This window comes from Benincasa hispida, chromosome 4 (genome assembly GCF_009727055.1).
Source record: "Benincasa hispida cultivar B227 chromosome 4, ASM972705v1, whole genome shotgun sequence".
NCBI lineage: Eukaryota > Viridiplantae > Streptophyta > Magnoliopsida > Cucurbitales > Cucurbitaceae > Benincasa > Benincasa hispida.
Window position 1 is genome coordinate 66,746,208 of NC_052352.1, and position 71,661 is coordinate 66,817,868.

Consider the following 71,661-nt stretch of genomic DNA (forward strand, 5'->3'; position numbering starts at 1 on the left):
ATCATATCATATGTAATATTTAAACCATAGTTCTTTTCTCCTTTATTTATTATAAATCATATTTACATCAATTCTTCCAATTAATGTATCTAATATATCAAATCAATTATATCACATATAATTGAACCAATTTAATTATATCATATATAATCAAATTCCCTCTTGTTAATTTGAACACTTCAAACTAACCCAAAAACTGATTATCAACTTGAATCCATTGAGCTACCAAGGGGACCTTATGGACCTGTAGTTTGAAGCTCCAAGCTCCAACGGTATGTGAATAACTGATTAAACTCTTTAATCACGAGATCCACCATCCGTTAACTGTTGGTCACTCCACTAAAGACCGACAGCTGCAATCTTCACGCTACAGATATATTTCTGTGTCCATATGGCCAATCAACAGTGTGATGACCTTTCACAAATCGCTCGTAAATACGACTGGGCCAACCGTTTTGCCCCTATAGTTACATCTAACTCTTTAAGTACCACTGATTCCTCTAATGAACAACAAATTATAGTTCTACTATGACTGAGTCCTCTCTTCCAAAGAGAGGGTGTAGCCACCATGTTCAAGACCCGGAACCAATCCTTAAGGGAACAACTTATCTACTTACCCCTGCTTCGGGGAAGGAGTGAATTCCGTCTTGTGTAGCTGAGTTCCCAGCTCCCCAATCAGATGAATCCTCAAAATGGTAGGCTTGTTGAGTTGGCAATCCAGCCACTCTCACCCATACAAATCAACGGACCGCCCTTATAGGTAGGATTTATGATAACGGGTAGAAATGCACGTTATTACAGTGCTAAGTTATAAAACAATGTAGGGTTGCGTTGATAAAAACATATAAGATTGTGTCCAGAAAGCATTAAGTTCATAATATTGCGGTCGCATGCGTCTATCACATGAAAACAGTTAACTTATGTATTTTTGTGCAGAATATGCGTTGACGCAAGGCGAAAAATGTGATCACAAGAAATCAACGGCCGAGCGCATCAAAAGATTGCGTTACCGCAAGGCTATACGGTCATTTGCACCGCAAGGTTATGCGGTCATTCGCACCGCAAGGCTATGTGATCATTTGCGCTCACAAATATCTGCTCAAGAAGGTTGCCATATAGAGCCGGCATAACTTGGTGGGCGCATCTGAGTGAAAAGGGCAATAATTCACGATGGGACAGAAAGCTGATGATGGTCGATTCCAAATTAAGTTGACAAGCCGTTAACGAATTACTGTAGCAAGTACACTCAACTTTTCGTTAAAAAATATTTGGCGCATCAGACAGAGAATTAATGTCATCCCATCAGTACAATCATAAGAGAGAAGCAGCCTTTCACCCCGAAGCTCTATAAATACCAAAGGCAACCTTCAGTGAAGGAGTTCAACTAGTTAGACAGTTCGACAGTTAGATAATTTTCCCTTAGATATAAGTAGCCTTGTTCATAGTTTTTATTTTACTTAGAAGGCGGAGCGAGAGAAGGGAAGAGATGTTGGAGGATCGCTCTGGTCAGTTCGAGAGAGAACCCAGAGGCATGAAAAAGCAGAGAGAGGACCGACTCTCGCGAGAGCGAGATTATCTTTTAAGCAGAGTAGAGAAGAACAGTGTAAAAGCCTTGGGAAGTAAAAGATTGCTACCAGGCTCTTTATTCTTATTCCGCATTGTTATTCTATATTTCAATTACATATCTATAAAATGGAACTTGCTTATCTACATCTTTTCACTCTCTTAAAAGCACGCATGAGTAGCTAAATCTATCAAATGGGTTGAGAAGAACTTAGCTAACATGGCCTAGGATCTTCATTGCATACGATTATCTTGTCTTATGTTGCGACCAACACCCCTTTAGAGCCGAGAGAGAGTCTAAAGAAAGAACCTGAGACTTGAGAGAGCTAGGTTAAAATCTAGACTCGAGAGAGCAAGATTAGATCTGCACAAGCAAGAGATGGGTACTTAGATATAAGCTATGTTTGCCAACATGCATCGCATGCACCCTAGAGATAGGTTATGGTATTATGCGGTCGCCTTGTATGTGTGTATGTCATTCGTCATTGCATAAACAAGAATATAGGCTTACGTGTAGGTCCTATAGACTTTATCGCATATATTGCATGCGTTCTAGACTTAGAAGTCGTAGCATTTGCGTTGAAAGATGATTTTCTATTGTATGTGTGTTGCATGATCGCATAACATGAACGCAATCCTAGGAAGTGTTAGCTGAACCTCTTTTCAACCCGTTCACTGCATATTCTTCACATCTTCCGTATTATTAACTCTTTTCTTAACTCTGCCGCATACTTTTTATACCCCAAACAACAACCCAAAAACAACTCTTTGATTTATTAGTTACCACAAAGTCTTCTTAAAAATTATCACCGCATACCGTTTTCCTTAGTCCCTGAGTTCGACTCTGGACTTACCAGGAAACTCAGTAGGATTTATACTTGAATTCTGCTGAGAAAACTTGTTGCACAACGCACTTCCCATCACCGCAATTCCTTTCATTATATCACCGCATAAAACTAATGCATCAAGTTCCCAACTCACTCAGGATTAAGGTCATGTCACCTATGGTCATTTTAGTGAAATGTAAGTCTCAATTATCAACGGCGTTATATAAAAAGACTAATCATCTCATGGTCCGGTCTTATACAAACTCTTTGTATAGAATACCCTCACTCACATGTCTCCACATGAATGGTCTGAATCAGACCATTTATAGCACTTTACAACACTTGTAACATCTACAAAGCGGGTCGTATCCATAGTGTCACCAGGATAAAGTATCCCTCCTTTATCCATCTACTATAGACCATTTAGGTTATTACTTAAGGTATGATTCACTTGTATGTCTCACATACATGCTTAAGTTACATGAAATAACCATAGATCTTAGTTTATTGGATTTGAGTAAATGCATATAAAATAACATTTATTTTATTAATAACAATGTGTACAAAATGTTTACAAACTACGAGACCACCGGGAGAATTAAGACACCAATCCCAACAGTCTTGGCTTTAATGTCGGTTTTAAACCAACATTATAGATGACCAAGATTTCAGTTCCAGTTATCTTCAATGTCAGTTTTCAACCGACATTGAATACTATCTTCAATTTCGGTTTTTCACCTACTTTTTGTCAGTAATTATCTGATATTAAATGTTTGTCATCGTGATGTTATTGAATATACTTTTTTTGTTACACACATGAAAATCAATAGTCTCTTTTTTCATCTATACATATACAAAATAAAATCTTAATTGTTTTTCTATATTAAGATCTCAAAAAAACACAAAAATTTAAATCTCAATCTTGCTCACAAGGTGTGAATAATAGTTAGTGCTCAAAGAGAATAACAAAATTCATACAGCAAAGCTGTAGTTCTAACAAACTTGAATCTATAATGTTCTTAATTGGTAAAAGAAAGGGAAAAAAAAAGGCTAACAATCTCTTCAATCAAGCTGCTAACTTATTCCACTAAAAATTAATTGAATTGCTTGTAAGATGATACTTTCCAAGTAAGGTTTGAGCTACTACTCTTCTACCATAGCTACTAGCTCCACTGCCAAAACCCAACCTTCCACCAAGAGCCTGAGAAATTTTTAGGTATAACACAACAATCAACAACACTGTTGAAAAAAATATGATAAATATCTTTCTTGATTTTAGATTTATACGAAGCTACGTTCATGAAAACCCGAGTAATTGTGTACAAAGATTTAATCCAAAATATTGTGATTTTTTTAATGGACGTTATACAAATAAATAATTGATATACTAAGTAAATAAAAATGAAAACTTGAATAACATAATTTATAGACAATAAATTGTTAATATACTCTATCGTAGGACATTGAAAGAAAAAATTATGTATGTAAATTGAAGGTAAAAAATGTGTATACTTCTAGATTGAAATACCAAATAAACTCAAGAAAAAAATAAAGAAATAAAAATGTGAGTGGGTCATAGGAAAGGAGGCTATATAGGAAGTGGGAGTGAAGAAGCTGAGTTGTTAAAAGAGAATTACTCTATGCAAAGAAAGTGAAAAGGAGAGATGATATGTGGGTGGACTAAATAGTGACATAGGAGCTATATGATCTGTTCTCATATGTTATTGCCCTAAAGAGGCCCATAGTCAAATCCTACAAATTAACAAACTAGCATCCTAATAAACTTTCACTGCCTACCCTAAAACCAAACACCCTCACTCCTTGCCTTCTTCTTCTTCTCCTTTCCTGCTCGACGGATTTCTTCTTCTTCTTCTTTAATCGTTTCTGGGTATAGTAAGTTTTTGTGGGTTGTTCTTGTTGAAGGGTTTCATCGTGGACAACGAGTATGATAAACTTATCAGGCGCCTGAACCCGCCCAGGTACTCTTCTTTCTCGTAATGGGTTTTCTCTCTTTTGTCTATTAATGGAACGGGTTTTCATTTCAATCTTGAATTTGCTTTTGGGTCTTCTATATCATCTGTTGAGGTTTCTCCAATTTTCTTGGTCTTGTTGACTTCTTGGAGTAATGTCAGTAATGCAAAACAGAGGTGGGGTTTGCTTCCTTTTGCAATTCATTTACTCGGAATGAACTGAATGAACTCATGATTTATAAGTTTTGTGGCTGTTTCTTCCTTGAATAATTCTCCTCTTTAAACCTCTCTGTTTTGCTTCAGAATGTAATTTCTTGTTCTGATTTGTTTTATTCATTCTGTTGTGTCCCTGCTGCAGGGTTGTGATTGACAATAGCGCTTTTCATGCCTAGCCAAGGCATCTCTAGGCATAGGCCCTCTAGGCTTCTCTAGGCTCAGGCTTCTCATGTCTAGGCTTCTTCTCTAGGCACTCTTAGGCCCCTCTAGTGCCTCCCTCCTAGGCTCAGGCTTAGGCCCTCCTAGGCTCTTCTAAGCTCAGACTTCTCATGCCTAAGCTTCTTCTCTAGATTCTCAAACTCAACCTATCTCGATGAATCTACCCATAACAAGAACTATAATAGATTCTTTTTCATAATTTTCACTAGTTAAACACAATTTTTTTAAAGGTTTAAAAGAAACAATATACCAAATTTATATACGTCGCAATGAGTAGAAGTTTTAGGGGTAATAGTTGAGTATATAACAACATTTTTAAAGAATTATTAATATAGCAAAGTCTATCAATAATAGACTCTATCGTTGATAGACTCGTATTAGTTATATAGTGATAGACTCCAAGAATTTATCCAAATTTTGCCATGCTTGTAATCGTTTGTGCATTATGCTATGTTTGCTAAACTTTTAGCCATAATTGTTATACAATTCCATGAATTTTATTATTTCTTTAAAAGAAAAGAAAAGGGGAAAAAACAAGGTAATAATTTGACAAATTTGATGCTTGAAGACGGAATTCAGCTTCAGCCCATTAGCTTGGTTCTTCGTCTCGGCTGAACCGATGCCATGGCGAGCTTTGTTTCTGTTTCTAAGTTGTTCATTGGTCGGAACTCAACCCCACAATCAAATCTAGCTGCACCCCACTCATTCAGGTATTCAAACCCCCACATCCCTTTCATTTCCTTTCTCTTATTTTGCGAATTCAAGCCATTGTTTCATTTCCCTATCACTTTTATATTGGCGTTTGTAGTTCAAATTTACGAAGAACCAATGCTCTCACTGTGAAATCCGATTACTCTTGCTTTGAAGTGAGTAATGAGTTACAATCTCTCAACTCGTTCCTTTCTTGGATTTATTGTCATTTAAAATCTATCTCTCTTGTTGTTCTAAATTAAATCTAATGTTTCTAGCATAGGGTTCTTTTCCTTCCTTGTTGCCCTAATTGAGATTGACCCATTTCATACCGTTACAATTTCTGCAGTTTGGTGGATTGTGGATGTTATTGTGAAACTTGATTTGACTACTGAGTCCTTTTTTTTTTTTTTTTTTTTAATTCTTAAGGTTAGGGATTTAAGCTATCGGCCTCCAGGGACAGAGCATTCTCTTCTCAATGCAGTTAATTTTTCCCTTCGAGAGAAAAGGTTCAATTTGCTTTTAGTGACTTGCTTGACTAAAACTAATTAAAAATATTTTTCAAATTTACCATGATGTTTGAGTATATGACTAAAACTTCTTTTGAAAATTCTATAAACATTTAATCATCACTCTTCTTAAAAGTTATCTCATGGTCTCTAATGATGAGTATGGATAGGAAACTAGTTTTAGAAGTTGATGATTGAATGAGTTTTCTTTCTGAAGCCTAAAGTTTTCTTGAGTTCTAATAATTGTATAAAGCAGTTCAGCCTGGCTAACTTGAATCAGATATTCAAGGCAGTACTTGTGAAAGACTTATCTGCTCTCTCTTATAGTAATAAAGGATGTTTCATCACATATTTCTAATTTGGACTTCTTCCCTAAGATTTCTTTCGGTTTAATTAATGCACACATATACCTCATTATCCTTCTCACATTACTTTTGATTTATGCAGTTTTGGGTTAATTTTTGGACAGAGTGGAAGTGGGAAAACTACTTTATTGCAGGTTAAGCTATTTTCTTTGAATTTTAAATGTATTAGGCTTTCCCTTACTTCTCTCATGGTCTCTTTTATCTACTTGTATGTTGATTTATTGTTTATAAGGTAGTCAATCTTTCTTCCTGGTCTCGTTCAGCTTCTTGCAGGTCTGAACAAACCAACTTCAGGTTCCATTTATGTCCAAAAGTATGATAAAGATGGCAAACCATGTCAGTCTTCTCAGCCATTAACCCCTGAGAGAGTTGGCATTGTCTTTCAATTTCCAGAGAGGTAGCGTCCATTTTGGTTAGCCTTGACAGGACTAATATTTTGAAACAAGTTTAGAAAATCGTTGATATATGATTATAAGAAGCATTGCAACCGCCAGGCTGCTTTAACCTCATAGAGTTAGTGTGGTCTTTCTTTTTCTTACATATCACCTCATTTTCCTGCTATATATCTTCATTTCTTTTGACGGGAAACACTTGTATTAATGAACAAAGTATATGCAAGAAGGACTATGTTTCCAACCTGAAAGATTGGAACAGAGGAGCTTATTGAAAAACTCTAGAGGCAAAATACAAAACTTGTTGAGGAGGAAGTCATCTAGACACATTAATCCAATCCTGAATTTCTTCTGCTCCTTACATTTCTCCCAATAAATCTTTTTGTTCTGTTCCCTTACTATTTTTTCAAGAAAAGCAAAAACCGCTAAAATGGATTTGGACTGAAGGATACTTAGTTTAGAATTAAATATTGGACTTTAGTAAACAAAGGAAATGGATGTAATCCTTTTTCAAGCATAAAGCTCCTTTAACTTTGTGCTTTGGAGCTTCTCTCACAAGTTTCTTTCAAGCTTGCAATACCCAAGTGATCAATTTCTTCTGAAGCCTTCTCACAGTAAATAACTTAAGTGGATTAAAAGTCGTATTTGGGTTGGTTTTGGTTATGTTAACCTTCTTATGACCTGGTGGCCAGATGAACAGTGGGATCATATATGATTTTTTGGTTTTCCAAATCAGCTGATGTTTTTCCCCCTGATAAGGATCTGTCTTGAGCAAAGAACTAAAGAAGAATTTTCCTAGAAGGAAAGAATATTGTGGAGGTTCATGAATTTAACATTTATCAATCAACTTCATAATTCTTTAATCTTCTCAACATGTTCAATATTTTATATATACACCGACTGTTGTCAAATTCTAAAATTTATTAGTTTTTGTGTACGTTGTCATGAAACCCAAATAACTAGAATAAAATTGGAAGGTAAAAGGATAAAGGAGTACAATAACTCTCCAAGTATTTGAGATACTTAGAAGTTAAAACTTCTCTCTCGAGTGAGAATACGCTGCCTAAACCCACTTTAACAATTGCCTATTTTCATCTTCTCTTACTCCCTCTATTTTATCCAACTCCTTGACTTATGGTAATCCTGCGGGCTGTCACCAGTATATTCAATTTTCCGTATGATTGAAAGGCACAGTTCTGTCCTAATTCTCAATCTTATTCATCATTATTAGCTTATACTATGATACTTGAGAAGTAGCTGAAAATATTCTTTTGCTGAAGCTAGGTACTTTATAACAGACAGTGTGCTTGATGAAGTCACATTTGGCTGGCCACGGAAAAAGAGTGATTTTCGTTTGAAAGAGAACCTTTCCTTGAGACTTCAAAGAGCAATTAATTGGGTACTTTTGATCTTTTCTCACCAACAGTTGTTTACATGTTTTTATTGCTTTTTTTTTTTTTTAATTATTATTACCACGATGGATTTCTTTATTCCTTTCTGTCGATGACTAGGTGGGATTAAATGGCATAGCCTTGGACAAAGATCCTTACTCTCTAAGTGGTGGCTACAAGCGCCGTCTTGCCTTGGCAATCCAATTGGTAAGCCTAAATAACAAAATGATCTCATGTGAGCACCTTCAATTTGTTAAGAAAAGGTAAAGACAAGTTTGAATGAACTTAGGGCATTTATCGATCAGGAACAGAATTTGAGTACAAAATTTTAACTGCAATTGTGCCTTTTATTTTTGGTTTAACCTAATAACATTTTAAAGTTAGATGAGTGGAATAATCAATTATTTATGAAAAGTACAGTCCACTCCACAATATTAGGGGTAGTTGGGGTATTACTATAATTAATGACTACATATAATATCTATATCTCACGTGGAGAAAAATATTAATACTATTCTTCTTTTATCTGATTCTAATTCCAAAATATTTAGTTAAAACATAATTCATTGTTTTATTTGTACCTTTCAAAATGCTTTTGTACCTGCATTCTTATACATTGAATAAATCACATTTCTTGCAGGTGGAGATCCCAGATCTATTAATACTGGATGAGCCTCTAGCTGGCCTTGGTATGAGATCGATTTTACGATCCTTATAAACATAATAATATTGTCTCTAAAGTAAAGAAGTTGAATGCATCACAAACTTGGGGATTCATAAAATTGGAAATTCAACGAAGGAAATTTTGGATCATTTGATTCACGTATTTCTGTTGACTTGATCACACTTTTATCATTGAAATTCCAGGAATTTAAGGTCACGGCCTTTAGTATGTCATAATCAGAAGGCTAGAAGGAATATCTTCCACTTCAAGTTGTTTTTTGTTATTCAAACTTCGGTTCATTTGTCCTTGGCTTTACATTATTTTAACAATAATATCTCTGAACAAATGGTTTTTTGGAAGAATTTTGCTATTGTTTTTGTAAGGACTGGTTCATATCGCTTGGTAATATTAGCATATGATGCTTTTTGAAACGTAGGATGAAATTTTGGCCTATGCTTTTGGTTTATGCCCTTTCATTCTTATATGATAGATTGGAAGGCTCGTACTGATGTGGTGAAGCTTTTAAAGAATCTAAAGAAAGACTTAACTGTACTCGTCGTCAGCCATGATCTCAAGTTAGTCTGCTTTTTCACTCCCTCTTCCAGCTTTGCTATAACTATTAGTTCAATTGGTGGATTTCTTTTCCCAAAAAGAAGGATCAATTCTTTATTTACACGGTTAGTTTTAATAGATTTAGTAGAGAGAAAAAATGACAATTTCATCCTCTGATGATATATTGATGTTATTTTGGAATCATATATTTAAAATTCTATATAGAGCCTTAGTTCAACTTGGCCATAGGCATGTTTTCTAGCTGATGGGCATTTTTTTTGTTAAATTTTTTTATGACAATCATAATGTTGATGTAGCTTCAAAAAATAATCTAGAAAATATCCTCCCCTCAGTAGTTTGCCATGATGTTGTATCCATATTCCAAATGGTTGCAAGTAACTCTGGAATTTAAAATTTGTCAAGAGTCAAGTTTATTGCACCAAACCTAATGCAACTACAGCTCATTGCTTCTATCAAACCAACATCTGGTAAAAGACAATTAATATTGTCATTCTTTTGCTTCTTAGTTTAACCTTCTTTTTTTTTTTTTTTTTTTATTTCATTTGATTGAGATTTTCATGTTCAGTGTCCATTCCCTGTAATTTTGTGTGCCTTTCAGAGAGTTCGCTGGCTTAGTTGACTATTCATGGAGAATGGAAATGGGCGGTGTTCTTCGAGAAGAACCTCTGCGTATTTAATTTGTAACTTCTAACTATGCGTTAATGCTGTGAGTACTAGTTCCTGCTGCTACTACTTTATTCTTCTATTTTTGTTCATAAAAGCATGCCACAATCTGTAAACCGAACTTGTGTTGGCAGTTTTTTAAAAAGCCCTCCTGAGGGTACGCTCAAGGCGCAGGTCCGGCTCCTCGCCTTTTCACAAGCTTTTTGTGAAGTCCCGAGGCTCAAAGCCTTGGGCCTTAGGGCTTTTTCATTATTTTTCAAAAATAGTAATAATTAGAACTTTTCCTTCCTTCTTAACTAAAAACTTCAAATTTACTAAGTCTAAATGCAATTTCTTTTTATGTTTAGGGTCTTTTTTTCTTTTTTCCATATTTCCATTTCAACTATACTTTCTCTTCTTAATATAGTATCTTTATATATAGTACACCTCAAAAAAAAAAATTTTTTTTGCACCTTACGCTTAAGCTCCAAAAGACTATTGCACTTCATTGCGCCTCGAGTTTTAAAAAACAGTGTGTGTAGGTATGGATTCGCCCTATTTTGGTGATATATTTTGTTTGCTTTAAATTTTCAGCATGGCATCCAGTGTGCACAAGTACAGTTTTATTCTTGCTTTTGCAAGTCACTACATCAACTCAAGGATCGAAACTGGTAACCCAACCATTTTGAATTTTTGAATCTTTGTAAATTCAATAATAGTATCAAAAATTGAAGTACATTGTGCAGAAACAATTTTGGACTGAAGTCCCTTTCCAAATCTCCAAATGACTAAACATTGTCATTACATATCTGTAACCTCTTCAAACGAGTTGTAATGTAGAGAAGCTCGAGTTTGTTGGACTTGATTTCGTTCGATATTGACATTTGATATTATAACCGTTTCATCTTAGATACAATATTAAAAGGAGTTAGTTGTTTTGGAAATTTAGGATTTTGGCTTCACCTGATTTCTGGAAATCCTTTTGCAAATGATGGAACTTGAAGGCGTCATCCCACTAAATAAATTGGTTTATTTTCCAAAAATTTAGTGTGAAAAGAATAATATGATTCATGTATGTATTATATTTTTGCTTTTAAAGGGGTCCTTCCACTATAATTTGTATTGATTCAATTTCCATTTATTCTTTGCCAAGTGGCTTAAGATTCTGCAACCAAACATTCTTTTCTAAGTAATATTCCCAGCGGCTGATTCTATACCTGTGGATGGAAAAATAATAAATAATAAATAAAGTTATTTTTTGAATTTTTTTGAATTTCTATTAAAAAGAATCATCCATCATGAACATTTTGGAAATTTCATTTCATGAACTAAACTTATTTTTCATTATTTATAGAAAATCAAATATAATTCATTCTATTTTCCAAAATTTGCAAAGTATTTTTTAAGTTCTAAATAGATGCATTTACTGATTTTTCATCATTGCCCACTCAAAATTTGTTTATGATATGAACAATTAGGGACATCAAATTATTATTCATATTTCATCTAATAATCTTGATGTAATTTTATTGTTTTCTAATTTTGATGCAATAAGTAGGGGTATTCTTGTATTTTATGGGAATTATGATCTAGCCTTACTGTTTCTTCTTCTTTTTTTTTTTTTTCACTTGTTTTTTAGGACCTTAGGGTGTCATTGGAAGGCTATCTAAAGCTTCGTCATTGGTTGATTTTGATAGATTAGGGTGAATGAATTTTAGCATTTATACTTTTTTTCTTCCATACAAAGCTTCTTAATTCTTTTACAATTAATTTTTCAGAGTTGCACGTCAAGAACATTCGAATTTTTTAAAATAAAAAAAAAATCTCAAGAGCTTTGGCGCAAGATAATCAATGTCTAACATAATCTTTAGAGTTAAAATTGAATCGATTGGGAATTTTAGCGTCTTCAAATTGGGGGTTCACATACTAAAAAAAAGTTCCTAATTTTAATTCATTAAAATTTTCAAATCATGATGGGTGTTTTAGAATTTAAGAGTTCTATGAGATAAAAGATGAGAATCCAAACTTGGATATTAATTTTTAAGAACTTAGAAATCATTTGGCCCATTCAAGAATCTCTCACCTAAGAGGCCATATTATTGTATCCTATGACCTATTATTCTAAATTCTTCCCTAAAAGCATGTGCAAGCTTTTTTTTTCACCTTTTGGCCTCTTAATTTAAATGTCAACTATACTTGGTTGAAAAACAATGAAGTTTAGAGCTTTTTTTTTTTGCAATCCTTTTCCTCTTTAGGTTGCCAAAACTTTTAGCTCCTACACTTTCTGATAAAAAGTAACCAAAATTATAATATATAACATTTTAATTATAATAATCAAAGGTGGGAATATAGCACCATATGGTAAAAGACAATAGAATATCAATTTAAAATAGATCTTTAAAGTACGATACGCCGTTCAAACTTGTACCGTATTGAAATTGAAAAGAAAAATATGAAAAATAAATATATTTCTCAAAGAGTTTCTTACCCTTAAGAGATGATAAAAGACATATTTTTTTAAAAAATAACGTACTTTTAATAAAATATTTTAATATGAGGTGTGAAATTAACTATTTTTTTGAGTTCATGGGAGCCGAGGGATTGATGACATGTATGTTAATGAGTTGAGCATGCTCACATTAGTTCCATATGTAAGGGTTATTCCTAGGATATGCATACATATTTATATGACCAAATATCGAGTGGTGAAGAAAAAAGAATAATATTAATAGTGTAGAGATAATCGAATGTCTTTTTATTATTCTTTCAACATATACGCTTCAATGGTGCTCATTTTTCCTATCAATTTGTAAAAGGAATGTTCCTTTTTATATAGATAGCTTTCAAACACAACTCCAATCATTACCAACCAATACTTGTATTCACCAAAAATTCTTACCCCCCAAAAAAAAAATTAAGAGAGAAGTAAATGTTTTAACTATCAGATGAATATGAATGAATGTCAAATTTCAAGAACAAAAGCAAGTTTTTAACGGCTACTTTTTTTAGTTTTCAAAATATGACTTGATTTTTAAACCATTAGTGAAATGTAGATAACAAAAAAAAAAAATTGAAGGTGGTTATAGGTTTAATTTTCAAAAACAAAATATTTATCAAACGAGGCCTTAGTCCTTATACTATGTAACAATTTAGTTTTTATACTTCAAATTTATAACGATTTAATCGTTATTGTAGAAATAGTATTAAGATTTATGAGATTTCTTGTGTAAATAAACCAATAAACTAATTAGAGACTCGATATTTTTTATAAAATATAAAGTTTATATCATAAAATAGTAAAAATTGACATCAAATTTTGATGATTTTTTTACATTAAGGATTAAATTGTTTCATAGTAAAATTCTAGACTAAATTAATAAAAGTCTAGATATTAAATTTTTATTTTTATTAAATTTTAGAGACTAAAAATATTTTTAACATAAAATAAAAGAGACCTCTTTAAATATAAAAAATATTTAAAAATATTTACATTCTAAAAAAAAAGAGGTGTAAATTGAGAATGTTAAATATTAAAAATATCTTTGAAAAAGGTGTAATTAGCTTCGAACGGTCTCTTTCACGTCATTGTCACAGTTTCCAGCTCACACCCTTTCGGGTCGGGTCCCACATTGCTGCTTTAATTCCGAACCGGTGTTAGAATTTTCTAATTGGTACACGTCAACACCAGACAGCTCGGATTTCGGAGATATTCCCATCATCTTGTAGCCACGTGTCACATAATCAGAATCGTGGGTTCATTCTCATGTTGTGTGTCTCGTCCACACCCGATTACTACTTCCTCTTTTTGGTTACTTATTTGGATTCTCTGCCCACAGAATCCAAAAAAGTTTAATAAGTCAACCTTTTTAATTGATATAGATTCTCTTTTTTAGAAATTTGAGAATTAGTGTAATTTTAGTTTTTCCATTTTAGATATTTAAAGCTTAAGTTTTATTTTATTTTGATGAACAAAGTTTTCTTTAAAAAATCATTTTAAAATATGTGAACTTTTACCATTAATATAGTTTGAAATAAATTTAAAAATTTAGATAAAAGTATGTGAACTTTCTCAAATTTGATGTCCCATTTCTCATCAGACAAGAATTTAAATCCTAGAGTATTTAATATTTTAATCTTTTAATTTTCAATTCAAATGTAAGATACATGTCAAAAATCAAATCTATATTTTCTTCTTTAAAAGAAAAAATGAAAACTATATTTTAAATCTTTAATATATTAATTACAAGAGAAAAATTTCTTGTCTTCTTCCCTTCCTTCTCAAAGTTGTTAAAATATGGATAACATCATATGATTTCTTCTTTCAACAAATATCTTTGAAAATATAAATATTATGGTAGTCGAATAAAATATACTTTTTCTTTTCTCTTTTTAACGAAACTAGTTCCTTTTTTTTTAATTTTTTAATTTTGAATTTCCTTTACCATAAAACAATAAAAATAAAAGGAAAAAAATGAAAACATCTATAAAAAGTTGAGTACTTGTATCAATTTAAACTTTAAACTTTTCAATTTAAGTTTAAAACCTTGAAACTTTTATAAGCGTATCAATTTACATCCTTCGATTTCAAAAGAAAATAAAAAAAAAAATACACACTCCAATTGCATTCCATTTAAAAAAATCTCGTGTGAAACTTATAACTATATCAATTTGAACCTCTGAACTTTCATAAATAAATCAATTTAAGACTCTTAGATAAAATTTTCTTGAAATTGTCCATACATTTACTTAATCCTTCATTTTATAAAATCAACATTTGAAGAAAGTTTACACACGTTTGTGAATTAAGACGTGTATGATTTTCAAAGGTAATCGTAACGATGGATCTAATTAATTGGCTTATAAAGACTTAAAAGTTTTATTAACTCAAATTATAAGTTTCATACAATAATGATCGGACGATATTTGGAGAAGAGTGTAAATTAATACACTTATGAAAGTTCAAAATTTAAAGTAATACCATAATTAGTTTAGAATTTAATTTATATAAACTCCAAAGTTTAATGGTCTAAATTGATATTTTTCAAAAAGCTCTATTTACTTATTTTCCATCTGCATAACTACAAAATAAAAACCAATCTAGTAGTTAAGATGTAAATTTAAAACCTCACTCCATATTTGTAAAGTGACATATTTTATTAAAAAAGAAAAAATAATAATAATAACACTCAATTATTGTAAGGACCTTGTCATTTGATGAGGATTGAGAAAATAATATGTTTGGTGTGTATTGATGAGAACCATAAATATGCGTAATCTCTATGAAATTCTCATTATCCTTATAAGATTATAGTTGATTAAATTGGGTGATGTGAATTTAATTAAAAAGATAGAGGTAATTAATTAGAAACAGCATGTTGGCCACTTGATGAAATTGGAATGATGTGTATGGAAAATTCCAAGGGGGGGGGGAAAATGATAAGGGAGCATATATAATTAAGAGGTGCAAAAACAAAATGCAATACCATGAACTAGAAGTGAGTGTGTAAGAGTCTATCCAAATAATATATATATATATATATATGAAGTTAAAGAAAGTCCACGTTTGTGGGTTATTGACCAATTGCCCTTTGTTTCAAGATAAGGTGCTTACCCACACATAGGATACCCATAATATATGCATATTGCTCATCACCTTCATCTTCATCTTCTTTAATATCAAAACAAAAACAAAATCTTGTTTCTTTCAATCCATTTGAATATCACTTTTTCCTTTTTTATAATCTACGTAATGTGATGGTACCAATTGCTTTTTTTTTTTCCCTACAAAAAGATTTCATTCAACAAAAAAAAAAGATTTCCTAATTCTTCTAGTAGTCTCGTAGTTTATAAACTCCTTGTGGACATATTGTTATTAATAAAATAAGTGTTATTTTATAAGCATTTACTCAATCCAATAAACTAAGATTCGTGGTTATTTAATGTAACTTAAGCATATATGTGAGACATACAAGTAGATCATGCCTTAAGTAATAACCTAAATGGTCTGTAATATAAGAATAAAGGAGGAATACCTTATCCTGGTGACACTACGGATATAACCCGCTTTGTAGATGTTACAAGTATTGCAAAGTGCTATAAATGGTCTGATCCTGACCATTCATATGGAGACATGTGAGTGGGGTATCCCATAAAAAGAGTTTGTATAAGACTGGACCACGAGATGATTAGTCTCTTTATATAACACCATTGATAATTGAGACTTACATTTTACTAGGATGACCATATGTGACATAACCTTAATCCTAAGTGGGTTGGAAACTCATACTCATGAGGGTGGTCTTTTGATTTGTATGGGTGAGAGTGGTCAGATTGCCAACTCAATAAGCCTACCATTTTGAGGATTCGTCTGATTGAGGAGTTGGGAACTCAGCTACAAGACAGAATTCACTCCTTCCCCGAAGCAGGGGTAAGTAGATAAATTGCTCCCTTAAGGGCTGACTCTAGGTCTTGAACATAGTGACCATACCCTTTTTTGGAAGAGAGAACTCGGTCATAGTAGGACTATGACTTATTGTTCATTAGAGGAATCAGTAGTATTTAAGGAGTTAGATGTAACTACAGAAGCAAAGCGGTAAAATGACCCAACTGTACTTATGAGTGATTTGTGAAGGGTCATCACATTGTTGATTGGTTATATCCAATGGATACAACAATATATTTGTAGTGTGAATAGTGCAATTGTCGGTCTTTAGTGGAGTGACCAACAGTTAATGGATGGTGACCTTGTGATTAAAGAGTTTAGTCAGTTATTCATGTTAAGCTACAGGTTCGTCCATAAGGTCCCTTTGGTAGCTCAATGAGTTCAAATTGATAATTAGATTTTGGGTTAGTTTGAAGTGTTAAAATTAACAAGAGGAAGTTTAATTATATGTGATATAATTAAATTAATTCAATTATATGCGATATAATTGATATGATGTATTGGATATATTAATTGGAGGAATTAATATAAATATGATTTATATTAAATATCATATCATAGAAAAGAACTATGGTTTATATGTTTCATATGATGAAATATTAAAACTATAGGTTCTAAATATAATATGATAAGTTGGTTATCATATTTATTTATAATATATCAATTATATGATAATTAATTCTTTTTCTTTAATAATCTATTGAGTGTGAGGTTATTGGAAGTTATGGTTAGTAACTGTGAGATTAAAAGGAAAATTATCTTCCAAAAATTGGATGATCATTCATTTGTGTCGTTTGACAAAAGAAAGGAGTATCGAGTAAAAATGTTTTACTAAACAATAGTGTCTCACAGCCTACACGATTGAGTACGAGTATCGAGTTTACTATATGATAGTTATTCGTTTACTCGTTGCTACACGATCGAGTAGCAAAATCTATACGATAGGCTTCATCTTTCTAAATGATCGAGTATCTAGTCTATACGATAAACTTCATCTATCTCCCACTTACTCGATCGTCTTGTCTTCCTCCTTCATTCATCTATCCAAATCACACAGAGCCCATAACTCTTGGATTCTCACACTGAGAATACCAAGGTAATACTTGTGGTGGTGTTCCTGTTTAGTTTGAGGTTCGAAGATCGAGTTGGACTTGATTGTGACCGAGGTTTCATCAGTTCGTGTTGTTGGCTGTTCTGTTCGTTGTGTTCAGGTATTTCTTTGAACCAGTTGCTGAACAATTGAGGGATACTTGAAGAAAGATTCTTCAAGCATACTCTTTCTCTTGTATATTCTTTTAAGAAGCATGCTTGTAATTTACTTATTATGCATAACCATTTCCGTTAGACTGTAATTGTTGTGTTCTTTCTCAATGGGATTTGGAATGATCCGTTTCCGCTCACTGGATCTTTAAGTTAAGATTTCCTTCAGAGCCTACTGCGCTCTGAAGCTTAAGCTTGTATAAGGAGTGAATAATTTAGCTAAACACTAAAAGATTTAGGGTTGTTTCTCCTCTTGTGAGAGTACTTACTCCTCCTCTTTGGTTTAGAGACTATTTATAAGCCTATACTCTGGCACATGCCCACTACTGCATGTGACGGCAAAAGATGTCAGGGATGTTTATAGTGCTTGAGGTTAATTATTACAAAGTGCCAGTTTGGTGTCGCCTTGTTTATTTTCTGATTGTATACATTTATCGGCTTGGTTGATCGGCTCAAACCTTAAGGTGCGACATTTCCTTTTTGGAGCACACTCTCCCATGCTCTTTTTTCGGTATTCCTTTGAGCTTGGACTCGTCCATATACTTTAGACCTTGCTTTAAACGACCCTCAATATTATTAAAATATGTGCTAGTGCACGTGTGAGATGAGTGATTATTGATGAAATTTGGGAGCATATTTGATAGTATTTTTTGTTTCTTGCCTTGTATTTTATAAAAAGAAAAAAACGAAGGAGGAATTTTCAAAAATAGAAAAATAAAAAAATATATTTACACAAAATAGCAAAATTTAATCTTCTTTAATAGAGGTTGATAGAGGCAGATAGAAGTTTATCAATGTGAAATTAATATAAGTCAATCATTGATACTATGTGATAGACGCCGATAGAAGTCTATCAGTGTCTATCAATGTTTTATTTACTATTTCTGTAAATAGTTTGACATTTTTTCCTTCTGTGAAAATTTTTCAAGAAGAAATTAACTGATAGTTATTATTATTTTTTTTTCATCTCTTATAATTACGACAAAATATAAAGGACAAAATTTATTTTACCTTTATGACCAAATAATGATTTTAAACTATTCATTTTTTTAATGATATAAGAAATGTCATTAAATTCTATTTTATATTTAATAGATGAGTTCAATTCATATTTAAAAAAAGTTTAAAAACTACATTGGTTCTTTTGTTCATTTTGATCCTTATACTTTTAAAATATTTATTTTGGTCCTTATACTTTCAATTTTGGTTCAATTTGATCTCTATACTTTTAAAATATTTACTTAGGTCCTTGTACTTTCATCTTTTATTCATTTTGGTTCATGAACTTTAAAAATGTAACTATTTTGATCCCTTCAAAATGAAGGAAAAATATGAATGGAAGGACCAAAATGGTAACTTTTTGAAAGTACATGGATCAAAATGAACATTTTGAAAATACATAGATCAAAATGAATAAACACTAAATGGAACCAAAAATAGTATTTAAACCTATTTAAAAGTATTGAATATATTAGGGATTTGTTAGGAAAAAAATTAAAATTCAAAATGGAATCTCTTCAAAATTTTAAAGATTTATTAATTATGCAATTTAAAGTTGAGAACTAAATAGACACAAATATTACAACTACATCATTTTAGTTTTTTCAATTATTTATTTATTTATTTATGTATTCGCATTCCATTTTAGTCATGGTACTATCACTTATTCAATGTTAGTCTATAAACTTTTAATAAATCCTACCTTTTTCTTAGTATAATAGGAGGTGAAGAGATTCAAACCATGGACTGCATGGTCGCTAACATATATTGAGCTATGCTTCTTTAACAATAAATCCTATCTTTAGCCCCTATATTTTTAACAAATCTTAAATTTAATCCTTTGAATTTACTATTTATTGAAATTAGTATATGTTTGATAGTGATTTTAAAATTGTTAAAATCACTTTTGTCTATTCAAAATCACTTCGAAAAATGCTTTTAATCACTCACAATTAATTCAATATTTAATTTTATACTTTTAAATGCAATTTATAAATTAATTTTGAATGATTAAAAACATGTTTCAAAACAACTATTAAAATTATAAAAATAATTTAACTATTTTAAATTACTCCCAAATATGCACTTAATAAACCCAAATAATAATAATAATTTTTACAAAAAAAAAAATGTAAAATGTTAATAGAGAATAACAACCAACTAAATTTACATAGATGTTAGTTAGAGATAAGAGGTTGTGGTTCAAACCTCTCCACGAAAATTGAGATTAATTTTTGTAAGAAAAATAAACTAAAGTAATTTAAGGCCTGTTTGGTAGAGAATCTGAAAACAGAAATTTGAAAAGAATGAATTAAATGAAAACATAGTTGTATGTCATGTTTTCAAAGATGTGTTTAGTAGTAGATTTAGAAATTGAATTCTAATTTAAATAATTGCAAACTAGTTGTAGTTACCCACTAAATACTAGTTGATAATAAACTATTATTAATTTATTTATGAAAATGTTTTATGTTAAAAAAATTGTAAAATTAGTATTCTATAATAATATATAATTGAACAGATAAATTGAAACTTTTGTTCCTATAGTTTGGAAGAAGTTAAAATTTAGGTCTTATAATTAATTTGAATTTACTCTCTATGATTTGATAAAAACTTCATAAATAGTCCCTGTGGTAGAGATTATTTAAAAGGATTTAACAAACTATACAGACTATATGTGAAGTTTTATCAAATCGTAGGAACTAAAATCTAAATTTTAAGACCTTGTTGACTTCCCCTTTTAGGCCATAAAGCCTGATATTGAAAGGCATAAAATTGCCCTTCTGCTTAGTCTAGCAACTAAGCTCTTTTCCAGGGTGGAATTTGATTATTACTATTTTAGCTCTTCTTCCTTTCCTTGGGTTATCCCTATACACTAAGCTCGAGAAAGAGCTTTAAGAGGAAATAGTCATAGGGCTCACCCCTCAAGACCCTTGCTTCTCTGTTAGCTTCTTGTCTCAGAGTCTATATTACATAATAAATATTTTATTTTTTTAATAAATTTTAATTGAGTTTATAACATGACATATACTATATATCTAAATGTTTTTAACATTGATTAATATAATTATGCATTTTAAATTTTAAAATTCAAATTTTGGATACAATTAAAACATAAAAATGTTTTTTTCAGAATTTACAATGTTTGGATCACAAAATCTAAAAACAGTTTTTAGAAACAAAATTCGAGTTATTTGCTAAACACATATTTACTGGTTTCAGTAATCTGAAAACATAAAGGAAAATTTTATGAAATAACCCAAATCTAAAAAACTTTTCTATAGATGACCTTGAAGGAACTCTCATACAAGAGTACCTATGAGTGGAAGTGGATCTTTCCAATTCATTGTAATAGAATTTTCACATATACATTCATACAAACATATATGCATTAACACTACTAAATTACCAGCATACTTCAAGATAAAAAACACAAGAGAACGAAGAACATACCAGTTGAAGACTTTCTTCTCAGTAAAACTCACTCTCTCCACGAACGAACGAACTCCCGTTCTCGCTAGACCAGCAAGCAATCGTCCAGCAACACCCTGGTCATCTACACGAATGGCTTCGCAAGAACAGCAGGAAAATGAGGACGACACCACCACACCCTTAGTATTTTCAGAGTGAGAATCCAAAGTGTGGGCTTTGTTCGAATTTGGTAGAGGTAAGGAGGAAAGGCTATCGTGTACAAAGATCAAACAAGTGGGAAAAGGCTACGACTATCGCATAGTTGAGATATTTTAACATTTAGGCAAGGTAGATCATGCAGGAAAAGCTAAGCGATCGTCTATATGATCGTTTAGTAAGGCTCGGGCGCTAAACGATCGTTTAGTAAATGGTAAGCGATTGTTTAGAGAATGCGCGCGCGAGTGTGCAATCGTTTGGAAAACGCGATGCACTATCGTATAGGCTCTCAAGTACTATGCGATTGATTGCAAATCACACTGTTAGCAATTATGCATAGTTTGCAAAATGAAAACCATTTTCATTTTATTCTTCAGTTATGAAAACCAAATTGAACTTCCCACTTACGCACGGTTACGGAGAAAACGGTGGCCAATTATCCCATAATTGCCAATTAATAAAATAATAAATATAATCATATTATATTCATAACCTATAATTTGATATCATATATCAACCATAGTGTTTTCGCCTGTGCTTGATATAAATCATATTTATATCTAATTTCCTCTAAAATTAATGTATCTCATACATTTAGTCAATTATATCGTATATAATTAACTAGTTCAATTATATCATATATAATCGAACTCCTTTTTGTCAATTTGAACATTTCAAACTGACCCAAAAACTGATTTTCAACTTGTATCCAAGCTACCAATGGGACCTTATGAGCCTATGACTCGAAGCTCCAACGGTACGTGAATAGCTGACTAAACTCTTTAACCACGAGATCCACCATCCGTTAACTGTCAGACATTCCACTAAACACCGACATCTGAACTCTTCTTACCACAGATATATTTCTGTGTCCATCGGATATAACCAATCATGAGTACGATAACCCTTCACTGATGCTCGTAAGTACAGTTGGGTCGATTTATCATTTTGCCCCTATAGTTACATCTTACTCTTTAGGTACCACTGATCCCTCTAATAAACAATACAACATAGTCCTACTATGTGTGAACACCTCTCGGACCATGAGAAGGTGTGTGACACCACATCGTTCAAGCCCTGGGATCAGCCCTTAAAGGGAGCTATCTATCTACTTACCCCTGCTTTGGGGAAGGAGTAAATTTCATCTTGTGTAGTTGAGTTCCCAACTCCTAAATCAGACGAATTCCTAAAGTGATAGGTTTGAGTCGGCGGTCTAGCCACTCGCACCCATACAAATCAAAAGACCACCCTCAATGGCAAGAGTTCCCAACTCACTCAGGATTGAGGTCATGTTACCTATGATCATACTAGTGAAGTGAAGTCTCTATCATGAACAGTATTAACGACATTAACACTTCGTGGTCAGGTCTTATACAAACTCTTTGTATAGGATGCGCCCGCTCACATGTCCCCTATACGAATGATCAAAATCAGACCATCTGTGACAAATCACAACACTTTCCATATAGCGAGCCGCATCCATAGCGTTACCGGGATAAGGTTTCCCTCCTATATCCATATACTACATACCATTTTGGTTATCACTTAAGACATGATCCACTTGTATGTCACCACATGCATGCTTAAGTTACATAATGACAACCAGAGATTTTCGTTTATTGGTTTGTGTTAAAACAAATAAAACATTCAATATGCAAAGTCAAGAAGTGAAGTAAATATCAAATATTATACATCGCAAGCATTCGTACAAACTGTTCACAAACTACATGACTAGGGTATCATCCCCAACAAACCTCTTCCTAAAAACTTATCTATGATTGACCTTTTGACCATGTGAAATACCAATTTTACCCCAAATTTAAAGAACTCTTCAATCCGTGCCACATTTATTCTTCCTTCAATGATTTCTTTAGCTCTTCATTCAATATGCATTCAATGCAACACTAACATTCTACCAACACATTTATTCCCAACTTATATTCTACCAATAGCATTAAATAAAATTGATATCAAGAACGGAAAGTCACTCTTGGTTATTCATTTTCTGTCAAATGCTTTTCATTCTCTCATTGTTCTCTCAAAGTTTCAGTACAACATCCTTATTGTTGATTGCTTTCATTTTTGTTCATTTTATTGTGTCTTTGGGTATTGAGAAAGATTCGTTTGGCAGATCCAGAAACAGAGAGAATGTAAGTGATATTCTACAGTATTTCTTATCTCCCAAATTGTTTAGTATTGAATGAACGATCGTATAGCAATATATAGATGATCGTTCATTACAATATAAACGCTTGTTTAGTATTACATGAAAGATCATTTAGTGTTATATAAACGACCATTTATATCATACCCAACGCTCATTTAGTATTATATAAACGATCGTGTATATAATACTGAACGAACATTTAGTAGTATATATGTGATCACGTATACAATTTTAAGTGAACACTTATAAATAGCTGGACAATTGCTTATCAATTACTGGGTGATTTCTTAAATTTTGATTGGATATATCTTAAAATTTGCTAATTCAATTGCAGATCAATGACGCTATTTTGCATCTTTGTACAATTTAGTGAGGAATGGGACCAATCGGGAAGCAATTATGTTAGAGGTCATAATTGGTTTGAAGGTCATAAATGATATAACAGTTAGTGAATTAGTGAATATTATGCACCAATGACTGAATATTGATCTAGATATGTTTGATATACACATCAAATATTGCTACAATCTATTGGTCTCAACTCCTCTAATTGACATAGTCGACGATGAAGATCTTGACTTCTTTTGAGAAGATAGTGATGCATCTCGGATGTCGTTATTTGTATCAGTTACGCCGTACGAAAGTCATGGAGTACACTGAGAATATGTACCAATAATGCAATCCAACGAATCAACCAATTCCAATTAATCAAAACTTTGGATATACAACCATTTCAACATGTAATATTCCCACCATGTTTTCAATGGATGATCATATTGAGCTATGTAACTTTGGGGAAGATCGAAGTGAAGCTTGGTTTGGTCACAACAATGAACCTATATGTACTCCACAGTTCGATACTAACCATGAATATGGACAATCTTCAGGACCACAAACTTTTCCAACACCTTACATTCATGTTCCAACCCCACCTGCTTTCGTCCCACCAGTTGTGATGCCTTCGGTTCAAATGCATTCCACCATTCCAACCCAACCGTTTGTAAATATACCCAGACCATCAAAGGGCCCATTGTATGACGACCTCATCATAATAACTCATGACTGTCTGAATGACGAGGATATAAAGGCTGGTCAAATTTTCTTTTCGAAATATGACTTGTCAATTAAATTGTCAATACGTGTAATAAAAAAGAACTTCAATTACCATGTAAAAAAGTTAACAAAAAGCTTGCTAACTGTACGATGTTCAATGGAGGAATGCAAGTGGAGGATCCACATAAAAACATTGAAAGAAAGCGATTCCTTCAAAGTGACGAGAAACTGTAGTAGGAAAATATTTCTCAGCAGGGATGACCATCTTAGCAACCTGTAACAAACGCATACATTGCCACAATAAGTAAGCGATCACATAATAAAAACTAAACAATTGCATAACAAATAACTAAACGATCACGTAACATAAAACAAAACGATCGGGTAAAAAAAACTAAACAATCACTTTACAAATACCTAAATGATCGAGTAACAAATAACTAAACGATCACATTGCAAATACCTAAATGATCGTGTAAACACCACTAAACAATCACACATTTTTATCTAAATAATCGTTTACGTTTCTCTAATTGATTGTTTAAAGAATACCAAATGCTCGCTTAGGATTATCTAAGCGATCTCTTAAGAACGAATACATGAACATTTAACAAAAGCTGAGAGATCGTTTAATAAAAGGTAGGCGTAAATCCTTTGAGAACCCTAAACGACTGCGAGAATCCTAAACGAATATCAACATGCGTTCAAGGAGAAGAGTCACATACCTTTCAGAGATCGATGACGGTAGAAAATGTGTACAAATGAATGGCGAGAAGGAGGCCAAATGCTCGGATGAAGATGAGAGACGATAAGTCAGACCAAAAAGAGAGAAAATGAGAGCCAAAATCGCATAGTGATAGAAGATGTAAGCAAAAAAGTTGAGGTAAACGATGCTTCGTAACGCAATTTGAAGAATTTTTTATATTGGGATAAAATTGGTATTTCACATGAACAAAACGTCATATAAGTTTTTAGGAATAGATCATCTATAAAAAAAATTTTTAAGATTTAGATTATTTCATAAAATTTTTCAAACATAAAATAGAATCCGAAATCGCATACCTTCGAAGATTTATATTAAGAATAAAAATATCAAAATTGGAATGAAAGTAAAAAATGAAAATAATATTAAAACAAAAATTTAGGGTTTAGGGGTAGGTCAGGCTGAAAATGCCGGGAAGATGAGCGGCAAGTGTCCGACCAAAGGCCCGGGGTTTAGATGACACGTGATCCGCAACGTCCTCAGTGGTCCCCCGAAACTTGGGCTATCGCCATCAATAATACCCACAAACTTTTTACTCCCCGTCTTCTCCATTGCCATGGAAACAAACTCACATAGTCAAATCCTACAAATTAACAAACTAGCAACCTAATAAACTTTCACTGCCTACCCTAAAACCAAACACCCTCCCTCCTTCTTCCCTTCTTCTTCTTCTCCTTTCCTGCTCGACGGAGTTCTTCTTCTTCTTCTTCTTTAATCGTTTCTGGGTATAGTACGTTTTTGTGGGTTGTTCTTGTTGAAGGGTTTCATCATGGACAACGAGTATGACAAACTTATCAGGCGCCTGAACCCGCCCAGGTACTCTTCTTTCTCGTAATGGGTTTTCTCTCTTTTGTCTATTGATGGAACGGGTTTTCATTTCAATCTTGAATTTGCTTTTGGGTCTTCTATATCATCTGTTGAGGTTTCTCCAATTTTCTTGGTCTTGTTGACTTCTTGGAGTAATGTCAGTAATGGAAAACAGATGTGGGGTTTGCTTCCTTTTGCAATTCATTTACTCGGAATGAACTCATGATTTATGATTTTTGTGGCTGTTTCTTCCTGGAATAATTCTCCTCTTCAAACCTCTCTGTTTTTCTTCAGAATGTAATTTCTTCTTCTGATTTGTTTTATTCATTCTGTTCTGTCCCTGCTGCAGGGTTGTGATTGACAATAGCGCTTGTAAGGATGCTACAGTGATCCAGGTGCTTTATCTCTAGGATTTTGATGATCTTCAATTCTGCCCTGTAATTATTTTTTTCCTTTTCTTTTTTATTCGATCATGAGCTAAATATTGCTTCAATCCCTTCCTTCTTCTACCCCCATTAGGTTGACAGTATGAACAAACATGGGATTCTCTTGAAAGTTGTGCAAGTCCTCATGGATATGAACCTAATAATTACCAAAGCTTACATCTCCTCTGATGGAGGTTGGTTCATGGATGGTAAGTAGTTCTGATTCTTCAGTTATTTTGAATCTGAAAAGCTTAACCACTTATGGGTTACTTTGTTTTCCAGTTTTTAATGTTATTACTTATGAGGGAGGCAAAATCAGAGATCAAGAAGTGATAAACGCCATTCAAATGGTAAAAAAAAAAAAAAAAAAAAAAACACCTTTCCTTTCATCAATTTTATCTATTTTTCGTTATAGACTTCCATATTTCATTATAATCCTTAAACTTGTAAGGATTTAATTTTATTCTCTTATAAAGAGTTCATTAATTATACCATGCAGAGGCTTGAGGTTGATGCGAGTTTCGTGCCATCCTTGAGGGAGTCCGTCGGTGTGATGCCATCCGAAGATCACACCTCAATCGAGCTGTCTGGTACTGACAGGCCTGGTTTATTGTCTGAAGTTTGTGCTGTTCTTGCGGACCTTCACTGTAATGTAGTAAATGCTGATGTTTGGACACACAATAATAGGGCTGCAGCTGTAGTACATGTGACAGATGATGCCACTGGCCGAGCAATCAACGATCCGCAGCGGCTCTTAACAATCAAAGAATTATTGTGCAATGTTCTTAGAGGGAATGGCGAGTTAAAGGAAGCCAAAATGACCCTTTCTCCTCCTGGGGTCACCAGCACAGACAGAAGGCTGCATCAGATCATGCTGGCTGATAGAGATTATGAAAGGGCTGCCAAAACCAGGCTTGAGGTTGAAGATAAGAACACGAGACCCCATGTTACTGTCTTGGATTGCACTGAGAAGGATTATACTGTGATTACTACCAGATCTCGAGATCGGCCTAAGCTGCTATTTGATATCATTTGCACTTTGACGGACATGGAATATGTTGTCTTTCATGGGATGGTCAACACTGGGAGGATGGAAGCTTATCTGGTAATTTTAAGATCCTTTTTTAAAATTTGGATCTGTTGAACCATCCTAGCTTTTGAATTTAGTTGTGATTTAAAGAAAACTGATTCTTTTCCTTTCAGGAATTTTACATAAGACATAAGGATGGGTTGCCGATTAGCTCCGAAGCGGAAAGAGATAGAGTATTGCACTGTCTTGAGGCAGCCATTGAAAGAAGGGAGTCTGAGGTAAAAGAGAGGCCATTATTGAGTCTGTTTTGCTTAATGTTTATAGGTGAAGTATCTGCAATATATAATGTTGTCTGTCTTCCTTTGCAGGGGCTTAAGCTAGAACTGCATGCAGAAGACAGAGTTGGGCTTCTCTCAGATATCACAAGAATATTTAGGGAGAACAGCTTGTGTATCAGGAGAGCAGAAATAGCCACCAAACGTGGAAAAGCAAAAGACATTTTCTATGTCACTGACATGACAGGAACCACCATTGATACTAAGATCGTCGAGTCCATTCGAAAACAGATCGGCAATGCCATGCTACAGGTGAAACAGAACTCGTCTCTCTCTGAAACGCCTCCAAAGGATACGTCGACAGGATTCTTCTTGGGGTACTTCTTCAAAGCAAGAACTTTCCAGAATTTCAAATTGATAAGATCCTACTCTTGAAAGCCAGCTGCTCTACCCTTTGTGTGTATTATATTCTTTCGCAAGTAAAAAAGCTGCACAGATACATGACAAGTTCATTCAAGGGGCAATGTAAATATATAGGAACCCTTCCTTCAACCCTTATAATTGAGGGTTTACATCAGCTCAAATTGTAGGTAATAAACCCAGAAGAAACCAACCAAGGCAAGCTTGGTTGGGATGTATGTATATGTTGTCTTTTAAGAAAATGATTTGTACAGGATAGTGTAGTGTGTGGTAAATGCTGTTTCTACAAAAATTGTAGAAAACTGTAAAGCTCTATAATTATTGGCTTCGGACCGATGGAAGTAGATGCAGAAAATGGTCTGCTTAATGTATGTCAAGTCGTGCTTCTCACTTACTTTAGAATAATGGATGACAGAGTCTAGTGCCTTCAATGTTAGGTAATTCATTATTTTCATTTGCACCTTCCTCCAACAACACAAGGACACTCCCAGGTACGAATGTTGTAATAAAGTACCTATCAGAAGAGGAAAATTTAAATGCATAGTTTTATTTTTCAGAAGATTGGATATATTTGCTTGGGTGTTTTGCTCTAATTTAGTTTCGTATTCTTTTTAAAATATATTTTTAAAATTCTTTCCTTCTTGATTGATTGTTAAAGAAGTCTTCTAAGAGAGAATGTAACTTCTAAATAATAGAGGCTAAATTAAAAAAGATGATTTTTGAAAACATAATAATGGTTTATATTACTTTTTAACTTTTACAATATTAGCATAATTGTAAAAATAAAGATATCATATTTGTGTTAATTTATTTGCCTATTTTTTTAGTGTACTTTTAAAATTATGCTAGGTTTGCAAGATTACTTCTTAATCTATGTTCCTGGGATTGGGATTTTTAGTATAGGAATGAATTGTCAATTGATATCTACTCCTTTTCAAGTCGAAAGTATAAATTTTCATACCTCACTTTTTAAGAACCGGCCAGGAAGAACCTGAAGTCAATTTTATATTTTACTAAGAAACAGAGCAAGAAGAGAACGAATTAACTTGTCATTTCTAAGTTTCAAGGTCGAATAATTAGCAATGCTCCTTCCTGAGCAATAAACGACCCTTATGAAGTTTCGGCTAAAAATGGATGGCTAAACACTAGGTTTGGTGCATGGGTTAAATAAAAATCTACACTTTTTGGTTCTCATGCTTCCATAGAGGAAGAAAGCAATGTTGAAGATGTCTATACCCTGTAACACAAAACTTTCACGATATTGTGTGCTGCTATATAACAACCAGTATCCGACTTGATCGTGTAGGATTGCATCTATTGAAGAACTTCATAATATCTTCATCAATTGCTAAAACGTGATAGTTCTTGTATTGTTTGAAGAATCTGTAAAATTTGATCTGCTCTTGGGGAGGAAGGAAGAAATGCTAATAACTCACTGGATATAACAGACAACATTGATGGAGAAGTCTCTTGAACCCATTCTAAATGTTGCTTAGCCAGTGGAACCTTTCCAGCATCTGCAAAACCTTTCAGTAAAGTTACATGGGTGACTGGGTGAGCAATGTCGCTTGATAGACCACAGAGTAACTTGGATGCAGCAAGGAAATGACCTGCATTGTTTAAAATTCAAGTTAAATAAAAGCTCCATCATTAAATTAAAATGTTGAGTACATAACCGTTTTCTGGTTCTACAGAACCCTCCTTAGAATAAGAAGATGCTAGATGCGAACGCTGCTAATTCAAGATGAGTGTCTGGGTACAAAGCTGAAAACGGTGTAGTCAAAGAGATTAATTCCAAAGAGAGTGAGTTGGCCAATAGAAGCGAGGATCTTACAGAGTCAACAATAGCTTTGATTGTTTATGATTTGTGTCTAGGTAACAAGGCCAAAAATGGTGTAATCTAAGAGATAACCCCAAATAGCCCATAGAAGAGAGGTTTATAAAGGGTCAGCTATGGCGGTGACCAAGGGACTTGTTAAGTATAATACCCGAGTTTAGGTGGGTACATGAATGAATCGATATCACATTTGAATGAAAGGGATCTCGAGGGTATGAAAATAAGGTTAAGAAAGGGTTTAAAAGAATTGATAATTACTACCTATACCAACAAAGTGCATCTTCCTTTTCGGTAGTTCAATTATGAAAACTTCAAAGTTAAGCATGCTTCGTTTGGAGCAATCCTATGTTAGGTGACTTCCTAGAAATTTTCCTAGAAAGCATGTGAGTGAGGACAAGCCAACGAGGTACACCTTCCTTTTCGGTGGTTCAATCATGAAAACTCTAAAGTTAAACATACTTAGCTTGGAGGAATCTTATGTTGGGTGACCTCATGAGAATTTTCTTAGAAAACATGTGAGTGAGGACAATATATGCTAAAAGGACCCGTGATTAAAAGTTACTATCTATACCAACAAGATATACCTTCCTTTTTGATGGCTCAATCATAAGAACTCCAAAGTTAGGCATGCTCTTCAAGACAAGCAAGGATGATAGGGTCAAGTCGCAGAGGATGTAGGGGAATGTCAGGTGAGAACAAATGACTCTAGACAATAAGCATATATATACAAATGGGAAACACACACGAATTAACATCAGATATGTAACCAGGGAAAATAACGTGCCTGCTTTACATAGACACAAGATAAAAGTGCTCAGCAAGGTTCCCGCAAGATTTACATCCTGTTCTACAGACTTGCTAAAGACTTCAAAAGCAGCTTCAAGTTGTGAATGCTGACAGAGCCCTTGAAGCAGGGACATGTAGATTGTAATATCGGGTTCAACCGATTTTCCAAGCATATGATGGTAAAGCACCAAAGCTTCCTCGATTTGATTGGATTTTGAGAACTTTTGAATGAGGATGTTATACGTCTTCAAATTACCATCACAGCCACTAGCAAACATCTCATCCCACAGCTTCTTAGCAGGCCGAAGCAAATCTTCTCTACAACATGTTTCTAGGACAGAATTGTAAAAAGATACATCAGGGGTAAATCCATTTTTCTTCATCTCCTGCAAAACACCATAGGCCTCTTTCACCATTCCAGCCTTGCATAAGAATGAAATTCTTAAATGATATCTATCAAAATCATTGAAGTAGTTATTTCTACTCAGAACTTGGTAAACTTCCAACAGTTCATCAATCTTTCCATGCTTACATAAATTCCTACTCAGATTTCTTAAAGTCAAGAGAGTTGGGAATCTCCCTTTCTCGACCATGAACTTGAAGAAAATAATAGCAGAATAAGGATCAATGGAAGCCACTGACCCTATCAGCACATTAGAAACCTCCTCATCCATAGGAAAATTTCCTTTGACAATAACTTCACCTAACTCTTTAGCTTCACATATCCGTCTTCCAGCTATTAAAGCAAATAAATACTCCTTGTATTCATTAAGCCTTGGAGCTACCCCCAACTTTCTCTTCTTCTTCAGGATTTTCTCCCTGTCAACCACATTCCCTGATGACCGAAACGCTTCTCCAAGAATCCAATACGTCAAAAAGTCGGGCTTGCAACCCCTATTCTTAAGCTCATCCAAAATGTTTGAAGCTTCTGCAAGTCTAGACGCCCCACAGAGCCCATGAATGATCAATGTGGCAATAACAGAACCATTGATCTCCGAATTGTTGGTCCTGGCATCATCTATCATGTTCAAAACTTTAACTACATCAGTATTTCTACAAACCCTCCATATAAACACACCAAAGCCAAGAGTGTTAAAAGGAATGCATTTAAGAGACATTTCACCGAAAACTTTCTGGGCATGCTCAAAAAACCCATCAGAAGCAAGAGCAGCCAAAAGCGAATTACATGATTCGGATCCAATAACATCAGTAACCTCATTAAAAACCAAAAAAGCATCATGGGTCTTCTTGCCAATGATCAAGGAATCAATAACAGAGCAATAAACTGATAAATCGAGGCCAATTTTCTGAGTTTTTACCTGTTTCAAGAGACTATGAATGGCCCCAAATTGGCGTGAAAGAGAGAGAGACTTGAGAATCGACTTGTATGAATCGGAATTGTGGGCGAAACCAGGTTGCTGAGAAGCCCAATTGAAGAAACCGAGAGCGAGGGAGTGATGGGTAAGAAGATGAGGGTCGATGACTTGAGAGACGAGAGATGGATTTAACGTTTGGCGAAAACCGAGTCGATGCAAATTCTGCTCCAGTGAAGGGGTCCATGATCCAGCCGGGCTTGTGTGATTTGAAATTGAAAGTATGGCTCTGCTCACTCGAGTAGCTAATTCTGGTATGTGGGGTTTCATTTCAAATCTGCGCGGGAATGAATGGCCTTCGTTTCCGAGTCAGTTCTTTCTCGAATTGATGAAGTATGTGGGAATGAGAGATATGGAGGTAAACTGAATTATGATTTTCAAGCTAATGGATGAATTTCAGTCTGAAATCCATTGGGATCGATGGCTTACCCAAAGGCTGAAAAGCATTTGGGAGCCCTTGAAATGAAACAGAAGTTCTAATTTCAAGAATTTAGGATTTGACAATGCTCTACTTGTTGTGGACAAGTTCTTCAACTCTCATGGAGCATAGAAATTGATATAGACACGATACAATATGTCAATTTCTAAAAAAATAGAATATTGATATGTTGAAAATACATTTTTTTTTTTCTTAAAAAAATTTAAGATAGATAAATTTAGCATACAAGTTAATGACAACAGTACAAAATACAATACTAACACTAAAATACAATTCAATACAAAAATCATCTAAAATGTTGAAGTACAATAATCAATAAAATATAATAGAAAAGTGACTCATATTGATCAAAAAAGAAGGAGAAAATTAGAAGAAGTACGAAGATAAACAAAAAACTTCTTCATTAAATTGTTGAATATATTCAAGTGGGTTATATTTTGATGAACTTTGTAGAGATTCAAATGTGAAGATGAATATTAGATGAATCTAGAGTTTGGTCTTTTATTTTTTTGTTCTTCCTTTTAGTTTTGGACTCGAATAGTTAGTTTTTTTTTTTTAATAGGTTGTCTAGTTTTAGATTGAGAAATATCAAATCACGAATTAGATACATATCTGTAAGTATCAGTCTTATACGTGTTTGATACAGATTCTTTGTCTCACATGAAGTATCTATGCTTCATAGGCTGAATTTATTCATTTTTTTATCAGAAAATTTGTATGGATGATCCAATAATTGGGAAAAAAAAGTCAAATGATCCCTTTTTGAAAAAAAAAAAAATACTAAATGACCTTTTACTGATGTCAAATTCGGGTGAAGTTACCAAAAAATACTCGTGCGCACGTGGAAAAGCATATCGCTCTTAGTCTTGTTCTCCCTTTCGCTAATGATCCGTTTGCAAACATCCATGGAACAATGGGTTGTCTTCTTCCCCCTCTCGCCCATCTCGCTCAAGCCGTTTTTGCTCTTGTCGGTTTTGCTCTTCTTTTCCTTACTCACAAAATCACTCCTCTCTATCGGTCTCGCTCTCGCTCTTGTTCATCAGAGTAGGAACGAGACCTCGCTCTTGTTCATCAGAGTAGGAACTGCTTGTGTGAACTCGCAGTGTCAGAAAAGAAGAAGATGCACAGAAGAGAAGAAGTTGGTTAAGAAGAAGTTACAATGAAAGAATAAAATAAAGGGAGAAAGGAAGAGGAAAAAGGAAACAAAAAAAGAAAGTAAGAAAGTAAGGGCGATATTGTAATTTCACGTAATCATGACTTCAAAAAAGAATCATTTGACATTTTTTTTCAAAATTTGAGTAATTTTCCATTTTGTACCTTTAAAATAGGTTTTTTGTGCATTTTTTTTCCCATTTTTTATGGTCGAATTTGAATGTCTTGTAATATGTTAGTTGTTACATGCTTTATTTATTTTGTAGTGTCCAAACAAATTCACACACGACAATGATTGAACTAGGGTGAGCATGATAGATCAAAAAATCGAGTCAATCAAGATTGGTCGGTCGGAGAAGGAGAGGGGTCGATCGATGTCGGTTTGAAAAATTATAGAATTTTTTTAAAGAATAAAATATATCAAAACTGACCGAACGATCAACTTTTATTTCATGAGAATTGAGAATATATTGATTCCAAATTAATAATTCAATTTTATAAAGATAAAGATATATAGGGAAGAAATGTTTAAATACCATTTGGATTTATTATTATTATTTTTTTAGAATGAAAACCTTTAGACATAGAATTATAACTGCATTTAAAAAAAATTGATCGAATAAAAAAACAATTGAAGGTACCAAAACCATGTTTTAAGTACAAAGCTTTGGAGACGGGAAGTTGAATCTATGATTGATCAAGAGTTTAGATTTTATGTCATGTTGAGGGTTGTTCAAGATAAGGTTTAAGTCCAAGGCTGGGCCCAAACCCACAAGATATTAGAAGGAAGTAGAGGTACGTCCTTAAAGGGAAATGTCAGTGCTTGGGGCTTGGCCAACCAACCAACTTGATGAATATATACCGATCGAGAACTAACCAAACTAGATCCAACAACCTCGAGCACCAAAAACGTCTTTTACACCACTATCGTCACATGTAATCATATTTGACCATTCCAAAAGGGTAGAATAAGTAATCTTCAAATGAGAGACCGACTTTACTTCTTTTATGTTTAACTAAATTAGTCACTCCTTATATTAAATTAGACATCAATGTGTAATAAGCTCAGTGCCACATCGGTGCGAGAGTTTTTTAAGTAGGTCAACTCAGAGTATATCGAGTCCAAATTTGAGCTAAACGTCAAGACCATCGAAGACTTATAGCGAAACCTAAAGCAAGACTCAAATGTCAACATGTCAGTTTAACCATGTTTATGTTAATAATTTTTTAGTACACTAATTACAAGAATGATAATTGAACCTTTGATGCCAAAGAATAACACTATGTCAATTATAGCAAATATGAAATTCCCCCGTATGAATTTGAAGAGTAAGTTTCCCAATTCTAAAAGAACGAATTTTTGTTTCCTTTTGAGATTGGTAAAGAAACCTCGTGTAGGCTTATGGGTGATCTGTGCGGTTGGCAAAGTTTGGGGTTGTGTTTGTAGACGATGCGCATTTGAAGTATTAGGCTGTGTAATTCTGTATGCTATTAGTATCTGTTGGCATCTCTATTCGTTGACGCTTCCCTACTTTCCTTAACTTCAACTTCAAGCCGTCGCAACCCAACCAAACCCGTCTCACAAAAGTGGCAACCACTACCATCAGCTACTCAGCCGCATCGCCACCGCATGGATAATCGGAATGTTGTCGTCTGCGACAATGGCACTGGGGTATCTTCTTCTTCTTCTTCTTCTTATTTTAATCACACTTCTTCGAGCTATTGATTTATTTCCCCTTGATCGCCCACTTGCTCGATCTTGCATACTCCTCTGTAAATCTACCCATTATTTCATATGCTTCTGCTCGAGATTTCTGTTGTTCGCCTCACCTGTCCCAATTGAGCTCACTTTTTTTAATGTGTTTTGATTCGGTTGCCTAACATTAGATTGCTGATTAATCGCAGTATGTAAAATGTGGATTTGCCGGGGAGAACTTTCCCACTTCTGTTTTTCCTTGTGTGGTGGGAAGGCCGCTGCTTCGCTATGAAGAATCACTCATCGAACAGGAGTTGAAGGTTTGTGATTTCCCTGTGTTTAATGAGTTCTTTTCTGGGTGTGAAAAGGAAGAGTTGATATGTTTATTTGGGGTACTCATCGGTTAGCATAATATCATGACTGATTTCTCATTTCTATCGTTAGCTCACACTGCAAGGACTTTAGTCATGATGTTTTGTGACCATTTGATGATGAGTATATTCCCCTTATGGTTTCATTCTGCAAGGTGGTTTGTCTATGGTCAGAAAATTTCAACTTTCAATCCATTTGATAGCTATCATTGCATTTTCTACTCTGAAAGGTAGTTCGATGTTTTGATTATTAAATCACCTATTGACCCAAAAGCTTAAGCTAGTGAGTAAAGGCAAATTTAATTATATATCACTAACACTCCTCTCTCACTTGTGGGCTTGAAATATGAAGAAGATGCAACAAGTGAAAATCACTATTAATTGGGGAGGAAATAACATAGCGGAGGTTTGAACACATGACCTTCTGAACCAACTTGCTCTGATACCATATTAAATCACAGATTTTGAATTTAATTATATATCCAGAGTGCCGTAAAATTTGGGTAGACATGATCATTTCCTGTGTAGAGATTATCTTTTATGAGTGAGAATATTGTAGTGTAGTGAATTGAAGATATTTTCAATCAAGATATCATATTTTCATAGAAAAAGTCATCCCGAGGTTAGTTACTATTAATTGATTATTCATTCTCAAGTCTTTTCTTTGATTTACTCCCAGGACATTGTTGTTGGAGAAAGCTGTGCAGATTTGCGCCATCAGCTTGATATAACTTATCCAGTTAATAATGGTATCGTACAAAATTGGGATGATATGTGTCATGTGTGGGACCATGCATTTTTCAACGAACTTAAGGCAAGTATTTTCTTGCACTTAAATTCCCATTTACCACCTAGTACGAGCATTATATATTTTTCCCATGGACAAATCATAATGTTGAGCTAAATTGCTCTTGTGTTTTCTGTCGATAGATAGATCCAAAAGAATGTAAAATTTTGCTCACAGACCCACCTCTCAATCCTTCAAAGAACCGTGAAAAAATGGTTTGTGATATTTGATTTTCTTTCAATGTTCTTTCAATTTCATTTGCTCGATGTAATGAGTTGGGTCAATTTAACCTTACAGGTTGAGACCATGTTTGAGAAGTACAACTTTTCTGGGGTCTTCATTCAAATCCAAGCAGTTTTAACTTTGTATGCTCAAGGTGCTTATAAAGATGAATGAAGGTCAAAATTGTGCTTAGTTATTTTTCTAAATTTGTCATCTTTTTCCCCTATTTTCTTTCTCTATCTTTCTCACTTTTCAATCTAGGTGCACATTTCCTTATGTTTTGTTTAGAAGATCATAATTGTTGAATTAAAAAGTAGATTTGATTAGTGAGGACTCCCTTCACCTTTTCTTTACATGCCCTTATTCAAATTGGTGTTGGAAAAAGCTGCTGTGTTTTTTCAATCTTTCTTGGACCTTGTGCAATGATTTCAAAAGTAACGTTTTTCAGCTCCTTGCCGGCCCCATCTCCCCACAAATCCATCCATTTGTTATGGTGTAATGCTGTAAAAGCCTTATTGGCAGACCTTTGGTTTGAAAGAAATCAAAGGATTTTCCGTAACAAAGCCACTAGATGCCAAGACCGCTTTGAAGCTGCCCGTCGTCAAGCCTCCTCGTGGTGCCTCCTTTCCGATCATTTCCGTGCCTACAGCCTTTCAGATTTCAACCTCAATTCGGGGGCCTTTATCTCAACCCCTCCTATCGGACAGCACTAAACATTTCCAGACTTCCAGATTTCAGCAGCACTTATTGAACTTTTTATATATTTCCATAAGTTTCAGGCCACTGTTTTGGCTTTATCTTTAATTTTTCACTTTTGATGTTTCTTTAGGCTTTGTCCTCATTTTGTAATCTTGTTATTATATCTCCCAGTTATGGGTTAGAATTGGAGATGATGAGGGTGCTAAGGGAGTGTCAACCTAGTTGAGACGTCCGGGTGCATCTCCTGATCCTTTTACAAACACTTGTATTCTCGCTTTGCTCTTTGTATAACCCTCTTGTACTTAGAGCTTTCGCTCCTTTCTATTTATTAATACAATGAATCGTTTCCTTTTAAAAAAAAAGGTAGATTTGATTGTGATACTGATGGTGAAGAATAACGCACACACCTATGATAAACACCCTCAAATTCATCTAATTTTTCTTCTAATTCTTTACTCAACTTTTTGGCGCTGGCAGGTTTACTGACTGGGTTAGTCATCGACTCTGGTGATGGTGTCACTCATGTGGTAAATGATTTACGTATTGTTGAAATCTTTTCATAAAGCTCACGGATAGACTTTTCTCTTCCATATACTTCTTAGTGAGCAAAGTTGATTTGTTTATCTTGCTTTAGTGTCATGTTTTGTGAGGTTTTTCCTTATTTTTAGTTAAAAACAACTTTCATTGAGGGGGAAAAAAAAAGAAAAGAAAGAATACAAGACATACAAAAAACCAAGCCCTAAAAGGGAGCCCTACTGAAGGAAGGAGGTTCAGTTGTGCAAAAGATTATTAGTTAGACATTGAAGAAAATACATTAAATTAACAAAATGCATTTTCATTTTGTTTTACTAATTATTCTATCAAACAAGTACTCTGCATGGGAAACTACTTTTGATATTTTAAGTAACAGCTTATGAGTATTGTGAGGCTTATGTGGAGAGTGTGGATCGAGTTTGATGCTTGATTTTTCTCCAGGTTCCAGTTGTTGATGGTTACTCATTTCCTCATCTTACAAAAAGAATGAATGTAGCTGGGCGGCACATTACTTCATATCTTGTTGATTTACTTTCACGGAGAGGGTAGGGATTATTTTTCATTGCACAGTCAACATGATATGGGTGGAACTAAAAAACTAATTCATCATTTAAATGGATTGTTTCTTTGGCTAACACATGCAACTTCTTGAAGGTATGCTATGAATAGATCTGCTGATTTTGAGACTGTTAGGGAAATCAAAGAGAAGTTATGCTATATAAGGTGAACTAAATAATTTGACTTTGTATGCATTTTGATATGTGCTCATTCACTTTGTTTTGATGGTACATAAATATGTATATATGTGCAGTTATGATTACAAGAGGGAATATCAACTGGGGCTTGAGACCACCATTCTCGTCAAGAACTACACTGTAAGTAACCTCTGGGAATTCTTCTGAAAATTCAAATCAATCAACTCCATATAAGTAACCACCTCTGACGTGATCAAAGTGTCGGGATGCCACAACAGTAATAAACCTCATGAACATAGCTACATAACTTTAAGGGACCGTTTGTTTTTGAGGAATGTAGATAACCGAAATCTTAGATGCCTGGAATTATAGATGTCCAAGCATCTTTAGATTACCATGTTTGTTTTGTAGGTGTATTTTTGCAGATATCTGGGAATATTTTGATAGTTATGTTTGTTTTGTAGGATTTCTACTTGGAAATGTCTTAAATTTACATAAAGTTTCAAGAATGTCCTTACGACTATTTATTAATTTATGATTAATTTGATATAATTTGAACTTATATAACATATTTGTTTTATCAATTTGAATTTCTTTTAAAATTAATACAATTTATATTATTTTTGTATGTTATTTTCCTCAACAAAATAATGTATCATAATTTAAGATTTTTTTATAAAATAAATATCAATTTAAATATAAATTTGAATATATTGCTAAAAAATAATAAGAATTGCGATATAACTAAAAATATATGATGCAGTGTTAACCGTATTTATTTTAATTATCTAATGTAAATGAAGATTAATATATATATATATATAAAATAAAATAAAAGGAAGGACAAAAATGTAAAATGGAGATGCCCTCACTCGGGAATCTGGAAAACCCATGTTTCAGGAGGACATCAAAACTCTTCATATGCCCTTTGTCCGGGCATCCAAGGATATCCAGAAATCTTTAGATGTCCGAACATCTTATAATACTACAAAACAAACATGGTAATTTAAATGTCCACCTCGTGGAAATCTAAGATGCCCGCGAAACAAATGGCCTCTGAGGATGATGGGCCTAAAAGCCAACAACTCCAACTGGGTCTTTTGTTCTTAGATTGCCACTGTATGAAGGGTTGGTAGTGAGACTTGTCTATCCAGCAGGATAGGTAAGAGGAACTTTGAGTTGAATTCCCTTAATGGTTCCAGACCCCTTTGCTATTGTTGCACATGTGCAACTTGGGTTTCTCTCCAGGAAGCCAACCATTTCAATAAATTATTGTTCCACCGATCTGAATTTTAGGTACTCGATGGTCCCAGCTTTTGGACGTCTACTCCTAGCAGCCCAGTATGGTATGATTCTTAGATAGATGACCAAAAAAAAAAAAAAAAGGTTTTCTAGTGAGTTTTCAGCTGCCAAGGTATATTCCCCTAAAAGAATGTTTCTTCTATTTCCCACATTGTGTTTAAAGGAACTCTCCTTCACTGATTTAAACTATAGAATTTTCATCCATTACCTTATTCTAGAAGCATCACTCTTTGTTCCCTAGCGGTAAGCACCACCATAAAAGTCTATTCCGTATTTGTTTACTATGTGCCAAAGTGCATCTTATTGTTCGGAAGGGTAGGCCAACCCCTTTTTAGTACATGAGAGAAGGATGAAATGTCTTGCTTTTGTTATTATTTAGTGAAGGTTGATGGCTTCTTCAAATGTTTCAACTTCCACTGGTTGACTATTCTACCGTATCTAGGGATTTAATATTCTAGATAGGTGTCTTCCATACTTTTACTCGTAATCTCAAAAGTATGTTGGAGCATTCAACCTGTCCATTATAAATAAATATATTTTCAAAAATATATTTTAACTAATTTGCTCTGAGTCCTACTATGTCTCATCATTATTATTTTGATGTAAGAAGAATAAGAGTTAATTAGGTAATTAGGCAACATTCTAGGTTAATTCCCTTTTTATCCCACTTGTAATAAAAACTATATAAATAGGAACATTCCCCTCTCGTATGAAACACATTATCATTCTAATAAAAAAATCACAATCTTGATTCTTGGAGCATTACTCTTTGAGGCTTCTTAGGCTACATCAATTTGATATCAGAGCATTCGTCTGGGCCAACATTGATTGCCGCTAGTGGAAGTCCAGGAAACTCTTGGTGACGCCGATCACAAGAGGGAACTTCATGGGTTGTGCTTGTTGCTGAACAACCCACATCTAATTAGGGGGAACCCTTGAAATTCCAAGAAAGAAAGAAGAAACCAAAGATTTTTCAAGATTTTGCAAGAATGGATTATTGTTGATCAAAGAAGATGTTCAAGAAAAAAACCAGCAGTTGTTATAGATAAGAAAATCAATTTTACTTCCAAAAACAATGTTGAGATTATGACTCAAGTGGTTCAGAAGAAGAATTTCAACCTACTAATTTTGCCCATGCTTGATTTTCTCAAAGGACCTATCATTATCCACATTGAAAATTTGATTCTAGTGATTCTAGTGACTCCAATGATGTTTCTAAGGCAATTTGGGGTGGGATAAGAAGGCAACAATATCGAAAAAGGTCCAAAGATCCAATCAAACCCATGTTTCAAGATATCAACGTAAAGATTGGGAGTTAGATGAATTAAAGAATTATCGATCATCAAGAATGAATTTTTACAGCCCAAGAAGAACGGTCAAGGTTCGAAATTATTTTTTGGTTATGAAACACGATCAAGAAAGGTTGATTCAAGAAAATCAATGGATGAGTTCAATACCCACTACGAGATTGAAACATATCCAAGACCAACAAAATGACTATTTTGATCCCGTACCATTGGAGGAAATAAAGAAAACAACAAAAGAAATCCAACTTTCATTAGCAAAAATGACTAACATATTGTTCATTTATCAATTCATTTGCAAGAGCTCAAGAATAGAAAATCATGGTTGGAGACTTTTCGAATAGAAAATCTTGAAGATAAAATTAGGAAAAATCTTGTTGAGACCCACATAGTTAATAGAGGTAATTGGGACAAAAATCATACGAACGAAGTAGAAGAAAAATAAGAAAAAGAAGAATTTGAAGATTTCAATTTGGAAATTGTCTCAAGTAAAGAAGAAAAATCCAATGAAGAAGATGGAAAAGTGGCATCGAACACTGAGCAAGAATCGACCAAGAACAATGACACGTTGATTGCATTGGAAATGGATCACCAAATTGTCGAAGAACTTGAAGCGAATGATAAAGAAGACGCGATTCTTGAATGATTATCTTTGGAAGGTGGTTTTTTAGTGATTGATCCTTTGAATACAGTTTTGAATGAGCTTGAAGGAAACATCTGTTTTTGACTTTATAGCCGATGGAGAAGTTCATCTTTTGGTGGCAATATTAGATTTTTTTTATCTCGAATTTATCCCTTTGATCATAATATTTTTGTTCACAATGTAGGAGGTTGGTTTCGTCATACTCTGTCGAACTAGTTTATTTCATTCCTTGTTTGCTTCATATTTTTTTCTTTTTCAAACTTGAGGATGAATTTTCTTTTTAGAGGGTAGAATGATGTAAGAAGAATAGGGGTTAATTGGGTGGGTAATCAGGCAATGTTCTAGGTTAATTCCCAATTTACCTTCAATTGTAATAAAACTCTAAAAATAGGAACATTCCCCTCTTGTATGAAACACATTATCATTCTAATAAAAGATTCACAATCTTGATTCTTGGAGGATTACTCCTTAAGGTTTCTTAGGCTGCATCATCTTTTTTTCTCCCCCAAAAATTGGCACGCCGTCTCCATGTAATTATCCTCATTCCTATCCATGCACTGTTTCTCATGTTCTTTTTTTTTCTGGCGTGATTTTGCAGTCTTTTTTTAAGTTTGTTGATTTGATAATCTTTGTACTTGGTTTTGGTCTCACTGAGAGTTATATGTTACTTTTTTGTTATTTTAATTTCACTTTTCTGAGTTACTTCGACCAGCTCCCAGATGGAAGGGTGATCAAAGTTGGCACTGAACGTTTTCAAGCTCCTGAAGCGCTCTTTACTCCAGTAAGCCTGTGCTTTTTAACTGATATTTCTTTTCTTTGGCCTTGCTTTGAGTTTTATTTATTAATTTTTATGGCTCATTATCACCTTACTTTTACGTAATATTGGGCGCAGACTATATGGAATACTAGTTCCTACGTTTCGTGTAAGAATGGGACATTAGTCATTTGATTACTTTTTATGGCTCATTTTTACCCTACTTCAACATAATATTGGGCACAGATATGGAATACTAGTTCCTACGTTTCATGTAAGAATGGGACATTAGTCATTTGATTTATTCGTCACAGTTTTGGTTAGGACGGAGAAAAGTTGATCAAAATAAAGCACTGTATAGAAAGAGCAAGCTAATTGGATTACAAAAAAGCTCTAATGGGCTGCCATGGGAAAGGGAGGAAAGTTTTGGAAAAAAAAAATGAAGTCCACACTCCAAAAGGAAAAACATGCCATTCCACTTTATTGTGCCCCTCCCTCTGTAGCCAGTGGCGGATCCAGAAATTGTGTTAACGGTGGGTTTTATATTATTTAGTAAAAATATGTATAATGAGTGGGGCTTGAACCTGGGTCTAGAGGGGGGCTGGAAGGCAAATTTACCATTCGGCTAGCTAGTGTTTTGATACTATGCTAGTTTTTTGTATTATATAATATATAAAGAGCACAAAGTTGAGAGGGGGCTCGAGCACCTCTAGGCCATACTAAATCTGCCCCGGCCTATGGCAAAAACTTCCCAACTGTCTTGAATGGGGACGAACTGTGTCTATCTAATAAGTTATAAGTTTTATTGGAACTGGAAATTGTCCAAAAGCACACAACATTACTTGAGACAATTAAATGAACAGAAACTAGAAAGAACTTACTAGAAGGCACATGGTATCATAGAAGCAATTATCTTTACTACATGCAGTAATTTTTATTATTAAATTCTTTTGCAGAGTTATTTGCACTGTAGTTATAGCAATATTGATTAAATAATAAATTTATTTGTTTATTATTATTTTTTTTCATGAAGGAACTGATAGATGTTGAAGGGGATGGCATGGCAGATATGGTTTTTCGTTGCATACAAGAAATGGATATTGATAACCGGATGATGGTATGATTAGACCTTCCATATGCTTTCAAGAAACAACATCTTCCGTTTGGTTCCTCTTTTGATGGGTTTTTGCTAAAGATATAAAATGAATTAATATAACATAAGTTTCAGCTAGTGTTTTTAGGAGCATATCCGGGCATTGGCCTAGCCTGAAAGCCTCTCCAGGCTCAACCTTTGTGCCAATTGGGAGGAGTGAATTTAGAAAGGTGTGGTTTGTGCCTGTTGACTCTTATTGGATTCTTAGGCACAATGCCCATGTACTTTTTAGTGTTCGTGTTAGATGGTCAAATTAAATACTTTTTAGATCACAAATAGAAGCACAAAAAAGGTGACAAGTTTTTATTGTCCCTGCTCCACCATTGTATGAGGTATCAAATGAAATTTTGAGGTCCTTTTTTCAACTTGAAAATGACGGGGGAGTAAGATGTAAGACGAAGGATCCATGGTGTAATAATAAAACGTATACAAACAACAGGGAAAGTAGCTGGGAGGAAATGTGCAAGGGCAGGGAAAAGGAGAGAGTGATAGCCTGATAGGAAATAAATGAGTGTACTCTAGCATGAGAAATCAATACTGTTCAAATGCACATCGATGTTTTGATGAATTGGTGAGCCATATATAACTATGAATTGACAATCAGAAAACAACTTACCCTTCTAAGTACTGCGTATAAATCTTTGTATTATCTTTTCCTTTACTCTCCTCTTCTCTTGAGATGCTTAAATTTGCTATCTCATGCGAGTTACAGCCACCAGTTGGGCTGAGCAATCACTTAATTTCACGATTTAGTACTTCCTTTTATTTCCTTTTCATGTTAAATTAAATATGAATATTATTGCTTTGCAGCTTTACCAGCATATCGTTTTAAGTGGTGGGAGCACAATGTATCCAGGATTACCTAGTCGGTAATGTTTAGCTCTTCTTGGTCTGTAATTATATTATTCTTGAACTGTAGACCTTTAATAAAGCTGTTTCCTTCAAGGGCTTGATTTTTGTTAAAACCTTTTGTAAAAGGTTTTATTTTTATTTTCTATTTTTTTGATATAATACAACTTCTCATTGCTATAGTTATGTTTATTACGCCTCGGAGTAGCCATTTATTCCTCATTGTTAGAAGGTGATGGTAGGCTTATTTATTATTTTTGTGATACCATCGTAATTCATGATTGATTTTGATAGGGTCGACCCGTAATTGGTATTTACTATATATTTACTTCTTTTTTTCCACAAGTTTAGATCTTGATAACATGTTGACTGATTGTAATAATATTCAGTTTGGAGAAAGAAATACTTGACCGCTATCTCGAAGTCGTCTTGAAGGGAAACAGAGATGGTTTAAAGGTAACATTTTATCCGACACTGTTAACCATTAGTTATATATGCCTGTAATTAATCTGATTGACAAGATCCTTAATGAATATTTGATACACCTGAGATGGTTTTAGGACTTCGCCCAAGTCATTACCAAATAAACGGTTGTAAATGAGTTGATCTTTTCTGAGTTTTTAACATTAAACTGGAAAAGCAGAATAATATTGGAAGGTATATATGACATTGATAAAAGGCTAAGAGGTCATGACCTTGATAAAGGGCTAAGAGGTCATAACTTTTATCCATTGTAGCCACCTACCTATGATTAATATCCTACGGGTTTCCTTGACTCCCAAATATTGTTGGGTCAAGCGGGTTGTTTTGTAAGATTAGACGAAGTGTGCGTAAGCTGATCTGAACACTCACGGATGTAAAAAAAAAAAAATGGAAGGTGTAGCTGAACTCTTAGTATATCTTCGTCCTTTGATTCTTAGAAACTGAGATTGCGTATTGAGGATCCACCAAGAAGAAAGCACATGGTGTATCTGGGAGGTGCAGTCCTAGCAGGAATAATGAAGGTATAGATTATATGGCTTTGGTGTTGCTGTTTCCATTGATATTACAAACCAGAATCGTGATATCAATAACATCATAAACCATTTGAGAAAATAGGTCACTCTAAATGAACTCCTTATTGACACATCCAGGATGCACCTGAATTTTGGATCAGCAGGGAAGATTATCTAGAAGAAGGTGTTGCTTGTCTAAGCAAATGTGGCCAGGCGTGACTCTGTACAATTAGTTGTCTTTATGATCGCTCTTCAAACCATTGGAGGATGATGGAAATATACTATGTCTACAATTTTATGACTTGGCTTATGAAGACAAGGTTGATCATGTGGCATAAAATGGGAAAATCTTATATTTTTATATTGCTGGTATGTTTGAATATGATGATCAAAATCATATAGACTCTATTCGGTAACCATTTGTTTTAGTTTTTAGTTTTTGAAAATTAAGTTTATAAACAATTCTTTAACCTATAAATTTCTTGTTGTGTTATCTACTCTTTACCAATGTTTTAAAAATCAAGTCAAGTTTTGAAACTAAAGAATGCAGGAGGCGTTTGAGGCATTGAGTGGACAATGGTTATTAGTGAGTTAAATGGTTTTGTAAGTAATAGTATGTATTTGGGGTGCAAATTATTTTAGTCTTAGGAGAGAACAGTAAACAATGTAACAAGAAGTGAAAGAGAGGATGAGTAGGAAATAATAAACACCATAATCAAGATGGATTTGAAATAGTAATATTGTAGTTAATTGTAGGTCATAATAGTGGGGAACATCAATTATTATAATTGGAGTTGTAAACATGGAGTTAGCTACATCATTGTTTTAAGAAAGATGTAAAATATTGTAAAAAATTGAGAAAAAATATATTTAATTTTCAAAAATTAAATGGTTATCAAATGCAGTGATAGTCAACTCCTAGTGCTATCCGTTGGAAGAAATATACTTCTTTACTTTTGTCTCAAGTCTCAAATTAATAAGATGCGATATTTATTTATATGTTTAAATGCACCCCACTTTAAAATTGTGCCAATTATTATTGAGTTAAACTCACTCTGGCAATGCATCCTACATTATATAATTGTGTTTACATCTCTAATAATTACTATTCATCGAGAAATGAACATCTCTTCATAGTTGGGACAATATTTAAGCTCACATAATTTTATTTACATTATTGATAGACAACCACTCACTGATCTGGAAATATCCAATCTTTGATCATTTTTACAATTTTGTAGTTGATTTTTTTCTCTTGAACTTTCACATCTTAATAAAACTATGCCCAACACCAACCAAGAAGTTAATGATTTTTGTAGTGGGCTTGGGAACAATCCTTTTGGAAATGGGCTTGCCAAAATTTTCATCTGTATATTCTCCAATATATACAGCATTTACCTTGGCTTCAACATATATGATATTAATATATCCTCCATGCATATTTCTATATATATATATATATAAGTATAATATTCTTGTTATATTCTTGAGTTGCACAAAAACTAAGAATACAAAGAATAAAACAAGTTACTGTCTGTCTCCAAAAATAGCTCAAAGCATACAACTTGAAGTTTTCCATTTAATTAGAATTAATATCATATCTTCTTCCTTAAGGACAGATTATGAAGACTAAGTCTTGTAATGTTGTAATTATATATATTCATCTCTTTAATAATCCTTTTTTCCTATTTGTTTTTCTCAATAAGTGTTGACAAACCCTTTCCAACCCTTTTTGATTCTATTATTTCACATCCATCCTCAACTATTTAACCCTATATATATCCTTTGACTTGAAACTTTCCTACCCCTATACCAAATGTTTATTTTTTTATAATATCTCTTTTATTTTTCTATTTTCTACTTTAATTAATTTAAAAACTAATATCATATGCACTTTTGTTTGTTTTATAAACTGAAGTTAGGAATAAGCATACAACTTTGAACTTTACCATTTTTTTTTCAAATTTGTTTGGTTATTGAAAAATGAGGACTTGTAGAGGGTCACAACAACAATATATTTAACCTAATTTAAAACAAAAAACAGCGTTTAGAAATGTAAATGTGGTTGAATCACCACTAAATTAAAAAAAATGTTTTAGTTCAACTACACATGAAAGTGGATATTCGGACTTCTAACATTTTAACTAGTTGGCTAAACTCAGAAACTTAAGTTGACGTAGGTAGCAATAAATTTAACATGTTGAAAATTTGTGAAAACTACCTAACAAGCGTAATAGATATTAATGGACGAGGAAATAATATTATAAAAATAATATATCATGTTAAATCTCTTTTAAAAGTTTAAGAATTTTGGTAAATTGAAGTGCTTAAAATCACTTGTGGGGTTGAAAATTAAATTTGTAGAATCCCACCAACCTTAACAAAATTTGAAGAAATGTAAAGGATGTACAAGTGGGAAGAAAAAGATAGGAAAAGAAGGAAAAATAAATTGATTAGTTGTTAAAGCAAAAAGAAAAGATGAATTTAGGGTTATGAGATATATGAATATTTTCTTTTAGTAGAGGATCAAATATCTAATTTTTAAAGAAAAAAGTTATGTCAATTATTATCAAACTAAGTTCACTTTATCAAGATATATATAAAAAAATTATGTCAATTAATATCAAAGTAAGTTCACTTTGTCGAGATATAAAAATTATGATGAATAATGAGATTAATTATGAGATATATATTTAGGATGAAGACGATTATTGTTGAAATTAAGGTTGGAATTAGCTTTGAAAATAGTGATATATTTGGTGAGAGAGAGAAATATAATGATTAAATGAAATTAGGAGAATTTAATTGGCCGACTAAGAATGAAAAGAGCAAAAAAATAAGGACAAACACTGAATTCCTTTGGCAAATCCAAGGAATAGACGGCGCCACCCACGCTATTACCCGACGATTTTGCCTATGTTTTCTTTTCGTCCTTTTTCTTTTCTTTCTTACAATTCTATATTACAACATTTTTCTTTTTTATTTTTTTCGACAAATAAAACCGTCACGTGAAACCCTAAATATATCGGTAAAGATTATACTACACAATTAAATGTTATAATCTTTTAATTTATTGAGAATTTTTTTTAATTTCCTATTTAAATGAAGAAAATGAACATCTCTAATGCATGTTCGTGCTATTCGTAGGAATACTAAAATAGTGTTTTAACTATATTAACTGTTTTTGTATTTGTTGGGAGTGAGAGTTAAATATTTAAGATTGTGTATATGAATAAAGTAATTAGTTGGCAATGGTGCAGCTGTAGGAAAGTGGAGAAAATATATATATTAAACTTCTATTATTGTGGAGTTTACAATCTTTGAATTATGGGAATGCTGGATGGATTATGGGCTGTATAATTATGTTTTTCAATAATTACATTATAATGATTTTGTAAAAACTAAAGTCTTATTTTGATAATGACAAAGGTTACACACACTAGTTTAAGATTTTGTGGATTAAAGCAAATTAGGAATGATGAAGTTTACTGGACCTTTATTTCATCATAATGGTTATTGAATTTTGTATCAAATTTCATTTTGGTCTTCTTTCTGAAACTATCTTTATTAATTTTATTATTATTATTATTTGGCAGTGATTTTTTTTTTTCCATTTAACAAAAAAGTATGCCATTTCAAAAGCAAGCTTTTAAGGAGAAGATGAACTTGCCTAATATTGTGTTATCATGTTCTATGTATAGTGGAGTTAAATCTAGGATTTCCTCAATCCCTTCACAAATAGAAATCTCGTACTGACCGGTTGGGGTAGGCTGATCTCGACCTTTTAACTTGAAGATTGAGGTCTGCTTTTTTGGCCAAATGGTCCACTTGGCTCCAAACATGAGCTTGCAAAGAGCAGGCCCACAAGGGGGGCAAACTTGATGGCACCTTGACGACCTAAACCTTCGAGGTTGAGGTGGGTCTTTTGGGTTGGTTGCTTCGATAATCTCATATACTTTTCAATTATTCTTCTTAGCATATTTCCTACTTGTCTTAGTCCATCTTGGGATGAGGCAACCTTAATTTACTAGCTTTATTCTCAAACTTTGATTTCCTCCTTGATTTTTCTCGCATGTGTCCAAAATTACCTGTACATGCAATATAAGGACTAAAAGTCATCTTCAATTTAAAATTAAAAGACTAAAAATAAAATATTTGGAAGTATAATACTTGATGTATAAGTGTGTAGGGAATATGCCTCTAGATATATAACTTTGTATCTCCTAAGACTAATGTATGTATGTATATATATATATAAATTTATTGAATTTAAGAAATACATATTTGATAGGTAATCTGCTGTTTTCGAATATGTGATCAAAACAATTTTGAAAATAATATATTTATGTTTTAATGTATCCAGATTTTGAATTTGAAAATTTAAAACGCAGTATTAAATTAAAAAAGATGAAAACGTCATCGAATATAGTATTTTATAGTGCAACTCCACTTTTTTAATAAGATAGTAAAGGTAGAAGGATGAGTAGTCGCATCTAAATATCTTAACTAACCTTGGGGTATATATGGGTTAGCTTGAGTTAGATTGATGATGTTTTTTTGGACCAATTAAAAAATTCGGGTTGATTGGATTGACAACCCAAAAAATCCGAACAAAATCTCCAACCCGACCTTTAAAATTTGGGTTGGATTGTTGAGTTATAACCTTTTTTTATTAATTTAAATAACATAAAATTATCTACAACACAGGCTAATAACTAAAATCTCATACAATTCAAATGTTAAAATCAAATATCTAGGATATTTATTACAAATTTTAAACAAATACAAATATCATAACAATTTTAAAAGAAAAATATCATAGATTCATAAACGTAGTCAAATTTTAAACATATATAAATATATATAATTTGGGTTGGGTTGGATCCATCAGAATTTTTACTTAGCCAACCTGAGATCCAACTCAGCCCAACAAAAATAGAAAAAGTGTAACACAACATAAATTATATAAAACTTAATAATAATTATACAATTTTAACATAAAATATATCCTAAATTATTTGATAGTAATTTTTATTAGACCTAATATTTAATGGCTACCTACAACTAGTTTTAAGGTTTAAAAATATATTATCAAACACATTTTGAACAATTGTTTAAATTGGAGTCCAGTTTTTGATTTTGGTACTGAACACATATAACATGAGATATAACTCTGTTTTTGAATCAATTATTTTTAAGAGTTGTTTTCAAATATAAGTAAATGAACCAAAAATTTACAAATAATAGTAAAATATCACAATCTATACCACAATAGATGTGAATTCAAACAGACTTTTAATTTCGATGAAAGGCTATATTTATATGTATTCTATATACGTGCTTCCGTTGGCTATGATATATTGTACGGATAATATACAAAATAGATATATATTGACAAAAGGATACAATAATACAAATATAAAAATACTTTGATATCTCAATTACTTTCTAATTCATTGTATCTTATGAAAAATATCAGTATTTAATAACTTCAAATATTAAGATAAAGTATCCCAATAGGAGGCAAACACATTACGTTTGATTAAGAACCTTTTTATCTCGACGAGCGATTCATTACTTCATAGATTAAGGTCCATTTAGATTGATTTCAGAAAAAAGATATTTTTTAAAAAAATTCATTTTATTTAAATAATTTTAATAAAAATTAATTAAAATACATTTAAAAATTATTTTAAGTAGTTGTCAAACACTTAGATTTATTCCAAAATGACTTAGTTTTTAAATTAAACACTTGAAAATATATTTCAAACACATCCTAAAACAAGTTAAGAATATTAGGATAATATTGAGAAGCTTTTTAAGATATAGTTCTGTTGCACTAAACATATATCATATCTTGGAAATTAATATTGAGAAAATGTTTAGAAAAATGAAATCAAAATATATTGCAGAAGCAATAATCAAAATCTGTTAAGCTACATGAAAATAAAAAATGAGATGGTAAAATTCAATAGATAAATAAACTTTTAACTAAAGTAAAACAAAAATTCCGGTCTAGAATAAAAATGTGGTACATTCTCATGGAATTATATAGAAAGAATAATTAAATTTATTCAGATCTAACACATTTAAAAAAAACAAAAAACAATAAAAGTTACATAAATTATTATTTTTATTATTTTTTATAATGCGGATGACTAAAATATTTAGATGTTTAAAATTATAGATATTTAATATCCTTAAATAATTATGGATAATCGATAGAATAATTAAATTTATTTTGATCTAACACATTTAAAAACCAAAAACAATAAAAATAACATTAAGGAGTTGTTTATTTGTTTTTTTAATGTAGAAGATTGAAATTTTTAAATGTCTAGAATTATAGATATTTAATATCCTTAGATAATTATGGATAATCGATATCTGAAAATATTTGGATAATTGTGTTTGTTTGGTAGAATTCTAGAAAATGTAATAAATTTACGTAATATTCCAAAAATGCCTTTATAATTATTCATTAATTTATAAGTAATTTAATATAATTTAAATGTATACATATTTGTTTTTATTAATTTGAATTTCTTTTTAAATTTATATTGTTTTATTATTTTCTTTGTTATTTTTTTCATTGAAATAATATATATTAATTTAGGATTTTTTATAAAATATATTTGAATTTCAATATATTTAAAAAAATATAGGGAAAAAACATGACCAAAGAGACTGAACTACACAGTATTTATTTTAATTAAAGGAGAGTGATATATATATAGATAGATATAAAAGAAAAGTTGAAAGAGTAAAAAGATGATATCTTCAACATGAATATCCTCCCGAGATGCTCTTTGAAAGGGTATCTTAGAATGCCTTAAAATCTCCAAAGATCCAGATATCTTATATTATTGCAAAACAAAGGTGGTAATTTAGATGTCCATTCTACGAAAATTTTGAATTCTCACAAAATAAATTACTTCTAATGTAAATGTTTAAAGTAAAATTTTGAACAGTTAAATCCTAACTTTCAACACATGAAACTGAAATGGAACCTAAGATTTTTTCTTTTCTTTTCTTTTGAATTTTGAGTATTTACGTTGTTTAAAACCTCACAAACTAAATGTTAGAGGATGAGAGAAGGTGCCCTATAAAATTAGTCAAGGTCCATACACTTAGAGTAGAAACAAAATGTAACACTTTTGTTTGATTTTATATTCAAGTAAATGGAAATGTTATAAATATATATCTCAATTGAATCCCACACTATCTAATTCAAAATTCTTAGGATTGTGCTGTGATTTTAAAAGTAATTAGAAAAATTGTTCCTTTTCAAAAAAAAAAAAAAAAAAAAAAGGAAAATTGTTTGTATTAGTAAGTTTTTTTTTTCCATACAATAGATTTTTTTCATAAAAAAATTGCTGACATTAGCGAAAAAAAGTGTTTAATCACTCTCTTTGATTTTTCCTTCATCATTGACTAACGATAATTTAAATGATAGTACTCATTAAATTATAAATAACAAGTTAGTATAAATTGTTAGAAAATGCATTAAACTTTAAAAAGAAAAAACCAAATTTACATGTTCTTTTTGTTAGATATTTCCTTGGTCCTATAAATAAAATCATATCATCAAATATGTATTTTATGTACAATGGCCTTTTAAGATTATTCCATGATTACAATATGATAATTAACGTATAAAATTAATCATTGTTACACTTCTTTGATTAAATTAAACATGAACATTTAAGGTATATATGTACATGTTCATGCTAATTCTCAAAAGAAGTATTTTTTTTTTTTTTTTTTTTTTTTTTTGTATATACACTCATTGACTTCTCTTTCATCAAATTATGATGTTGAACTAATTAAGGTATATGTTATGGACTAAGAAGTTAGCTTAAGGCAAGATTGCAAGTATTTTTGGAATAGTTAAAATTGATTTTCTTATTTTCAAAATCACTCGTAAACATATTTTTATTAATCATTCAAAACCAATTTTGATGATATCAACACAGTATTTTAAAGTATAAAATTAAATATTAAATAAAATTTGATGATTAAAAGTGTAATTTTGGAGTGAGCTTCAACATGACAAAAGTGATTTTAACAATTTTAAATTCACTCTCAAACATATCATTAAAAAGGTCAGAATCTTCCTTGAATGTTTTTGAGAAAATTATTTGTCTAAGTTAGTTATTTTTTTTTTTTGGGTAATACTAATATTTGGATGCATCTCGAATAGCACCCATTTTTATGCATCACGTTCTCATCATTCACATTAAAAAAAATCATTAAAAGATTTTAAAAAAGAAATAAGAAGAATTTGTTAAATGTCAAATTATGATTGGACAATTTAGTGGGATACACAAAGATAGGTGATATCTGAGATACACTTAAGTATTTTTTTTTTCTTTTATGAACATTGGTGGAAAAAAATTATTGGTCCCATCAGCCGGCCCCAAGTTTGGGGGATGATGGAAATTTGGGACTCTCCCCACTCCTACACACAGACTTTTGAACTCTGTTAAGGGGCAGTTAAAACAGTTAGCCCAAAAAGAAGACAACATTTCTCTAGGAAACAGCTAAACAATATAATCTAGGCAGGTATAATTTTGATTACGAGACCATATAATAACTCTAATTTTAAATTCCTCTACTAACTGACAAAAATCCCATCCCCATAAAAACAACCAAACTTCCTTCTTTCCAAAAGTTCTTTCTTTTTATATCAAAATTCCCTCTTTTAATTAACTTGTAAGTTTCTCATAAAAAAGAAAAAGAAAAAGTTGTTTTTATCTTCTGGGTTGTTTGAGAATTTCATTAGAGAAGCAAAAAAGGAAATCAAAGATGATGAATTCTCTGTGTGGAAGCATTGGGTCCAACAAGAGTACTACCGATCAAAGCAGCAGCAAACAACAGCTTCCTCAACCTACTTCCTCTAACGAATCTGTTTCAGCAAAAATCGAGCAAACCGGCCTCATGCCGCCTAGCCTCGACTTCCCGGCTCCAAAATTCGAAATTGATGGCGATGTCGAGATTCAGTCGCCTGACAACTCGGTATGGGATTCGTTGTTTGCAGACCAACTCGATTGCGATTTCATGATCTCGTCCCCTGCTCGGAGCTTACCGTCGCCTCAAAACTTGAATTTCAGCTATTATAACTACAACTATGGGCAATCAATAATGATGCAATGTTCTCCACCAAGGAATTGCTCTCAAGTTGGAGCTTCAAGTAGTGTTCAAAAAGGAAAAGGACTTAGCCCACTTCACAAAGTCTTTAATTCTCCAAGCAATCAATATATGCAAGCAATAGAGGGAAATTCTTCTTCTTCAATCCCAACCATTGGAGAATTATTGGAAAATTATCAAGAAGAAGGATTTGAAACATATCAAAACATGCCCAAGATTTCAAGTGGTATTGGAGAATCATTGCAATATTATGATATATCAACTTCTTCTCTTCCACCTATTATTTTTGAGGATTTGGCTCTTCCAAACTCTTCAAATATTATTTGTGGCTCAAACCAAGAATCATCAACAGTTGAGAGGGAATTCTATAATCATATTGGCTCTAATATTACAACTACCTCATTGCCACAACAACAACAAGATGATCAAGATCAACAAGGAAATCCGCCACACCTTCCGCCAAGATTGACGCCACTGCCGAAGCAGCCGCAAAGTCAGCTCAACCATAGCTTGATGGCACCTCTTCCTGTTGGATCTGAGCAGGTAATTATTAATCAAACATTTTCTGTTTACTATTAATTTGAAGATCAAGTTCAATTCTACCAAATACTTTATCTTACAACTTTTGATTTTATCCATTTAAACACTAATTAAACTTGAAAGATTTACATACTTTAGCGTAATAAAGTTTTCAAAGTCCAATAACTGACTTAAAGCATCTAACATCATTAGCAAATCTATCCTTGCGAAGAAAGTCTCAGCTTCAACTCGGTGGAATAAGAATCATTGATTCCCGGAGCTGTCTATTTCCTGGGACTTTGTGGAGCAAGTTCAACCATAAGGCACTGCATCAAGCAACTCTAGGTTGTATAGCCTTGTGGTGTAACTATAACTTGTCACAAATGATCTTTGGGAGAATGAAAAGTTAGTCCTATTCGATAAACATTTTAGGCCTAACTATTTGGTTTTTTTTTTTTTTTTTTTTCCTTTTTCTTTTATTTATTTAAATTAGGCCTTTAAACCCTCTTCTGTCTATTGCTTTCTATGTCTCGTTGTTTACTTTTAAAAAATATTTTAAAAATCAAAATCAAATTTTAAAAACTAAAAAAAGTAAGTAGTTCTCAAAAACAAGTTTTTTATTTTGGAAATTAGCTAAGACATCAAATGTACTTAGGTAGGGAATATGAAAACCATGAATAAGAAATTATAAGAAAACAAACATAATTTTTAAAAACAAAAAACCGAATAGTTACTTAACAGGACTTTAGATTTTTTAGTTTTTGAAAAAAACTTGAAGACACCACTTCCAACCATATGTTTCTATTGTGAAATATTTTTTATGGAGTGTGAAAACTATAATAAGATATAATTAGGAGAAAACAAACACAAATTTAAAAAACGAAATTGTTATCCAAAGTTGATGATTGATTTTAAAGAGGTCAGATAATTTAAATTGTTGGTGTGTGGTTTCCATTCTTGAAAACTTTATAGGAACAAGATAGTGGACTTCAACTGGTGCACCTCCTTCTTGCATGTGCAGAAGCAGTGGCAAAAGAAGATTACATGTTAGCAAGAAGATATCTTCATCATCTCAACAGAGTTGTAACTCCAATTGGTGATTCCATGCAAAGAGTTGCTTCTTGTTTCACTGAAGCCTTAACTGCTCGTCTTGCTGCAACTCTCACTACCTCAAAACCCTCTTCTTCAATCCCTCCATTCCCTCAAAACTCCCTTGAAATCCTCAAGATTTATCAAATCGTTTATCAAGCTTGCCCTTATGTCAAATTTGCTCATTTCACCGCTAATCAAGCCATCTTTGAAGCTTTTGAAGCTGAAGAACGTGTCCATGTCATTGACCTTGATATTCTCCAAGGCTATCAATGGCCAGCCTTCATGCAAGCCCTAGCAGCTCGCCCCGGAGGCTCCCCGTTCCTCCGAATCACCGGTGTTGGCCCTGCCATCGACGCCGTACGAGAAACCGGCCGTTGCTTAACCGAGCTTGCTCATTCTCTCGACGTCCCTTTTGAATTCCATGCAATTGGAGAACAACTTGAAGCCTTAAAGCCAAACATGTTCAACCGTCGTGTCGGTGAGGCTCTAGCAGTTAATGCCGTGAACCGTCTCCACCGTGTCCCCGGGAAGAGTCTTGGGAATTTACTTGGAATGATCCGAGATCAGGCTCCAAATATCGTAACCCTAGTTGAACAAGAAGCAAGCCATAACGGACCGTACTTCTTGGGGAGGTTCCTCGAAGCTTTACACTATTACTCCGCTATTTTCGACTCACTCGATGCAACATTTCCACCGGACTCGGCACAGCGGGCGAAGGTTGAGCAGTATATATTTGCACCGGAGATAAGAAACATCGTTGCTTGTGAAGGACCGGAGCGAATCGAACGACATGAGAGGCTCGAGAAATGGAGGAAATTAATGGAAGCAAAGGGTTTTAAAGGAGTGGCATTGAGTAGTAATGCAGTGACACAGTCAAAAATATTGCTTGGTTTGTATTCATGTGATGGATATAGGTTGACTGAGGACAAAGGATGCTTGTTGTTGGGGTGGCAAGATAGAGCTCTTATTGCAGCTTCTGCATGGAGATGCTGAGGAGGATATTTTTATTCTTTTTATTAAATAATAATAATTGTGATTTGTTTTTTTGGTTTATTTTAATCATGAATTTGTTGTTATAGTTTCTATCTATCTATATATGTTTAATTATTACTTACAAAGAATGTACAAGAACAAGAAAAATAGTGTTAAAAACTAGAACAATCTTATACCATATAGGTCATGGAAAGGGAGATCTCTTGGATTAATTATATAGATTTGTTCCTTGTGATATTACAGGCTATATTATGAGTTTTTTTTCTTTTTTGGTTGAATATAAACTAGTGAATTGCTAGTTTTGATAAATTATAGAAGTTGAGGCTAATTTTAAAAGAAAAATGTACAGAAAGGTCTAAAGTTGATAAGTAAATGGGCTTAAGATATAGATGGGCCTACCATATATGAAGTGCTTTCTTTTTTCCTTTTTTCCTCTTCCTCTAGATAATTGTGGAATAATTAATCAAATCTTTAAACTTGAAATTGATAGTACAAATTCAATGTCCATTAAAGTATATTCATATGGATTCTTCCTCATTTATCTAATTGGAATGCATGGGCGCCGTTTTTCCCTTTATCAATAAAAGATACTTAGGTTGCATCATAAATTGGCATTCATTTTACTCCATTGTCCAACCACAATTTACTTTATGATAAACTTTTTTCTTTTTAAAATAATATTTTTGAGTTTCTTTATAATGCAATTGGAGTGAGCCCAAAATACACCAAATACTGCTCAGATAACATTCTCTAACATTGTTCGAACCATAAATAGGAGAATTGTTGATTATATGTTCATTGTGGGTGGTTTTGTTGTTAGTTGAAAAGCAACCTTACAACCTACTGTTACTTTGTCTACTACTGAAACAAAGTATATGACCTTGACATAAATTGCTAAAAGGAGAATATAGTTGAGAGGGCTAGTTGATGATCTTGGTTTACATCATGATTAAGGTCTTGTATTTTGTGATAGCTTGAGTGCAATATGTCTAGCCAAGGGTCAAGTTCATCATGAGGGGACTAAGCACATAAGCATAAGATATCATTTCCCGAGAAGTGAGCATAGGGTTAAGGTGATGAAAATTAGTACTGCCGATATGCTTACCAAGCTAGCTCCACATGGCAAGTTTCAACATTGTGTGGACTTGCTATTTTGAATTGTTGATGGTTCCTTTATGGAAAGTTTTGAGGCATGAGGAAAAAGTCGGGGTGTACGTTTGACAATGTTTTATGTTGCATTTAGTACATATGTTATTTGTGAGAAAATTTAAGTCAAGGTGGACATTTGTTGGAATGTCTTAAATATATTATTTGGCACTTCAAATGACCAAGTACATGGGTCTTGCCTTGAAACCTAAGTTGAATTTGTATTTGGGTATATTTATATTATTTACAATTTTGATCATAGGGTTTAGAAAAGTGTGTCATATAAACTCTTTAATCCTAGATGTATCGTCTTTCTGTATTCTAAATTATTCTTTGATAATAAAATGTTCTTCCTCTATCTATTGGTGTAGCTAACACCCTGTTAAGGAACCACATAAATAGATGTATAACTTTTTTTAATCGATTTACGTTTTTTATTTTATTTATTAATTATTGAACATGGAGGTATAAAAGTAGCTAGTAAGAAATACACAAAATCCAAGGGTAATTACACATAATTTCAAGTGAATATATAAAGATATAAAATGATCAGAATCAACAAGGAGATTTTCTCTTTAAAAAAAAAAGGAGAAAAAACAGGAGATGAAGAAAAGAAATGATATGTTACACTTCAAGTAAATTGACTTGAAAACCCTCTAAGATTGTTAGGATCCCAATAAATTAAATTCCACTTTGTATTTCTGGATAACTAAAGCTGAAAAGGGAGCAATAGCAAAAAGATGAAGAAAAAAAAATGATATGTTACATCACACTGCATAGACAAAAAGAAATTCCAGTAATAATGTCCTCATTTAAAATTTATTAGTATCACTATTTTATTTGATTTATAGATCAGTAAAAATAATTAATGTAAGAGTCCAATTATTATATTTTGCTTGTGATATGCAGATCTTCTTATCCTAATCATATGATAGACACAATTGTTAATCTAAATTCTTTTATTAGATCATAGTGTTGAAATTAATGTCTTGAACATGTTATGGGACACTTTGAATGATCATGCATAGAGAGTTTGGTAGAACTCAAGAATAACACATTATATGTTATTTATGATTTTGGATGTAGGGTTTTAGAAGGATTATATATTTTGTATTATCTAATATTCTCCTCTAATGATAGAATTGCTCTATCAGTCCTTTGCTAACACGCTAACACAGTATTAATGAATCACATAAATCTCTCGATTTTTTGTTCTTATTCTTTACTTGTCAATTTCGTGTATACCATAACATATTAGTTAATTTTAATAGATCACATTTTACCTAGGATCAAACATTAATACACAACGAATATAGTCAAAAGTTCATACAACCTAATCAAATGTAATTAAAAACAAATAATAATGAGTAGAAATGGAATATGAAATGATGTATTGTTATATATATTGAGGTAAAAATGGAAAGAGATGCCATGTTTGGTGCAATACAAGGCAATGAAAGGCTGCGTGCCTCCCTCGGGCCTCGACCTTAAAGTTTAACTGCACTATTTAAAAAAAAGAAAAGAAAAGAAAAAGAAAAAGAAAAATCACTTTTTTTTTTTTTTTTTTAATTTCATTTTTCTTACAACACAATATAGATAAAGATTTGAACTTTAATTTATGACTTCTTAAAAGGGGTAGAAATATTTTAATTAACTACTAAATTATGCTTAACTTCATGACTTTGGTCTATGAAATAATTCATTTAAGTAAAATTTGTTATTGCACTTATGTTGTATGCTCATATTTTCATAGAAAAAAATATATTTTTAGTCCCTAAATTTTGGACCTAGTTTCTTTTGATTCATAAGTTTCAAAATATTACATATTTAATCCTTAAGTTTTGAGTTTCGTTTCAATTTAGTCTCTAATTATGTTTCAAAATGTTGCAAATTTACTATTGAGATTTGAGTTTTATTTCAATTTTGTCCCTGAGTTTTAAGATTATATATTTTTAACATCAATTTTTCGTTAAATACTCACTTTCGATCATTGACATCAATTTCTCTTAATTAATTTTAAATAATTATGAAGTGACAATTTAAATTTATTTCTAAAAATGATGAAAAATAGTGAAATTTAATTAATTATAATTATTATAATTATTTTAGTTTTAACATATGTTAATACTAAGGGTAAAAAATGAGTATTTAGTGAAAATTTGATGTTAAAAATGAAAAATCTTAAAATCTTGGGATAAAATTAAAACAAAAAACTCAAATATCAAGAGTCAAATTGTAACATTTTGAATCTTAGGAACTAAAATGAAACCAAATTCAAAACTTAAGTACTAAATATGTAATATTTTAAGTCCTAAGGGCCAAATAGAAACTAGGCCCAAAACCTAGGGACTGAAAAAGCCCTAGGATGATTCATCACTCGATATACAGATGTTAAACGAAGAGCATTGACAACCACTGAAACAACAAAAATACTAACTACAAGTAAACAAGTAAAGACACACAGAAGTTGGTATCCCAGTTAAGTGATGAACCACCTATGTCTAGAGGACAGTGGACCAAGGAAAGATAATCCACTAATTTTAAAGAGTTAAGTAGATTACGTACTTATTTGTAATACATGACCACTACGATGACTCAGGTAGAGCTCATCTCACTAATCACCTAGGCTCTCCCTAGATGTGAGACTCCCTCTCGAGTGTACTTAGGCTCCTCTAAGCTTGACAATATCAGTGTTGATCACCTCAGCTTCTGATGATGAGTAAGACTTATCTCATGATGATATCTTTCCTCAAGTTAGCGAATTCCCTTCACTGATGAATCTTAAGATTCTCCTAAGATGGAGAACTCCTCCTCTGAAGCTGAGTCTTAGGCTCTCCCTAAGACTGAGAATCCCTTCTCTAGCAACAATGACTTAGGCTCCCCCTAAGACTGTGATTCACTTCAAGGTGTTGTTACACTTCAATGGATGAAGTGTTGGGATTGATGTCTTAAATCTCGTAGGGTCCTATAGTTTATAATTGTATTGTACAAACATCTTATTTATCTAATAAAATATGTGATGTTTTATTTGACATTTAGTTGTATTAATCCATGTTTTATTTGACATTTAGTTGTATTAATCCACCAACCAATAAAGTAACATCCAAGGTTATCTTGTACCTTAAACATGTATGTAGACATACGGGTGGATCATGTTTAAGTGATAACCTAAATGGTCTATAATAGATGGATAAAGCTAGATACATTATCTTGGTGACACTACGAGTATGACCCATTTTGTAAATGTTACAAATGTGTTGTATAGTGCTACAAATGATCTGATCTTGATCATTCATATGAAGACATGTGAGCGGGAATATTCTATACAAAGGAGTTTGTATAAGACTGGACCACGAAATAAGTAGTCTCACTATATAACGTCGTTCATAATAGAGATTTACATTTCACCAGGATGACCATAGGTAACATGACTTGAATTCTGAGTGAGTTGTGAACACCTGCTTATGAAGGCGGTCTTTTGATTTGTATGAGTGAAGGTGGCTAGATTGCCGATTCAACAAGCCTACCATTTTGGAGATTCGACTGATTGGGAAGCTGGGAACATAGCTACACAAGAACGAATTCACTCATTCTCCAATGTCGGGGTAAGTAGATAAATTGCTCCTTTTAAGGGCTGATTTCAGGGCTTGAACAATGTGGCACCACACCCTCTTTTGGCCTCAAAGGGGTTTGGTCATAGTTGGACTATGATTTATTGTTCATTAGAGGGATCAATGATACTTAAGGAGTTAAATGTAACTACAGGACAAAACGATAATTTTGGTCCAATTGTACTTATGGACAATTTGTGAAGGGTCATCGTACTATTGATTGGTTATATTCAATGGACACATAAATATATCTATAGTGTAAAGAGTGCAACTATTGGTCTTTATTGGGTGTCCGACAGTTAATAGATGGTGAATACTTTAATTAAAAGAGTTTAATTAATTATTCACGGACCTTTCACGGACCTTTGGAGCTTCAAGCTACAGGTACATGAAGTCTCCTCTGTAGCTCAATGGGAATCAATAGAATCAATTTTTGGATTAATTGAATTAGTCAAATTAATTGAGAAAATTAATTATATGTGATATAATTATTTTAATCTAATTATATATGTAACACCCCGCACATTTTTTTAGTAATAATGTAATTTCAGTAGCTTTATTATTTGGAATTTCAGTAATTGTTATTAGTTGGAGGGCATTTTTGGAATTTTGGACTTCAAGTGTAAGTGCTGGAATTTAATTGTTGGCATGAAATTATTCAAATTGTAAATTAATGGTAGGAATTAATTTTCTTTTGAAACGGAAAAGAATTTAATAGTATAACATGGAAAGGAATTAAATGTAATTATATTTATTTCATTTTTTTGTTTTATTATTATTATTATTATTGTTTTTTTTTTTTTATAAAAAGTCAAACCCACATTTCCCTTTCTTCCTCATGCATCCGCCGACACCCCCTCCCCCCTCTCAATTTCTTCTTCCTCCAGCCGAGACCCTAGCCACCGCCCAAAGCCGCCGTGTTAGTTTCTTCTTCATGACCTCCGTCCACCACTGCTCAAGCGTCGTTCGCTTTTGCCGTCACTGGGTCTATCGATTTGGGTAAGATTTTTACACTTCCGCATCATGAAATTTAGAGTTATTTTCATGTTTCTCTTAACTTTTAGTTTTGATGTTTAAAACTTACTTTAAGAATCGTTTTTCAGACTCATTTATTATTTTTTATGATTTATGGGTACCCTACTATTGTTTTAGTATTTGAATTTAATGAAAGTCTTTTGAACTTACCTTATTTAACTAGCATTTATTTCGCCATAACCAAATGTCGTTTTGAGTTCCATGCATGCATGTATTTAGTAACGACCTAACTTAAGTCCTAGGGGGTTGAGTCATTACAGTTGGTATCAAAGCATATGTTTTGGGTTCTGTAGACTGACTTACTATGTAAATCTAGATTGTCCCTGTGGCCCATGAACGAATTCCTTGTCATCGCCAGGTACGTCTTATCAATTACAAGTTTTATGATAGTTGTGCATTAAAATATTTGTTTGGCTTAAATGCACCAGTTATGTTCTAATGCTAGATCAGTGGCTCGTTAGAAGTTATTATAAGAGGATTATCAGGTACGACACTACAAAAGGAGAAAAATAAAATAGAGTAAATTATGAGGTCACTTGACACTAGTTAATCTCATGGAAATTATGTTAGAAACGAACAAATATATACCTCAGTTCAGTAATGTTAAAGGTTGATGAAACTATGTAGAGTTATGACAATTTGGGAATGAAGGTATTTAAATGTTTAAGCCAAAGAATAAAATTGTCAAGACAAGAATTGATCAAGGACTAGTGTTATGTTTTGTATTGGATAGTGCAATCGGTGGTAGTATAAATACACAGGCCAATGCTCAAGTATAAGGTTAAAAGTTGTTTTATGAATAAGGAGGAAAAGAAGAAGAGTCTATAGATTTACTATGGGTTTTGAGATATTAAAAACCCAACATTTCGAGAAGAATTTTAGAAAGGATTCATAAGTCATAATCATTTAGGTAATACTACGACTTGATGAACTAGGTAAAGTATGTGTAATGATATAAGAATTCTTTTGGAATATCTAGCTAGGTAGATGTCAATAAAGAAAGCTAAAATAGTTGGACACGACCTTGGACTTAAAGGGGTTAAAGCAAGGTGTTATTTGTTTAGGTTGAAGGATTATTTTAGTATACCTAGACTAAACCCAGAGCCTTATTATGTTAAGGAGATCCAAGTTAGATAGATTTGAAGAAACAAAAGTCTTTTGGAGTTTAAACGTATGCAAATTGACAAAAAGGAATTCTACAAGATGGGAATTCTTAGTGAGAGAGATAAGATTTATGGAACAATTAAGTAAAATATAATTTAGTAAAGAAATTATGTTCCACATGGAAAGTGGAAAAAAAAAAAAGAGGTGTCTTGAATTTAGTGGTTTTATCAGAGATAAGTGTGAATGAGAGAAAAGTATCCAAGAAAGTTTACTCTTTTGGAAAGAGAAAGAAATTTAATGTGTTCGAAACTCCTAGTTAAGTATGGTTTGAAGGCTTGATAAGAGGGGTGACAAGGTATTTGTTTTGGTGTAAAAGAAGAATACCTCATTATCATGTGAAACTTTAGGACAATATGTGTTAGATGGAAAGATAGCTTATGTAAGTGATTGGTATGGAACTTTGTTTTAACACAAGAATCTGTTACCGAAATAGAAGCTTGAGAAGGGATAGGTTAAAATGGAGTTACTAGTAACAGTAGATGTTCGAGAATTATTGATATGGTATGTTGAGGCTTCATTAGTTAAGATGTAAAACATTGAGGGCATTAGTAAGATTTAAGGGATTTTGACTTTGTGTGCAAGTGTTGGAAACATGAACTAACAAGACCATCAATTTGATTGAGAAAAGAAAATAATCCAATTCGAGGTAGACAATAATGGTATATGCACAAAAGTAAGTAAGTTGGATCTTCCAATATAACCATTAGTATAAGGGATATACTTGGCAATAAAGTTGAGTTGATAGTAAGAAGTTACTAAAAGTGGGTTTGGAGCATAACAAGATAGTATGTACTCTCTTGCATGGGCAATGAGTTAACTAGCTTTAGGGAGTACGAGTAATCCAAGCTAGGACTTATGAATCAAGAAGGTTTTATTGTTAAAAAAAAATGACTTCAAGGATCAATTACGGTTATTACGAGTTTATGAAAATGTGTTATCAATTGACTTATGCTTTAGCATCCAAGGACTTCAAAACCTCATTTTCGGGGGGAATTCTGGACTCATTCGCAGCGGGGTCTAAGTAATGATATGTGATTGTTTCAGGCCTAAAGAATAATATAAGGATGGCTCAAGCAAGTTTTCTAGCTCATGACAGCATAGAGCCTCATCATGAGTTTCTCATGAATGTGAGACTTAATTAGACAGAGTTATTCTCAGACATGTAGACCCTAACAGAGACATCACAGTCGGCACTTCTAGAGTAGAAGCAGTATTCAGTTGAGCAAATTTGTTCTGGTACGTATCTTTAGATGACGCATTATATAGCATGACCAATTTCTCCACTACACATATGAAGTTTTCCCTGTGACATAATGGTAAGTTCAGATATATGTTTTTAGTGGATAAGTCTTTCTTAAGCTCACGATAGTTTTCATAATTCTCAGCTTGAGCATGTTAAAGTATTGTTGATTTTCAGCATCTTAAGTTTCATAGTTATATATGGAAGGGGTTGTCACACCTTTTTTTTATACTAGTTTTAACTATGTCAAATAGTGACTCTCATTTTACATCTTGTTTTTGGAAGAGTCTCCAGTTAGCATTGGATACTCGATTGGATTTTAATACAACTTTTCACCCAGAGACTGATGGTCAGAAAGAACGTTTGAACCAGACATTGGAGAATATGTTGTGTACTTGTGCGTTAGAGTTTTAGGGAGTTGAGTCACTCATTTGCATTTGATGGAATTAGCATAATAACAGTTATCCAGCTACCATTGGCATGTTGTCGTTTGAAGCCCTCTATGGGAAAAGCTGCAGGTCTCCTGTGTATTGGGATGAGGTAGGAGAGAGGAAATTGCTAGGACTTAAGCTAGTGCAAACCATGAATGGGGCAATATAGAAGATTAAGGCTCGTATGCAAATAGCTCAGAGTAGACAGAAAAGCTACGTCGACGTGAGACGTAAGGACCTAAAATGTAAGACTAGGTGATAAAGTGTTCTTAAAGCTGGCACCTATAAAGGGTGTTTTAAGGTTTGGAAGGAAGGGAAAATTGAGTCCGAGATTCATTGGACCTTTCGAGGTCCTGGAACGAGTTGGCCCCATAGCTTACTGTTTGGCATTGCCCCCAACACTGTCTTCAATTCATAATATCTTCCATGTCTTGAAGCTAAGAAAGTATGTGACAGACCCATCCCATGTAGTTGACTTTGAGCCATTGCAGTTGAATGACAACTTGAGCTACGAGGAGAAGCCTGTAGAATTTTCTTGCCAAAGAGGTAAAGACGTTGTGCCGTAGGGAAATTTCTCTTGTGAAAGTCCTGTGGCAGAATCACCAGTTCAAGGAGGCTACCTAGGAGCGAGAGGATGAGATGAAGGCCCAGTACCCGGAGCTTTTTCAAGAATGAACTTTCGAGGACGAAAATTCTTTGAGGAGGGAAGAATGTAAGACCCTCGGAGTTTTTTTGTTCAAGAATGAACTTTCAAGGACGAAAGTTCTTTGAGGAGGGAAGAATGTAACACCCTGCACATTTTTTTTAGTAATAATGTAATTTCAGTAACTTTATTATTTGAAATTTCAGTAATTGTTATTAGTTGGAGGGAATTTTTGGAGTTTTGGACTTCAAGTGTAAGTGCGAAAATTTAATTGTTGGCATGAAATTATTCAAATTGGAAATTAATGGCAGGAATTAATTTTCTTTTAAAAAAGAAAGGAATTTAATAGTATAAAACAGAAAGGAATGAAATGTAATTATATTTATTTCTTTTTTCGTTTATTATTATTATTATTATTGTTCTTTTTTATAAAAAGTCAAACCCACATTTCCCTTTCTTCCTCATGCATTTGCCGGCACCCCCTCCCCCCCCCCAAATTTCTTCTTCCTCCAGCCGAGACCTCTAAGGCGCACCCAAATAGCATGCCGCGCCAGTTTCGTTCTTCATGACTCCATTCACCAACTGCTCTAGCGTCGTCGCTTTTGCCGTCACTAGATCTATCGATTTGGGTAAGATTTCTGCCGTTTGGGTTGTTTTCGGTTGATTCTTGAATACTCGTTTACTTTTGGCATCAATTGGTTGATACCCATTATGTTTCAACTTTGGATTCAAGTTTTTGAAGGTATGGAGCTATTGTTCAGTGAAGTTGGAATTTTTTTTAGCGAGTTTTGGTAAGTTTTATGCTTTGATGACCCTCTTGTGGATTAATTTTGGTTGTTGAGAAATTTGGTAAAGTCATTTGGAAGTGATTTTTTTTTATGAAGCTACATATGGATAATTTATTTGAGACATTGGTAGTGAAATATGTATTTGATTCAAGCTTTAATCATGTAAGCCTAATTTCAAATTATGATTAGGAGGTTGATTCAAGAATTTCATTCAAGATGAAGAAGAGTTTGGTTTGCTAATTATTTGGGCTTAAAATTGGAGGTTTGAAAGGTGAATTTGAATTAGACCACACCTTAGGTAAGGTTATCTGGAAATATTTTGTAATATTTGGGTGTTTGGATTTTGGCCTTAACTATTAATTTTAAAGCTTGGTTTATGTTTAGGCTTGATTAAGGATTCAAGAATTTCACAAAGATTCAATCGCTTTTTGGTTCGACCTAATATCAAAGTAAGTAATCTTACTACTGGAACTACCCACGGGCTAGGCATTAGATGTATGCTAACATGTTAAATGAAGGTTATGGCAGAATGACAACATGAACGATTGATAGTATAACATGATTAAAGTGTGTTCTATTACGAGATCCAAATTATTTATTTACTCACATAGACACTTGGATGCTAGTATGAGATGGTATGTGCTTCTATGGTTGTATTTGATCTGATGATGTTGAGGTATACATGTATGTTGTAGAACCATGATGTTGAGGTATATGTGTATGTTGTAGAGCCATGATGTTAAGGTTTATATGTATGTCATAAATTCGTACAGTGATGATTGTGATGTTGAGACTGTTCAAATGTCCTTACTGTTTAGTTAGATGCCCATTAGATTTTGTGTTTCCTTCGGGATTCACCAGTTTGTGTTTCCTTCGGGACTCACCAGTTTGTGTCTCCTTCGGGATTCACCAGAGGTAGTGGGCATACTTAACTACAGTAGGATAGGACTCAGTCTCCTTCTTGTTTCATGTGCATATGTGTCCCATGAGGACTAGAGTAGTTTATATGTTTCACCAGAAGTGGGTATCTAGAAGACATAGATGCCCAGCCTGACCCCAGTAGTGGGGTTACTTACTGAGTATTTTATACTCATTCTTGCTCATGTTGTTGTTTCAGGTAAGGGTAGAGATGCACTGGCGATGGACAAGCGGAATTTGTGATCGAGCCACTAAGACTAATTTTTACACTTCCACATCATGAAATTTAGAGTTCTTTTCATGTTTCTCTTAACTTTTAGTTTTGATGTTTAAAACTTACTTTAAGAATCGTTTTTCAGACTCATTTACTATCCTTTATGATTTTTGGGTACCCTACTATTGTTTTAGTATTTGAATTTAATGAAAGTCTTTTGAACTTACTTTATTTAATTAGCATTTATTTCGCCATAACCAAGTGTCGTTTTTTGTTCCATGCATGAATGTATTTAGTAACGGCCTAACTTAAGTCCTAGGGGATCGGGTCGTTACAATAATGATATAATTACTATAATGTATTTGATACATTATAATATAAAGTTGATTAGAGAGGAAATAAATAGTTGAATATGATTAAAATAGTAATTATGTGAATTGAATTCATATAATTAAATTTGATATAAATGTGATTTATATTAAAAATCATCGGTGAGAGAGGATTGAAACTATAGGTTATTTGATACGATATAGAAACCATAGATTATATGGTATATTTGATATAACATATAATTTAATATATATATATATATATATTATATAATAAGGTAATTATCATATAAATATATATTAATTGATTTATTAAAAATAAATAAATTTTATTTATTTTTTAAGAAATCAATCTTGAGAGGGAGTTGTAACTCCCTCCCGCTCTTTTCTCTTTAATACATGTTAGTGGGGTTGTGGTTTTGATCTCCTTCCTCTAGTTTTTTCACTGAGAACAACTAACACAGACACGTTATGTGATTTTACCAATCTTCTCATCTTCTCTCAACTCTCTTTTTCCCCATCCAAAATAGCAAGAGCACACACAAACTCCTGAATTCTCACCTAGAGAATATAGAAGTTTCATCGTACGGTGTTCTGTTTGGTTCGAGGGTTTTCTTTCTTGAACAAAGGTTCATCAAAGATAAGGGTTTCTAAACCCACTTTTTCTAGTATGCTGTATTTTAATTAGATGCATAATTTCTATATGTTTTTGGTATAAAATTGTTATTATATAAATTTTAGGTTTGGGTCCGATCCAGTTTTCCACTCAAGGATCTTCAATGATTCCTACATAAAGAACTTGCATAGGAGAATAATGATCAAGGAGCAAGAACATAATGTAGAACAAATCGACCATCGCACATAAATCATCTTGCTTAATAAAATATGCGGCTAACCTAAATGGACAACATAATTCTCTTTAAGTAGTCGAACCCAAGAAAGGAAACAAACCCCATTTGGAATAGAAAGACCACACTTAAATAAACCCCATTTGGAATAGAAAGACCACACTTAAATAAAGGAAAATACCAGACAAAATATTACAGTTGGATATTTTCAGATAACGAAAATATTCTGTAGAAATATAATATGATGTTATAAATTGATGTTAAACTTTATTTGAGACATTTACAAAAACCATTGCATTAGAAAAATATAAAAGCAACTAAACAAATCTCGAACAGGGACCAAAATGATATTTTTCGCTATTTTCTTTTGGCCTTCTTTTTGGTACTTTTATCTTGGGCTTTTTCACGATAGGAATGTTTTTCTGCCTATACACTATTCTTTCCTTTTTGTGTTGCAGATTTTTCTGGTGAATGCTTTCTGCTTTTGGTTGCAGCAAAATTTTTTTGCCTGGCCGATTTCTTGCCTTATATTGCTCATATATTTAGTGAGTTGATTTGTATGCTTGGATTAGTGGTGTTTATGCAGAACATTTTTTGCTTTTAGAGAGAAAAGGATGTACGACTACGTGTATGAGTTCTGGTCGAAGATCTGTCTAGCCTTTTTGTAAAATCTTCTTCTTGTTAGTAATCTGGTGATCTATTGCTGAAGTGTTTGTATGTTCATTGTGTTTGTTGAGTAAGTAAATATGTTGGAAGGATTTTCAAACATATGATGAAAAGAATAATGAAGCCTCCAAAGAAGAAGTATAAAAGTTTAGGGGAGCCTAAACATGAAACGCAATAAGAGAGAGAGACTCAAGTTTAGAGGGGACTAAACTTTTCATCAGGAGTAGGCTCTTTGTGAGCTTAGATAGTGAGTACTATTAGATAAGTATTCCTTTGTATATGGTTTATCTTTATTAGTGAAATTCTTTTTATTCGGGTGCTTTACCCCTAGTTGTAAGTCTGATTATATCATGAACTGGGTTATCAATTTCTATGTATTCGCTCTCTCTTATCTTCTTCTCGTTGTTATATTATTTTCTTTTCTTGTCGGCGACATCATGATTGACTTGTGTAATCATTATTTAGATTCAACTATTTTTCTCAAAATTAAAAGGAAAAATTATACCATAAAATATCGTTCATTCACTTTGGTCTCAAAAGCAACTACAGAGGAGGGAGGTTCAGCTATTACATTTCATAAATCTTTCTGATAATAAAAAAAATCAAACCAAATAATCACTAATTAAACAAAACAAAAGGGATAATGTTGTACTGAAACTGAACATTAATTAGTTGATTAATTAGTATGTCCTAAGTAGTGGGGACTGACCAACCAAACCCAAAAAAAAAACACCGACACTCCTCTTCCTCTGTAAAAAAAATTAGTGAAAAAGAAAAGGTCATACATGTATTCCCTCCCTTGCTTTGCAGAATAATTAAGCAAAAAAATTATTCATAATTGGGATAGATTAGTGTAACTGTCTCAACTAAACCAATGGAGTAGGTCAAATTATAATTTTTTAATTTCTCTCCTATCTCCAACAGTATAGAATCGTCAGTCACGTTACTCTAGCCTCAACGAATAATTTATTTTTAAAGAGAGATTAAAGTCAA

At 32.9% G+C, this 71,661-nt stretch overlaps 6 protein-coding genes and 1 long non-coding RNA gene across 9 annotated transcripts in view; 4 read left to right on the forward strand and 3 right to left on the reverse strand.

Moving 5' to 3' along the window:
- The first annotated feature begins 4,131 nt into the window (after window positions 1–4,131).
- LOC120076383 (ABC transporter I family member 11, chloroplastic) lies at window positions 4,132–11,235 on the forward strand. Of its 3 annotated transcripts, none has more exons than XR_005481539.1 (13): window positions 4,132–4,369; window positions 5,364–5,505; window positions 5,604–5,661; window positions 5,915–5,994; window positions 6,442–6,493; window positions 6,623–6,756; window positions 8,036–8,150; window positions 8,263–8,349; window positions 8,783–8,831; window positions 9,297–9,381; window positions 9,978–10,085; window positions 10,616–10,692; window positions 10,971–11,235. XR_005481539.1 is itself a non-coding variant. In XM_039030194.1 (12 exons), exons 2-11 carry the CDS (start codon window positions 5,420–5,422, stop codon window positions 10,054–10,056), a joined length of 825 nt encoding a protein of 274 aa, XP_038886122.1. In that variant the 5' UTR covers window positions 4,132–4,369; window positions 5,364–5,419; the 3' UTR covers window positions 10,057–10,085; window positions 10,616–10,894. The 3 variants fall into 3 exon arrangements, 1 of the variants encoding a protein (XP_038886122.1); XR_005481538.1 differs by having other exon boundaries at window positions 10,616–10,689; window positions 11,007–11,235; XM_039030194.1 differs by lacking the exon at window positions 10,971–11,235 and having other exon boundaries at window positions 10,616–10,894.
- A 12,833-nt stretch (window positions 11,236–24,068) lies between these two features.
- On the reverse strand, window positions 24,069–25,485 carry LOC120075539. Its single transcript, XR_005481350.1, has 3 exons — window positions 25,296–25,485; window positions 24,683–24,844; window positions 24,069–24,583 (listed from the first exon to the last, which is right to left on the reverse strand). It is a non-coding gene; the product is annotated as an uncharacterized LOC120075539 (long non-coding RNA).
- Window positions 25,486–25,889: 404 nt separating this feature from the next.
- On the forward strand, window positions 25,890–28,738 carry LOC120075541 (ACT domain-containing protein ACR6-like). The gene is made up of 7 exons (XM_039029026.1): window positions 25,890–26,149; window positions 26,490–26,535; window positions 26,660–26,774; window positions 26,848–26,915; window positions 27,065–27,670; window positions 27,769–27,873; window positions 27,964–28,738. Exons 1-7 carry the CDS (start codon window positions 26,103–26,105, stop codon window positions 28,303–28,305), a joined length of 1,329 nt encoding a protein of 442 aa, XP_038884954.1. The 5' UTR covers window positions 25,890–26,102; the 3' UTR covers window positions 28,306–28,738.
- A 518-nt stretch (window positions 28,739–29,256) lies between these two features.
- LOC120075540 (pentatricopeptide repeat-containing protein At5g14080) lies at window positions 29,257–32,805 on the reverse strand. Its single transcript, XM_039029025.1, has 2 exons — window positions 30,912–32,805; window positions 29,257–29,900 (listed from the first exon to the last, which is right to left on the reverse strand). Exons 1-2 carry the CDS (start codon window positions 32,554–32,556, stop codon window positions 29,632–29,634), a joined length of 1,914 nt encoding a protein of 637 aa, XP_038884953.1. The 5' UTR covers window positions 32,557–32,805; the 3' UTR covers window positions 29,257–29,631.
- Window positions 32,806–35,507: 2,702 nt separating this feature from the next.
- Window positions 35,508–46,297, forward strand: LOC120075790 (actin-related protein 2). Its single transcript, XM_039029463.1, has 15 exons — window positions 35,508–35,549; window positions 35,783–35,893; window positions 36,624–36,758; window positions 36,875–36,946; window positions 37,029–37,107; window positions 38,130–38,179; window positions 38,628–38,731; window positions 38,841–38,909; window positions 38,998–39,061; window positions 42,843–42,911; window positions 43,918–44,001; window positions 44,848–44,906; window positions 45,276–45,342; window positions 45,807–45,890; window positions 46,020–46,297. The coding sequence occupies exons 1-15, from the start codon at window positions 35,508–35,510 to the stop codon at window positions 46,098–46,100; spliced, it is 1,170 nt and encodes a 389-aa protein (XP_038885391.1). The 3' UTR covers window positions 46,101–46,297.
- An 8,392-nt stretch (window positions 46,298–54,689) lies between these two features.
- LOC120074993 (GRAS family protein RAM1-like) lies at window positions 54,690–57,635 on the forward strand. The gene is made up of 2 exons (XM_039028122.1): window positions 54,690–55,574; window positions 56,523–57,635. The coding sequence occupies exons 1-2, from the start codon at window positions 54,690–54,692 to the stop codon at window positions 57,633–57,635; spliced, it is 1,998 nt and encodes a 665-aa protein (XP_038884050.1).
- A 13,554-nt stretch (window positions 57,636–71,189) lies between these two features.
- Window positions 71,190–71,661, reverse strand: part of LOC120076557 (glutaredoxin-C1) — a 963-nt gene continuing 491 nt past the window's right edge. The window contains exon 1 of the mRNA XM_039030423.1: window positions 71,190–71,661. This exon is cut by the window's right edge and continues 491 nt beyond it. Coding sequence (XP_038886351.1) covers window positions 71,658–71,661 — 4 coding nt within the window. The 3' untranslated portion in view covers window positions 71,190–71,657.

What these genes read in the sequence shown, in the direction of transcription:
- LOC120076383 (XM_039030194.1), top strand. Translation starts at nt 5,420, where the DNA reads ATGGCGAGCTTTGTTTCTGTTTCTAAGTTGTTCATTGGTCGGAACTCA. An exon ending in CCGATTACTCTTGCTTTGAA is followed by an intron (nt 5,662 to 5,914) that starts GTGAGTAATGAG and finishes TTAATTCTTAAG; the next exon opens with GTTAGGGATTTAAGCTATCG. An exon ending in GTCGTCAGCCATGATCTCAA is followed by an intron (nt 9,382 to 9,977) that starts GTTAGTCTGCTT and finishes TGTGCCTTTCAG; the next exon opens with AGAGTTCGCTGGCTTAGTTG.
- LOC120075541 (XM_039029026.1), top strand. Translation starts at nt 26,103, where the DNA reads ATGGACAACGAGTATGACAAACTTATCAGGCGCCTGAACCCGCCCAG. An exon ending in AGGCGCCTGAACCCGCCCAG is followed by an intron (nt 26,150 to 26,489) that starts GTACTCTTCTTT and finishes TCCCTGCTGCAG; the next exon opens with GGTTGTGATTGACAATAGCG. An exon ending in TTGAAAGAAGGGAGTCTGAG is followed by an intron (nt 27,874 to 27,963) that starts GTAAAAGAGAGG and finishes CTTCCTTTGCAG; the next exon opens with GGGCTTAAGCTAGAACTGCA.
- LOC120075540 (XM_039029025.1), bottom strand. Translation starts at nt 32,556, where the DNA reads ATGAAACCCCACATACCAGAATTAGCTACTCGAGTGAGCAGAGCCATA. An exon ending in CTTGTGTCTATGTAAAGCAG is followed by an intron (nt 29,901 to 30,911) that starts GCACGTTATTTT and finishes TAAACAATGCAG; the next exon opens with GTCATTTCCTTGCTGCATCC.
- LOC120075790 (XM_039029463.1), top strand. Translation starts at nt 35,508, where the DNA reads ATGGATAATCGGAATGTTGTCGTCTGCGACAATGGCACTGGG. An exon ending in GATTTACTTTCACGGAGAGG is followed by an intron (nt 38,732 to 38,840) that starts GTAGGGATTATT and finishes AACTTCTTGAAG; the next exon opens with GTATGCTATGAATAGATCTG. An exon ending in CTGAAGCGCTCTTTACTCCA is followed by an intron (nt 42,912 to 43,917) that starts GTAAGCCTGTGC and finishes TTTTTCATGAAG; the next exon opens with GAACTGATAGATGTTGAAGG.
- LOC120074993 (XM_039028122.1), top strand. Translation starts at nt 54,690, where the DNA reads ATGATGAATTCTCTGTGTGGAAGCATTGGGTCCAACAAGAGTACTACC. An exon ending in TTCCTGTTGGATCTGAGCAG is followed by an intron (nt 55,575 to 56,522) that starts GTAATTATTAAT and finishes AAAACTTTATAG; the next exon opens with GAACAAGATAGTGGACTTCA.